Below are 68,845 nucleotides of genomic sequence, written 5' to 3' on the forward strand. Positions count from 1 at the left end.
TAATATCGGAAATGCACAAAGCGAATGTTGTTGTCTTCACTGAAGATGAAAGTTGTTGGTCCATACGATTTCAATGCAGATCATGAAAGAACGGTGATTGTTACATTCCGTTTCATTGGCAAACAGAAGAAGTTTGGACGGAAACGTTACGACAGTGTGGCCAAACTTAGTCAGACCAATTTGTCAAGATGAACATCTCTTTTTCTTTTCACTGGATGAATTTCTAACATACCTATATCGTCTTCTTCTCGATCGTCGACTTGAACGGGACCTTCGTCTCGCAATCGCTACCGCACTTGGTACAGCGAGAGCAGCTGGTTCAGGATTTGGTCCATTTGGATCGCCCACTGGATTCGCTAGAGCTTTCGGTTCAGCGATAGCAAGTGCTTTGGCCGACACTTCTGTTTTATCATATATGTTTACCTATTAACGAAAGAAACGGATCACTTTTAAGGATCTAAATTCACTTTTTTCACTCAGTTATCACTTTCATAACAATTCAACTTTTTTGAACTTAAAATTATGGCAACAAATCATTTTTAAAAAATTCTGTTTAAAATCTCTTCTTCAAAAAAGTCAAGTGAACTCACAATTAACGTCACGGAAAATAAAACTAGAATTCGCAGTAACATTTTCGTCGAAACTCCGTTTTCGAGTATTCATGATGATGTCAAAATGCGAATGAAAATATATTTCCATGATGAAATCGTTCAAAGTTTTTTTCTGGCATTGATTAAGTCCGTCCAGCAAATGGTCGGCACTTCGACCAGTTTGTTCTAATGTTCATTCTGTTTGCATGTTCCGATTTACTTTGATTGTGCATATGGCAAAACAAACTAATAACACGGTCAAGTATGAAATAAAAAAAATATCAGCTGAGATTCGACGGACACGTGTCGTCAAACCAAAACAAAACAAAAATTACTAGTGATAATAAATATAAATATTTTCATTCAGTGGCAATACGATATTGACCAAAAACACCAACAATTGACGTTTACCATGAATCACCATATTTTCATGGTGTTTCTCATTGCTTGAATGGCTACGATTTCTGAAATTCAGTTATAAACAGATATAATTAAATTGCTCCAATGTTTGCTTTCTTCTGTAAATTACTTCGATGTTTACTTTGTTTTGTGAATTTCATTTCAACTTAGCATCCTATGGTGAAATTTGCTTACCTTGCTGCCGCCAGTTTCATTGCTCAGTTGCGAAATGCTTTATGATTTCATTTATTCTAATTACTCACCAGATAATATTTCAAATAAACAATCTTATCATTGAGATTGAATAAGTTTTCCAATTGCTTGTTGTAACGAACCGACGACTTTAATGACTTTTAATTATAAATTTGAATGATTGAAACTTCGTGTCGCTGCTTTCTATAATTTACCAAAAGTTCTTCTACCAAAACGGTTAATTCATCGTCAGTGTGTCTGCAGACGGCCGCTTTTCTCAGTTCGGCTGGTAAATTGTGCAACTCTGTTTAAGATGTTGCAGATTATTTTTCCATCTGAAAACATCAAATAAACTAAAAATAATAAGAATCAAATTGAAATGAAGTCTTTTATGGTGCGGCTGTGCGGCGCTCTTTTGAAAATGGTTTGTCAACTGTAAACACTTGGCAGTATTTAATAACAACTCATCTGAGTCACATTCATTCCATTTTCGGTGGGTGTGTGTGTATATGTGTGAATGGTTTTGGGATGGTGTGTTTCATGTTTTGAAATTGAACATTTTATTTAATGAAAGTTTGCATCGGCCTTTTTCTTTCGTTTTTGTTACAGCAAAATGCGGCGCATCATCATGATTCTTTCATATATAAAACATATTGACGGCATGAGCGAAAAACCATCATGTGAACCCAGCTGAAAATTGCATGCAAAATATTTGAATAGACATTTTGAACACATACACACACACACACACATTTTGATCAGTATGTTCTGTGTTGGCAACGAAGAATCGCTACAACTATCAATTATCTTTGTGGCAAAGCCTAGGCTTGTATCATTTGCTTTCCGCATTCTTCATATCGACACCATTCATCCGATGCAATGTGTTCGCAAACATTTTTCCTTTATCATGCGCGTCAAATTTTGAGCATTAATACAATGGATGCGATGGATTCTTCGCCCAAGTTAAACGATGTTTATGTTTGGGCGGAGAGGGAGAGAAAATAAGAGCGGAATATTAAAATGCTACCGCACGCAATCGATTTTCAACGTCCAACACATTTTCATAAAAGGCTTTTTTTTTCTTCTTGACTCTGGCAGCGTTTATATGTCAGAACGCTCAAAATCGACTGTCGTTTTCGTTCCGCATCTTTGGCATGCCGTCAGAATCCAGCCGTCAATAGATAATTTTTTTACGCTTTTCTTGAATCAGGGAAAATGTGAAGATGATTTTCAATTTTTGTTATTTGATGTATGTAATGTGTGCAAGACCATATGCTCTTCGTTGTAAAAGAGCCCACATACCAATAACACCGTCACCATTCATACTTTGCTCCAGCAAATGATGCAAAATACTGTAAAAGAATCACATTTTAGCATCGAGTCGACGAGAAGAAGACAGTTTAGTGGAAGATTCACTACGATGTAGTCAAGAGGAATATTTTATAATGAAAATAATAATTTACATCATTTTTATATTATAGAAGGAAAAAAACAGAACACAAAATTGCATGTCTGTTCCCACGCAATTATTTCGCGAGTTCGAAATTGGAAGTGTGTCTTTATTTTTGACTTTAATCAAATAAAAGTACACTGAAATTCATACTTGGTTATAATTATAATTTTAATTGGAACCTCTGCCGAATTTGACACATTTCGAAATAACTCTACCCCAATCTTCTGACGTGCACCTTTGATTTCATGATTGATGGCATCTTCTGGTAACAAATATTAGTTGAAAATTTCATATATAATAAAATTGGTCAGAAAAAATTCCATGAATGAATATTTTCTAATAAAACGAAAGCGAATTTTAATTTTGAATTATTTTAACACATGTACTTTGCCAGTAATAAACGTCACGAAGAATAATTAAGTTTTTTTCGAAGCATATATAAACCTCTAGCGTTTCAAGAAAAGAAAAGAAAAGAAATCCTTTGTGAACGTTGTAAACTCCGAACGTGGACCTGTTTACAATGAAATCTACTACATTCTCTTGCTTCGTTGCTGTTCTATTTTCGGTGAGTTTTACAAGTTAACATCAATAAGTTGGGTGGAATTTATTTTCCTTGATTTTTTCCACGTTTTGAAATATAGGTGGTGGTCTTGAGCTATGCCGAAATGAAGATTGTAGACGACCATAATAACATGGCCTTAAACGTGAAAAATCCGAATAATGGCGTGGACAAATTATATGGAGGCAATCCGAGTGGAAGCATTGGTACAAGGAACCTGAATAGAAACAAAATTTCATTTACGCCAGAGCAGCTCAACAAGCTCATTAAGAAATCTTTGTGAAAAGTGTCGGAAACTTTCCAAACGGAAGTGGAATTTCGCAGCAAAAATTGAGGAACAACATTTCGAAAGTCTATAAAAAGGCTATGAAAAAACCATTGAAGAAAAATAATAGGAACAAGAAAAATAGAAAGAATGGAGATAATTATGAGGAGGAACGGATGGATCAGTATTGATATTAATTAATTTCAATAACAATTCAGCTTCGAAGTATCACTTGTAACCATTCTTTTCCGCCTAGATTTTTATGCTTTTAAAATAATATTGCTTTTCTTTACTAGGCAGGCAACAGAAAGATAAATAAATTAATACTGTCTGTTTATGACAATTGTTTACATTAATAAGAATGTCAAATTACTCATCCCTGAGTATTATCAATCGCACGTGCCGACGTTGATGAATTCTTGACGTCATTGCTCTAATTACATTACCAAGTATTAATTGCGACATATATTTACAATAGTGCGAACGTTTGATTGACGAAAACTCTTGTACGTTATAATAAAAAATAGTTGATACCTGCAATAAATAAATTCATAAAGCTTCCCAGGGGAATAATGATACAATTCTTTCAAAAAATTAAGTTATTTTTATTTAAACACTAGTATTGAAGCAACGAGTAATCGAGCATGGCAATTCATGTAAGTCAATTCAGTCTTAATTATAAGAACTGCCATGCAATAAAATCTTTTGTTCTATATTTAACTGTATTGAAGTGCACTTCTGAACATTACGCAGATTATTATCCCACTTTTACAATTCTGCACATGCATTTAAGCTTGGAAAAACGTATGTAACCTGGAATAATGGCAAAATCAGCTTATGAAATAAATAAGAGCACACGCACACGCACTCACGCCATTGCATCCGTGCATGTATTTTAAATGCAACGTATTTTTTGGGAGTGATGGCATATTCCTTAAATTATCGTATCTGTTGACATCGTTGTTGCCTGGGTATTGTTACAAAATTACAAATTCTGTGCAGCATTCTGAGTGGGGTAATTTATTTCGGTGCAGGTAAGGAAATGCTTGAACAATGCGAGGCTTCTTGCAATACTTCAATTGGCAACATTGTGGATGCATTGCACATAGATTCGTTTACCATTATCTGCATACGTTTACTTCATCAAATTGGTTCGTGTCGAAATTTAGAACAATATCGAAGAAATCATGTGCTGCAACATTATTTCCTGTTGTTGATATGCTTGTGTACGTGTATTTTTCGACGATGTATGTGTTTTTGTGTGTAGAAAGGCTGTAGAGTCTAAGTCAAAGCGCCGCAACATTTTGTTTTGTTAAGTTTTATCATCACAAAACATCGCATGTATCCATCATTATTCATTAATTTTATATCAGTTGCATGTTTGTAGTTTACACACATGCCTACTACAAAGGTCAATCACCAGCCATTCCGCACAAAACCATAAAATCCTAACACACATTGAATGAATGCTCTTGCAAAAGTTTTCCATTTGTTGCCCCTCGAAAATTTACTATGCCCACAACGACACCAAAAAACGAGCGACCGAGAGAAAAGAGAAGAAGAAGAAGGAGGAGAAAAAAAAACTTGACCAAACGTAAACTATAGCCAAAGTCAAAAATGAAAATTAAAGATGGAAGAAAAAGTTTTTCCATCATGCATTTCTTTTGATTATAATTCATCGTCGATGTCTTTGATTTGTGCCGTTGCTTATGTCAGCTCTCACTCTCTCTCCCTCTCTCATTCTGTCTTTTGCTCATCGGAGATTTTCTGTTGCCCACATGCTGCACGGTTTTTGGTTTATCATCATTGCCATCAAAATGATAACTATGGGGACTGTGCGAAGAAAAGCGCTTCACATCGTTTAGCTGCCGATATGGTAGCCGGAAAAGAATACAACGAAAAAAAAATAATGAAAAATTCTGGAGAAGACAAAACCAAGGGAGAAAAACGTAAGCAACAGCCGCAGCAGCATCATCGGCCAAACGAAATGAGGGAAAAAAAGAGAAGATATAGCAGAAAAGTTTCATGTCCCAAATATTATTCTTCAATCAGCTCGACGATTTTATATAATGCTGCATTAAAAGAAGCTAAAAAAAAGATGCGGTGAAAAGAAAGCGGCAAATGAAGGAAAATGAAAGAATAAATGGTCGAGAAAAGAACAAGCGCAGCGCATAAGGAATCGAATAGCATAAATCCTCAGATTGACTTGACTTTTGAACATTTCGTGAATACGATTCGACATATTTTTCTCTCTCTACCGTTCGCTCTGTTTATTTGTTTTATCTCCTGAACACGTACACCGCAAACTACGTCGCTGCAATCTATCGAATGTCTCTAGGCAGCGACGAGCACAAATTATGGGAATTTTTTGCTCGAATCAGGGATTGTTCTCGTTATACATTCGACTGTTTTTTTCTTTCTTTCTCTCCCTCGGATGCACCAGTTTAAAAGCTGCAAATGTGATTCTCTTTATCGATCTCGACATTTACGTCAGTACACTTATTTATTTGCTCACTTGTCTTTCCCTCTCTTTCTCTTTCCCTCTATCTTATCTTCTTCTTCTTATTCATCATGCTAGAAAGAGAGACTTAACTCTACATGAAATCCTCGTTCAATCAACAAATATCAAAATTAAAAAGAAAAACACACGACTTCATATATAATTGAGACTAATTTTAATTCTATCATTTGAAAAAAAATAATATAAATAAATTGATATAAAAAGAGATTAAATTAATTCAATAGCATAGGATGGATTTTGATCATTAGTTACGTTATTTACAAAGAAAATGTTGTTTTTTCTCATTTTTGTCGCTCAATTAGCTGGTTGCCAGATTAAATCAGCGCGCGAATTTAACCAAAGTTTTCGAAATGATGAATGAAATACGGTAACTTTCGACCTTTGTTAACCTCATCACAGGCAGACATAACGCTCTTTGTAAGTGGTCGTGGTCCACATGAAAATACACCAATTTTCGATACCTGCAAAGCAAACAAATACCGTTCCACGTTAATTATACCGACTCAGCACAGTGAGATAAAAACAAAAACTTGATTAATAAAAACTTGCAATAATTTTGTAACTCACATATGAATGTTTTCGTTGAACGAATTTCAAGAAGCTTGACATATCCGGCCGACCGAAATGATTGACGGCTTTCAAGCCGGTGAACATTGACGTTTTCGACAAACGTTGAAAATGATTCTCGCAAATGTACAGCATCGTTGTGCGTAAATCAAATTTATGGAAAAATTGCGTAATGAAAATGTGAATTTCCAACACATTGGTCACATCTTTTTTCTCTACATCACGCAACACATCGATAAACCACTCGAAATGCTTGTGCGATGGACATATCCATAAAAAGTAAACCTTTTTACATGCAACACCTGAATATCGATTTGTACTCGTGCCAAACACCAAATCGTTGAGAATCGATGCGTACGGCGTAACACCGATACCGCCACCAACCATGACAGCCACTTCGAATTTATACCAATCTTGATTGCCACCGCCAAATGGACCCTCGATTCGAATCTTTGGCTGATCTTCCGGATTGTAATTACATGGATCAAAGTAATTTCGTAGTTTCCATGTCCATGGACCTTGAGCTTTGATGTGACAGCTGAGGTAATTTTCATGCGGCGCAGATGTTAATGTAAAACTGTGCATCTCTTGTGTTCGGAATGCCGTGCACGACAATCGCACCCATTGACCCGACAAGTATTTCAAGTTCGGCGGTCGGTAAAACTTTATTTTAATAACATCGGATGGCAACAGTTCCGTTTGAATCACATCCAGTGCCATGTACTTTGTTCGCAACGATACCGCTTTGTCGAGCGTGTAGATAATCGCTGGACCAATGAAATACATCCAGAATCGTGGTGGACCCGTTAAACGCGCCAAACCATGTATCATGCACAACATATACAAGAATATGTACAACGAATGAATGTTCCAGAAAAATTTGTACGCTTTCTTGCGAATCGTTGGATGTGCAAATATAAATATTAAGCACATTATGATGAATAGGAGCACACCGGTTACGCCTGCAATGAAGAGAAGTATGGTGATTTTAATGTAATGCCCTAGAAATGATATTAAATTGCATTTTACGCAATTCCAAACATTTTCAACCATCAATGTTCCAAACATCGATGAGTTTTCCTATTTTAATTCTAAAATCGAATCGAATTCAATATTTGGTTTTAAACAAAAAAAAAAGCAAACTCAAAATCTTCAGTAAACACCTAAATCCTTCTCACCTGTTATAGTTTGAAATAGCCAAAATGAAATGTCCGGCTTGTAATCCGATGTAAAGTGTACCTCTCGTGTCAAACACCGTAGATTCTCTATCGATTGCGTTGAAACATGGTAAAAGTTTACGAGATGACCGACCGTGTGTATCAGCGAGAAGAATAGCGCCGTGCATGCGACAATTTTATGAAATTGGATATGCGAATCAAGCGGAATGTACTGTTGAATCGGAAATTCTTTCAGTTTGGTGAGTAAATTTCGTGACATTGTCAACAATAGCAACGAATAGCAAAATGATAACGATGCAGCTGAGCCACGTGTGATTGCAATGCCAACGCCCATAATGTGTCGCAAATCGGTATGTTCGGACATAAATGAGTAGTGAATGAAGCGTTCAACAAACAGTGCAATAGTTACAATGTAGAAAATAATCAAGTAGAAAATATTTTGGCGATTTTCCTCGACGAATGTTGTGTACGCATCCCAGCGAAGAAGTAACCAGTGACGCTGTGCTTCCACATTCGGTTCGATGTGGAACGATGTCATTCGAGCAACGTTTGTTGAGGTGTCAAGGAAATTCTGTTTGGCACCTTTGCAATCGAGACCAATGGCCACAAAATCTCCTTTGTATTCTTTCATCATCAACTTGAAATCTTGATATGTCAAGTGATTTTTGTGCTCAAGGCCGACGTCTTGGAACATGCCATCGATAACTTTCTTCACTTGATCATCTTTTATGCTGGCCGTTCGTGCAATTTCAACCAGCGATCGCATCATTTCACTGAGCTCCTCTTTGTCAATGACCCCGTTTCGGTCATTGTCACACATATCGAAGATTATACGCAATTTGTCCTCGGTTTTGCCGCGCGAGAACAGAACAACCGTTTCTAAAAATTCTTGAAATGAAATGCGACCATCCTGATCCTTGTCCACAATGTTGAACATTCGACGCACAAACATGTCATCCGCTTTCATTCCAAGTGCCGATGCAAATTCCGCTTTCGATAAACTCGTTCGCATCACCGTCATCACCTCATAATCATTCGAACCGTTCGAATATCGACGACGCTCACCGGGACTATGAAATGAAATTGCCAAATTGGAGAGAAGTTAGTTTCAGTTTATAATCAGAAAATTATTCAAAAATTGGACGAGAAAAAATCCAAGCCATAGAAAATTGCGCCCATACCGTAAACCAAAGGTCAGTGCATACGCTTCACGGAAGAAGTACTCCAATCGCTTTTGTCGTCGTTCTTTTGTTTCCGCATTTGGCAACATAATCTCTGAGTTGATTTCAGTCACTTTCATCTCTTTTTTGTGTAAAGACAAAAAATCTTCGAGTTTCTTCATGAATTTCTTCTGCGATGAAACCGATTCAAACTCCAATACTAAATCGTGATCGTTTTGTTGACGCAGCAAAACATATGAATGTTTTCGTGTGTGGTTTTCCTAAATTACACCCATTTAATAATCATTTCATCATTTTGATGTCTTAATTTTGTTCATATTTACCGATGTTTTTTCCACTGTGATTCCGTCGGTACTCTTCAAATTGAACGTTCTTAACTTTTGCCCTTTGCGATCGACGGTATAAATGGCGGCTTCGGGTCCAAATTTAACAGTGACTAATCGCCTGTGGTTTGCGTGCAACCATTCACGTGCTAACATTTTATCGATTGATGCTTTGTTTTGTGCCGTTCTGAAAAAAAAAGTTAAAAGTCATCCCAGTTTTTTTTTTCGCTCGTCAGTACACTATACACATTAAACATGCTCATTTACAATACCTGAGTGCTTCTTGTTTGACTTTCAGTCGTCGGCGTTTGCTATTTTGAAATTTCACGACTGAATAAGCAGCCAAAATGCCAAGAATAGGAACAAAAGCCAAGAATACACACGAATATGTGAAGCCGAGTTCGGATCCAGAGAAATAGTCGTGCGCTCCTAGATTATTGCACGGCTCGAGTGATGAGGTATTCAATTGGAATGGCTGCGGGCATGGGTCATTCTCTCTGAACATGAACACATCCTTTTGGATTTCGCCCGGGTGAATCGATGTACTGTTGACAATGATGTCCCAAAGTGTGACCTTTCGCAGCTCAGCGATTTCTTCTTTTGTGAAAATTCTGGAACAATGAAAGAAAACTGTTTCGATCAGCAAGCAAAAACAATGGCTTTTGAGTGAAAAAAGGAATTTCTTTTTGTTTAAAACAGAAATTAAAATTTGAAAATAATACGAATCTTGAATTGAATCAATTTCTCAAAAAAAATGAACCAAAATTCATTTTAAATCAAATCCCAAAAATCGTTTACACAAAATCTCACTCACCCGTTGTGTTCATTTTCAAACCAAAATCGATCAGCGTCACGCAATCGTACAAACTGATCCATGATAACAGCTTGAAAGAGTTCACCTGGTTTCCCGTCGGATTCCAACATACCGCCAACATACGCATCTATGTTATCCAGCCGATTGTCATAGGCAGCCGACAATGATTGCTCCAAACCAGGATTTTTATCAAATAAATCCGGTGCAATGTCATGCCAACTGGTTTTTTGTGGTAAGCCAAAGGACGTACGAGCCGAATTGTAATCAGGTAATCCATTGTCTCGTCCACGCATTATGTTCAATGAACCCAGATCGCGACGCGAAAACTCCATCGGCCCAAACAATTTATCTCGAACATCGGAACAGAGCAGAGAATCTTCTCGTTCACAAATTTGCGAACTTACACCCATCAAAATGTCTTCGACTTTCACTTCAGAGAGCACATCCTGTGGAAAATTAAACATTTTCAATGAGAAAAGAATTCATTATTGAAATTTGATTGCAAACAAAATCAAAATCATCCGTTTGTATGCGTTTGTTTCTTAAACCTTCGTGATTCGATTGTGAATAATTAAGAAAAAAAAATGTGAATAAAAACGGGAACGAACCGACACTACATCCATATTTATATTGAATTTAACAAATAAACTGTTATTCGACTAAAACGCAACAAACGTTCGTGTTACTCACATTTGAATTCCACCACGTTGAACAGAGCCGTAGTGCCGGATAGCCGGCCGAAGTGACATGATAGTTGCACTGAGCATCTCGCATATAAATACCGGGTGGAATCAGCGTATGGCCAAATCGAAATGCGGCCGCTTGAAACATGTGGCTAATGCCTGGATGCATATCTGGATTGTATCCTTTGTATGGTGACACTTTTGTTTCCAGCAATGCAGGCAAATATTCGTACAGCAGAATGTTTTGTAGCGAGGCAACCACAATGCGTCGTGCACGTTGGAACACATCTTCATCACTCCACGATGGGTGTTGGTTTTTGATTCGATGGGCGATTACGTTGTGCCATCGTAAAAACACTATTGCAAATGATAGCAAAGCCGGATTTTGATTTGTCCTCGGGTCGCCAAGCACTAAAAATAGATACGTATAGCATTATTTATAACTCAACTTATTTTTTCTCTGTCTAACTCTCCTATACTTCAATCAAAGTCGACATGAACTGTGTTATACCTTCAACTAATTCAAAAGTTATTTAAAATTGAAATCTTACAAAATAATTGTTGGGCATCATTCATTCGCATTTGATGTGGGATGGGATTATTGAACAGAGGTACTCGCATTGTATTCCGTACGGGCATGGTACCGCCTTTTTCAGTGAGCAATGTTCCGTTGACAAAAGAGCGCATTGCATTCAACCAGGTCTCTGAGGTGCTGTACACAAAACTGCCATCAATCCACGAAGTCACCTGATTGATTTGTTCACGTGGTTGATTCGGACTTTGGCCAGTCTCTCGATCGTAGGCAGCACGATGAAATGGAATGTACTTGTCACCCTTGCACTCAGCATCATAGGCATCATCACATTGTTCGATGTCAATCTTGAACACTTCGATCGGACAACCCGATTCGGATGCCATAACAATTTCATTGGTCACAACTTGCCCAAAAAATGCAAATAGTGCCGTTCGATTGATTTTTGATGCCAATCCATCGGAGCCGCGCATAAACAATTGACTGAGACGCCGTGGCGACGGTCGATCGTTCCCATTCATCATGTACACACCGTCCGAATATGAGGCGGGTGCCTTGCGCACCAGGTGACTGTCTGTAAATGGTAAAACTCATTAAATTAATTAGGGTTTGATTGTAATTTTACTAATTAAAATGAATTGATGTTTTTTTTTCCACTCCCTGTGACTTCGTGCGATATAAAAGATGCAAAACAAAAGCCCATAAATGATATGAGAGACACAGAAGAAAAAAATAACACGAAGTGGAAAAAGTTCAATTTTTCAACGTCTATACCTGTTGCTGTGAACTTTACCAGTCTAAATTCGTGCGCCATAAAAGCAAAAGCATTTACTAAACACTCAATCAGTTTCAATCCGAAAATGGAGTCGAATAACTTGCAAAACCACCACTCGTTAAATGAGGCAATTAATTAAGATCAAGATTTTTTTTTTATTTTGCACTCTCCACTCACAAACGACACACAGAGAACATTTAATGAGGCAAATGAGTGAGCGATTGAGCATACGTAGTGCGTGAACTAAGCATCAAATTCAAGCATGACATGCATGATAGATCTATTGAATTGATTTGCGACGGAGACAAACAAACATTCAAATGGCAACAATTTGCTTAATGCAAGAATGTGCAACGTAGTACAGAGCAAAAAAAGAACAAACGGGCGGCTTCACGCATTTGCAGATAGTGACAGAGAAAATCGTGACAGTTGAACTCGAGATCGACAAGTAACAAAAATTGAAAATGACGTGTTTTCAATTCGTGGTCATTAAATCAAGTCTCGGATACATTCCACGCTGCTGAGCTATGAGTCTATGTCCTTGTGAACAATTTCCAATTAAACAAATATCTCGCGATTTGAACAGCAACAAAAACCGAATCGTGATAAAAAAAAACGCATTTAATCCACTCAATCGATGTAAATTGTGTGACTACTTACCGACTGCGCCCCATTCAGGATGTGCCAAGTTATTAAACCATCCATCGTAACGCTGCTTCTCCGTTTGACTTAGAATTTCATCTGAACGAGCGAAATAGAAAGAGAAAAACAATGTTTACAATGTTACACAGTGTTTTTAAGTGGATTTTTGCGTAATAATTGTGATAAAATGCGCCGCATGAATCAATGAAAATATGTTTTAGTGACGGGATTTTTGATCAAAGACAAAGCAATTTTCGCACAAAATATTTATAATGATCGAGAGATGCAAAATAACATTGCGCGTAAAAAATATATAAATACTTTCTGACCTCAATCGAGAGCATAAAATGCAGTGCTCATTGACGATCTCATTTACTCATAGTTCTTTTTTTTTGTTACTTCATTCAATCGAACTCAATTCATTTTCCTTCTTAATTTATTAATATGAATTTAATCGAAAAACTAAAAGACTTCAATATAAATCGGTCGAGTTAATTGAAATGCATTTAAATCATTCTAAATTATTATAATAAAAGATTTCGCGCCAAAATGATTCAGTTGTAAACGATCTACGCATACGCACACGCTTTTTCCAAAACAACAATAAATTATTCGCCCCGACAAAGATAATTGAAAATGACCGCAGAAGCAAAAAAACACACACGACTCAGCCGGAATGAATTATTACATCGAAAATCATTCGACATTTTGCGATAATTTGTAACGTTCAGCAGCAGCAACAACAACAAAAAACAACAGAAACGTTCACTGATTTTTCTACGGTTAATTTATTTGTGTTGATTCATTTCTCTTTTTCTGTTTAGCAGGTGATTTTTTTTCCCTTCGACTATTGCTTGTGCACTGCCCGCCGAAAATCTGTGTTTTTGTATTCGTGTGTGTCTAGAAATAAACGCGTTGTTGTTTGAGCATGACCGCAAATATTTCGAGTCGAATGTTTGAACTAGCAATTAAATCCAAAGTACCGTTTTTGTTCGCAAATTTTTTTCGGTTTTCGTGCACAAACTAAAAATGGTGAAGCTAAACGAACCAGCTAAGCGAGAGAAAACGTGCGAACACATTCCATTGTGTATCTATCTATATTAAGTTTATTCGTTAATTTCAATGTCGCACTATATATTTTAGTCTCTCTTCCAGTCACCTGTTTTGGCAGCTCAAGTCTCTTGTTTCTTTAATTATTTTAATGATTTTGTTGGAGCAATTTAATTTATTGCTTTCATTATTATTATTATGGTTTTCTGACTTTTTCGCCGCCGTATTTTTAGACAGATTCTGGTTTTTTTCGCGTTCGCTCGCATTTTTCGAAAGGTCGACGCTCATATTTACAAATATTTAAATAATAATCCGAAAAAAAATGTTCGATTCAAAACCATGCTCATAAAAACATAATTAATTCAAACAAACGATGATAATGATGATGAACGAGAGAGAGAGAGAGAGAGAGAGAGAGAGAAAGAAAAAATAAAATAAAAATAACATCCAATGTTGATTTTTACCACCAAATACAAAATAAATCAGCGGTAGCACGATCAAAAGCACCTTCACAGCACAAGACGATAGATTTATTGAATGTTTGGTTACATCGGCGAATAGTAGCATTTCTTCGCTGGTACACGCATACGACATCAATCAGCATTTACTTCAGCGCGTTTCGAACAAAAATCGACGATGTCGTTGCAATTATGAATGACATCAGGGCTGCAAGAAATAATAGAGAAAAACACACGATTTTTTTTTAGCAAAACAATACAATTCATATCGTTTGCGGCCGTATGAAAGACCATTGGTCTTAGACTGAACAATTTTTAATTTCAACACTTTTTTTTTTAAATGTTAGCACAACATTTTTTCTTTTTCGTTTTCTTCGCAATTATGTAGACACATCGCACAAACATATCTTGTTGAAAATGAAAATGAATTGATTTTTTTTTTCATGTGGATAGAAAAAACAAAATCACGGATGCTTGAAACATTCAAGTAAACAACTTTGGCTTAAGTAGGCGAACAAGAATTCATACAACAACAAAAAACACACACACAACATCCGTTTAGCATCAGTCGTTGTCTTCTTTCATTTCGAGTATATAAAAAAACAACGGCGATTGTATACGAAAATTAATTTTGCATGGAAATAATGTTGTTTTTCACATCAAAACGGCAACTAAAATGTTTTTAATCGACGACATGTTAAATAGTTGTATGTACAGAAGGAAAAAAATGATTACAAAAGAAAAAGACTTTCGATATTTTGTGCCGTGTGTGAATCACAACACAACAGCCGTACCTGTGCGCGATCGTCGAGGCAATCGTTGAGACTGTGGAACCAAACGTGTTAGTGGTCACATAAAAGACAAGCAATTTTTGTGTTTCGTATTTTAACATGAAAAGAAGTAGAGAAAAATAAAACGATCAAAAGATGAAACACACGAGCCCCACACAAATGAACACAGCGAAATGAACGAACAGAAAAAGAAGAGGAAAGAAAAAAACTTAAGCAAATCTATTCAGCTCTCTCGCTACCGTCTCTCGATACGATCTCACCGAACATGAAAACAATTCACATTGCATACACACACATGCACATCAATCCAATAAACAGGAAAAATATCTCAAAGCTCAACCATACACACGCATTTTTCGTTGAGAGCTACTCTTTCTTCTGCCGTTTTATTTATGTTAATGTTCGTGTTAAGCGTGTTCGGTTCGAAGCTCTTCACCTCACCACAAACCGTTGATGTTTGGCTACGCAATTGCGATTGTGTGCTGGTGTGACGACAGCAACAACAACAACAACGACTACGACAACGACCAGCATAATTGCCGCCATGCCCCGTCTAAATGCTGTTCTCAAACGGTGAAACATACAAAGGCAATCATATGAAAACATTGACATACATTTTTACCGTTCGTCACATCGGTGCAATGTGTCTTGAAATTCGATTTCGGAATCCGGCATCGGTCGTCGGCAGCGGCGGCGGTGACGATTAACATTTTGCTCTTTGTCCATAAATTAAGAGCAAACTTACGTCATTTCTGATTGAAGTCATTCGTTCTTTTTTTTCTTATTCTATTCCTTAAGAGACTCGTGAATATATTTTCTTTTTGTATGGCAATTGTTTGCCGCGCGACGGTTAAAAACCTATGCAAGGCAAAATCAAAGTACAAATACTTTCAATCTTCTTCTTCTTCATCTATTACAAATCAAAGACCGGCTGATGCGTTATCAATCTCACTTTTATTGATACAAAACCGGTTCATGTAGAAACAACGCGCACATTCCCTTTAAAAATTGAATTATTCGTTGAGATTTTCTCAAAGTTTGTGACGATTTTGTGGTCAACATCTGATTTCACATACGTACAAAGTAACGTGAAGGTCATTCAACGAGCGACTAAGATATATCGAATGATTCACACAAAACGTGCAATAATTATTCACCGATAAGCGGATCAAATCGAAGAAGACTTAGATGGAGCAGAAACAACGCATTTACTTTGTTCAATTGACGTAAAAGGCGAATTGAATGTTGTGAGAAAGACCGCAACATGAGCACCGAAGAACGGTTATGCCAAAAGAAAGAAAACGATGAAAGTAAGGTTCTTTACCTCAAATGCCAGTGAGTGCGTTCAATGTTTTGCACGTACACATGACAGTTGGAAAGTTGATATTCCAAGATTGCATACACTCATGCCGTTGTCTCGCTCGCACTCATACAGCATGTGTCATCGTTTTACTTTGCGCTCTTCTACCCATATCACCAAACTTTCCTGTCAATAAAACCAGTGTGTGTCTGCGAATATTTGTTTAGCAGCAAAATATCGCTCGTTTCTTTTACATTTCTGTTGTTTGAGAGAGAAAAAACAACAGACTTGCTTTTATTTGTTTATTTGTTTTTTTTTTTGTTTCTTCTGTATTCTCCATCCAATAAAATTAGCACCGTTATTAACTGATACACACATTTAAAATGCGAAACAATGTGCCCAAGTAAGTCAGTTTTGATTCGATGGACCAACACTTCTGGTGTGTAAAGTCGAAAAAATTCATTGCAAATTCCGTCGAAAAGTGTGTGTGTGTGTCATCGCAGTGCATGCACAGTGTTGTTGTAAATACATTTGCATTGTTCGCATAATTCATCATTAAATAATCGATCGGGAAGAGAAAGAGAAAGAATAAAATCTATTCAAGGATTTCCGTCTTCGCTGGTATTTCAAACGAATTCCTCATTTTGTGTGTGCTTTTTTGTGTGTATTAATTCCATGGAACCATCAAACATCATTCATTCATTGTGACTCATTTTTGTTTTTGGATATAAAAATCAAAACCAAAAACACACACACACACGAACACGAACACGAACAAAAGAAATTCCACATTGTTTTCCATTGATTCATTAATATATGTATAAATTAATTGAATGGATCAGAGTGCTGACGATGTCAACTGATGCATGTAGTACGAACACCAGCGATATGACCAACAATTACCATGCCAATATGAATAATGTTCATAATATTGTGAATAAAAAACGGCATACCAAATATTTTCAACGTTGTTTGGATGTTTTACCACCACGTCTGGCATCGCACGATTCAACAAGGTAAACAAATCAATTATTGGCCAATTTAATTTTCTCGTATTTACAATCGAGAGAATGTGAGAGATAATAAAATCGTATCTTAAGCCGCAATGTAATTTAGATAATTCATCTCTTTATATAGAGTCACATTGGCATTCTTTGCCATATGCGGTTTGGATGTGCTGAACTCATTGGATGTGTTATCGGAGAATCGACGGCGTGAGATATGCGACTGGATTTATCGCTTTCAAATTATCTCGAATGATTCACCAAATTGTAGCGGTTTCCAGGGCTCATCAACACTTAATATTAAAGATGCGGATGCGAGCACATGCGGAAGCGAAAAGTACAAATGGGGCCATTTGGCGATGTCTTATACGGGTATTTCGATGCTAGTGACACTCGGCGATGATTTGAGCCGACTGAATCGTAAGGCGATTGTCGATGGTGTTGCAGCTGTTCAAAGAACAGACGGCAGCTTTAGTGCGTCAATTGAGGGCAACGAACATGATATGCGTTTCGTTTATTGCGCAGCCGCCATTTGCTATATGCTTGACGATTGGGGCTCCGTAAATAAACAATTGATGGCAAATTACATTAAAAATAGTATTGTACGTGATTGTTTTTTTTTCTACTTTGCATTATTACTTTTTTCCCATGGTTGTAAAACGGAATTATGTTTTGATTACAGAGATACGATAGCGGCATAAGTCAACATTATGAGATGGAATCTCATGGCGGAACCACTTTTTGCGCGATTGCGGCTCTTCACTTGAGCGGCCAAATGGATGTGTTATCTGAATCGACGAGGGACAAACTCATTCGATGGCTTGTTTTTCGACAGGTAATTTGACACTAGATTGTATTCGGATTATTCGCTTATATGTGCACCTCTAAGTGCATTTTCAACCGTCACGAATGACACACATAACTTTTTAACGACATCGATTCTTCTTTTTCAAGCAGGAAAGTGGTTTTAATGGAAGACCGAACAAACCAAGCGATGCTTGCTATTCGTTTTGGATAGGAGCAACACTGAAAATCTTGGGCGCATTTCAATTCACCAACTTCAGTAGTAATCGAGAGTAAGGATGACCAATGTTAAACATAACCTTTTTACACAATTTCACACTGATTTTTGACCCACTTCGTCTATTTCATTTTAATGATTAACCCATTTTTTGCCAAGTGTTTGAAAATTCCAACATTTTGTATTGAAAATCGAACGCTTGGCATCATTCAAACAATCTACTTCTCTCATTTTAATCGAATTCCCTCTTTTCTTGCAGATACTTGCTCGAAACTCAAGATGTAATTACCGGCGGTTTTTCCAAGTGGCCAGGATCGTCACCGGATCCATTCCATACTTACTTCAGTTTATGTGGCTTAAGTTTCATCAAAGAAGAAGGTTTGGAAGCCGTAATGCCGAGCCTTAACATATCGCAACGCGCATACGACCGACTCTGTGACATTCAACGCACCTGGAAACAACAGCGAACAAATGATGCAACCGATACAAGGTTAGACATCGAATAAACTACAACACAATTGCTGCACAAATTTTAATGAACGTTTTTTTTTTTTTAAAGAATTGTACATTATTTTTTATTGCAACAATTTTTTTTTCTTTGCGCATACAAAATAGCATTTTACTTTGAAAATTATTTTCTACGAGATATAAAAATGAATATATATGAAAAATATTGTGGATATTTATGAAATAAATGAATATTCGAATACGAGAACAAAAATAATACTGTTTGATATATAATAATATGAATATTTGTCACTTATAAAATCTAAGCTTTTCGTCTGTAACACATGCAAATGCATGGTTTTTTTTTGGCAAAGTCAGGAATGTTCTACTTGGAACCAATGTATCCACTGCAGTTTGCAGATTCGCAGTAGCACGCTTGGGCATCCTTTCTGCAAAAATAAAAATGGGACAGTATGAGTTATTGTTCGATTATTATGAAGGAAATGATTGAATTTGAAATCGATTCGATAGATTATTCAAATACTTGTCGATTTAGCTTCTTTTCAATAAACTAATAATGTCAAAATGAAGCCAAACCAAAACGACAACAATGAAGAAGAAGGAGCAAGAAATGAAATAAAAACAACTGATACGCGCTAAATTGACAAAGGAAACTTACCCGAACCGTTCAAACTGGTAGTTTATTGAAATTTCTTCGAATTGCTGGATGGGCCGTTTGCTGAAAATACCAATTCGGCACTCTCCGTTGACCGTCCACTTTTGAGTTTCAGCATTTGGATCGCACGAATGATTAACGAACCGTGTGAGATTGCCTTTCTGTGTCGCATCAATCAGATGATTACCCGATGAAGTCATTACGTAGCAATGACGAAGTTTTTTCTTCTCATATTCTTTGCTCCGTCGTTTGAACTCACTCATGGCAACCACCTCGCCAACAAATTCCATGATGAATTTGTTTTTTGGAATGTGCGTCGATGCAAACAGTCCGTATCCTTTCATTTCGGTGATGAACACAGCGCATCGTGCATTTTCGTACTTTTGAAAGCGTTGATTGCTGCACATTGGCCCAAGTGGACAGTCCTGGTCACATTCAATGGACATTACACGATTCAAACAATCACTGCCACAACCCTTTTCGCCACGTGCCACTTGTTCAGGTTTCAGAATGCAATCGCAACCAATGCCAATGTCATCACTGCTTTTCTTCTTGTGCCGTGCCAAATGCTCGTTGTTCTTGATATATGTGAACTGCATGATTGCTCGTTGATAGTGAACGTTGTCGAATTCTAGCTCGAATTCATTTTCCGATTTTGTTGGCTTTTTCACGGGGCTACTCTTCACCGGCAAATTGTTGTTGAACCAATCAAAATTGATTTCAAGCGTCTTTCGGCGTTCCTCACGCTCTTGAATTCGATTCGAACGTCTGCGGCTCATCTTGTTCACGTGTGAATCATCAATTTTTAATCGTTCCAATCCCGCCAGGACCGATTCGTCATCGGTATTGGTATCTCTTCGGTTCATTTTGGCTGTGATCGATATATGCAAACAATGGAACGTATTGTGAGATGACCGCTTGCAAAAACAAATTATAAACAGTGTGTATTTTGAATTTGACAGCTGTCAATATTACGCGCTATCTCATATACATGCATACCAACACAATTTTACACCGAACCGTTGAGGTTATGTTCTAAAAACAGACAAATCTTTTGACAAATACTTTTTCATACATGTTGTGTAGTTTTCTTTCTTCACATTTCGTGAACCGAATTATTGAAATAAAATAAAGATTTTGTCAGAATGCGGCTCACACAAACTCTGTTGAAAGCACGATGGGACAAACAAATCGGTGCTGTCGGTGAGATGACCGAAAAATATTCAAACTTACCAAAATCATACATTCGACGAGCCATGAGACAGGTATTTGATATATGTTCACCCAATTGGGTGTAGAAACAGTGACTTTAATTCAGATAAAATGTTTGTGATATAGATTGAGTGGCAAACACCAAGAGGCAATCCACGCTACTTACCCAGAACTATCGAAAAGCAAAGATTCATATTCACTACCGCCCGACCGTGGACGCAACAATTTTGGTTTGATAACGCACCAGGCAAACAGGCTAAGAAAGTGTTTGTTGAACCAATCGGTAAGAGAAGACAGTTGTTTTTTTTTTATTAAAGTGTTATTTATATTTCGATTAGTTGAACAAGTCAAATGAATCCATTTCAATGGAAAACGTTCTCTGTTTGAACGATGTTTACTTTATATTAACACATGAAAATTGGAACTTTCTTCAGAAACATGGAGTTGGTTCCGTGGCGATCGTGTAGAGATAATGACTGGTCCGGACAAAGGCAAACAAGGAATTATCAATCAAATCATCGAAGAGCGAAATTGGGTGTTTGTTGAAGGATTAAATTGGAAATATATCACTTATGGCAAAACGAAAACTTTCCCCGGCATTGTTATGAGAGAAGAGAGACCGTTATTGGTAAGCAAAATGAATTGAACTGTTGAAATTAACTTGAGAATTAGGTTTTAATCTATGGTATTGAGTTAAGCACATTTCTCATGTTCAAAAATTGACCAATCACTTATTGCAAATCATTCATCTCTGTTTGCTTAGGTAACAACGGAAATAAAATTGGTGGACCCAGCTGATCTTCAAGCAACAGAATTTGAGTGGCGCTATTCGGAAGATGGTGCAAGAATTCGCGTTTCTTTGCGTTCGGGACGTGAAATTCCAATTCCAGCCTCAAATGAAGAAACTTATGATTACAAAACTAAATCAAAATATTACGAACGTGAAAAGGATACATTAGCCGAAGACGTGGAGAAAATCACTTTTTATCCAAAGTTGAAAACATTTGAAATGGAAATTATGGATGAGATGGGCATCAATGAAGACCGAGTGCCAGCCAAAACTTATTGGTATTAATTGTTGTGCAACAGAATCTTTCTGTATTTCGAAATGATTGATTAGAGTAATAAAATTGAGTTTTAAAGGAAGTAAAATTGGCTGAGAGTTCATTTCAACAGGAGAAATACTGTATCTATCTCTGAACATCATCTATAAAAGTGTTCTCATTTAATCCTTGGTTTGTATCGAAGGAAACTAACCCATATCGTTCAAACTAGTAGTTTATTGATATTCATTTGAATTGTTGGATGGACCGATTGCTGAAAATTCCGATTCAACACTCTGTGTTTCTGCATTCGAATGGCAGCAATGATTACCGAAACGTGCTTGATTGCCTTTTTGTGTCGTATCAATCAGATGGTTGCTAGACGTATAGTAGTCATTATGTAGCAAAGACAAAGTTTTTTCTTTGCTCCGCAATAATCGCTGAAATGATTACCTTTTGCCCTTCTAAATAAAGTAGAACAGCTAGCGGTGTTTCCATCGGTATATATTTATAATATAGTATACATATATATTTCCAATATGAAAATCTTAAATAAAAACATTGTTTCTTTAGACATAGATTGCATATAGCCTTTTGTTTTCGCAATTGTATCTCTACCACTATAAATACGAGTTGTTTGTAAATGCCATTAAATGTAATTAGCTCAAAATCCTGTATGATTGATTACTTCGGATTGGTATTGCCAGTCATGATATTTGATGTGGGGCTATCCAATTTGCTAAAATCTAAGCTAATTCGGCCGGTGCTAGATAAAGGACTTGGTAGAGTTTTTGGACGTAAACTTGGTGAGACCTGGTTTTGTTCCTGTATTTTGGATGCAATCATGCCAATTCGGAAAGAAAATAGCACCAGAGAGAAAGAGTGTGTGTGATTAGTATTGCATTTGTTGATTAAGAAAAGAGAACAAACACAACTACGTTTCTACGTTTAGGTACGGTAATTTCAAAGCATGCTAGTGCCGAGTGCGGTTGGTGATTAGAATCGATCTACGATAACAAGTATGGGTGCGGAACTACAGAAAGTGGAGGGTGGAATATGCAAATGCTACGGGTGCATTTAACACACAACGGAATGGAATACGAATAGAAAACGGATCAAACCAATGAATTATTTGATGAGTGTGTCGACTGTGATGTGTATGATTGAAATGTTGGTGTATCACGTTTCGATGATGCAACTTTCTCCTGAATTGAACTGATGGTTTTTGCGAGCCATGGTTGCCAACTATTGCGATTACTTGCGCTTTGTATTTCGGCGATTAATGTGTTCATCTGATGGTTTAAATCTTGGTTGCAGCATTGAGATTCGACTAGTTCGAGTTTTGTTTGAGCCAAACCCAGTTCAAGCTCTTTAATTTGCTTCTTTGCATTCTCCAATGGATCCAGTGGACCCAAATTGTTAAGCGGTTGCTTTGCACCCAACTGTTCACTCTTTTTACTCAGCTCAGACGACGGATCCACATCGTTCGTTGAACATGTTGTACATTTTGCAGCCTTTTCCTGGAAATTTGAAAATCAAACACGTTAATTCAATGGAAAAATCGAACAATTCCAAATATTTGTTCAGTTTTCGCAAAAATTTGCATAAGACCTACAGTCAAAGCTGTCAACAGATCACTTAGCTTGGTCATTTGCTGTTCCTGTCGTTGAATAATCTGTTTATAGTCATCAATTATTGTTTTCTTACGTTCTTCTTCAAGCTTATTCTTATCTTCTGCTTGCTTCAATTTGATTTGAAGCGTTGTAATTTCCGTTTTATACTTATTACGTTCTTCTTCGAATCGAAGTTCATATTCTTTCATGGCAGCTTCTTTCTTTTCGGCCAATTCTTTTTGTGCCAAAAATTCTTCTTCATATTGCTTTAGTTTCTTAACTTTGCGTTCGCATGCCTTTTTCATAAGTTTACGTGCCAAATTTGTGCTACGACAACGTTTCGGTAATGTAACCCGGAAATACTTGAGTATTCCCTCAAAATCCAGTGTACGCAGTTCACTTTCGAATTCATTGAGCAGTGTCACTGCAATCTGGAAGAGGATTTGCATTCCATCAAGGAAAAAAACGTCTAAAATGTGAAAAACTAAATAAAGTGGGAAGCGCGCGGTGAATAACGTTAAAAACCATTGGCTAGCAAACATGTGCGTTTCAACTCCATTTTGCTCGAAATGCTCGTGCAACTTTGGCAATTGATCCTTCATTAAGCGATTTAATTGGTACAGACGAACGTAAAGCATTTCAAAGCCATCTTTGTATAAATCACGCAAACGATATTCGTACATTAGTTGCACTAAAACGCAGAAAGCTTCTTCTTCTGGCATCTAAAGGCAATGAAAATGGAATGATTTTTTCATTAGAACATGAATTCCAACCCATAATAATAATTCAATATGAATCAAATTCAGTTCCACTTACGTGAAGCAATAAACTGGCCGCAATAAAAGTTAAACCTTGACAGTATCCGACTTCATTGTCGTAGACAGCATACGCTTTGGAAACTTTAAAGAGAGCATCTTGTCCAGAACCGCCGATTTCCTTGAAAAATTTATTCGCTGGAAAGGTTCGATTAATATCACGCTGAATGACATTTTCACAGTTGGTTTCTTTTGTTAACAGCATACGATATGCATCAATTAAATCAGTATTGTTCTCCACACCAGACAAACGTTGCCACATTTTATCGCGGAGTTTCTCTGGAATGCCCATCCGAACTAAATGCGGTAGATTCTTTGGTCGTTTCCCTTCCCAATCTTGTGTCATGATCGGATACCATTCTTCGAGTACATCTTGTGGACAATCCTGTGGAACTTCTCCGGTGCCACTAAGTAGCGGTTCATCACCATCTGAACTATAATCACCCGGGCTTTCGTCTTGTTCAATGGAAATGGTGCTAGTTGATCGTACCAATTTGAAGCCCCAGTTTTTTAGAATCGATGATGGTTGTGCGTATGTCGAAGTGGTTGGCTCGACAATTTCATCCGATGGATCAATTGAGCTAACCTCCCAACCTCCATCACCGCTGTCTTTCAATTGCAAATAAAATCGTTGTGACATCGATTTTTTGCTACTAAATACGTCCATCAAACGCATCTCGTTCTGTGATTGAATCATTACCGCTGTTTCGATAACAAAACGAACCGGCTCTTGAATACCACGAATTACTAAATCAACGGCAACTGTTATACTCAGTTTGGTCGACTCAACATTCAATTGCTCAAAGTTTTTGTCGTTAGCCTTCCATTCGGATCGAATCATATACGATGAATATGGCGTTGGATTGCTTGTCGTTAGATTCTGACTGAATTGATGCTCGGTTTTGTTGTAGCCCATTGAGACCATATCAAGTAATTGCATGTCAGCTTGACGCAGTAATTTGCCTGGATTCAACAAAACCCCAAAACATCGTTCGATGTATAACATTGGCAAATTCGATGGTGGCGTTTGGTTCACCGTAATTGTGAGCTCTTTGTCTGTGTTGGCTCGCAGTTTGAAACCGGATCGATCTCGTGGCACAGCACTGTATGATGTTTTGCCCATTTTCTCACGAATTTGTAGCGAAACAATGAATTCATATCCAGCCGAATTGATTGGATTGCCAGACACATCCGATAAAATGGATGAAGTCATTGCGTTGTTAAAATCACCAACACCAGACACCAGGCTCACTGTCATGCTTGCCGACATTGGCGGCTGAAATGCTTTCGAGAAACAACCTGCAAAATGTTTTTCAATTGGAAAATTGATTTGATTTTTCTTTCTATCACACGATAATTCAAATGAAAGTAGAAATTGTCATTTAAAAGAGAAAATAGAAAGGACACACTTACTGCTAACTTGATTAACAGCCTCTGGAATATTGCATCGGAATATATGGCAATGGAATAACGGGCTCAATTCATTTGCTTCTCCCGTTTGGAACGTAAATGCAAAGCATGCTTGGTCAGGGCTACCAGTAGGACCACGAAAATAGAAAATGATACGACTCACTTCATATCGATAAATAACGGCTTTCGTATCGCTGTCATGCAGCCTAAAAAAAAACAACAACAACATAAAACGCGATAAACACCAAATGTACATTTACAGTTGTTTTTCATCACAAAACGAAGCAAATACTTACACAACATATCCTTCAGAGCAAGACGGAATGCTTACTGACACTTTCATGCCATTTGACTGTGAATGTGAGTTCATTTCATTGATATTTCGTAAAATTTCATTTTCCGATTTCGGAGCGTTTATTTTGGCCGAACCGAGATACGTAACTCCAGCAAACTCTGTACAATCTTGATCAATATCAGACACTGCGACAAAAAAATAAACAAAACATTTGTTTCAATTCGATTCGACGTAGTAATTCGATTGGAAGGTAAAATAAATGCATAATTTAAAATTAAATTGAATTTTTCATCACGATACCCATCGATTGCCGTTCGAAATTGATGAACAGAACACAATAATAATAAAACAGAAACTCCTACTAAAAATGAATGAAAAAAAAGGTGTTGGCTTACTTTCATCATCGGTGTCACTTTGTTCGGGCTTCATGAAATCCTGTTTTTCAGCGGTTGGACTGAGCTCGAGGCAGTCATAGAACACCGATTGTCCGACTTTATTCATGTCGCTCTGTTTATTCGCCGCTGCGTCCGGTGAATTTGCTTGAGGTCGGCCTGTCTCCAGCGACAGCGGGTCACCAACTATTACTTTATTCGTATTGCTTTCATCCAGTTTATTAGCAGCGCGTCGAGTATCTGTGTGTGCATAAATTGATAAAGAACGAACAAAACGAAAAAATAGTTATGAGTAATAATTCTTGGTGTCACCCACTCAAATTTACACAAAACAATTTCTGAATAGAAACATGTGTTTACTTGCACACAACAGCAGAAACATTTTCAATATCTTTCAATGACTTTTGAACGACTTCATTCGATGAACAACGTCATCGGTAATTTAATTAAAAGACTGTACTGATTTTACTGGTGATGCACGACAGTTCTGGTCGTTGTTGTACAAGAACAAAAGAAAATTGTGTTATCGTAGTTCGTGTCGAAGTGCAGTGAATCTTAGGAAGCGAAGCAGTGTAATGTCAATGCTATTAGGTTTTGTTGTTGGTATTTCTACACCTGCTGCACACTCAGTGGTGAGTGGTGTGACTGTCATTTGAAAATCACCGTCCAAAAGATCCCGTTCGACTGAATTGATTTGGGATATTTTTTTTCGGTTCAACAATGGTGTGTGTGTGTGCTCAGTGCGTGTGGTTCGTCGTTCATCCGCAATCATTGATTGCCAATCACTGTATATACAGATGCGCTTGTGTTTTGATTTTATTTTCCCACTGTTTCTTATACTGTTTTTTTTTGGTTCTTACTGTGCGATTAAAAATATACATTTCAGTTTGTTGACCAAGCAGATCGTTTCACTGATTTGTTTGATTTATTTTCATCTGTCGAAAAAAAATAAGGCTCATTTGTTTCTATGTCAACACTTGAAACATATTAACACCGTGACTTATTCGCATTAAATGAACGAATGTATGTTAGTTTGCTCGCACTCAATACATGATGGCATTGAACGAATTTGTTTTTTTTTTTCTTCTGTTTGGTGTGCGATAATCGAAAATGAGACCGAATTTCTTTTTCAAATGGAACGATAAAAATCAATTTACAGTTGCTTTGCAACAATGATCCATAAAAATTAATGAGTTAATTTACGTGGCATTTACCCGTTTCAATGTTCGATTGTCCTGTGAGTGTAGTGTCTATGTCAGCCATGGTTGTTGCTGTTGTATTGTCCAGTTCATGAATGACTTCGTCCAAATTTTTCTCCAAATCGTTAAAATTACCGTTGTTTGCGATATTCAGTGTTGGTGATGTACCCAATTGCGTTGTGTCTAATTCTTCGGGTACAATTTCATATTCACCGCTTGTCGTCACCGAATCAGAAGATTTAATGCTTAGTTTGTCATCCATCGCGCACTTGCAAAGGCATACATGTGCGCTCAATTAACGCCGATCCAATTCAGTCTTTGATGTGTGCGATTCTCGGTATTGTCGGTGTATTGGCAATCAATATTTTTTTTTCTTTCGTCTGTTCTGCTCTTTCTATCACTTTCGCACCAACGTGTTATTGGTGCAATTTGAAAACAGTTGTCGCTTCCTATTCACATGAACGGTATAACCGTGAATATGTTTGTTTTATTGCTTGTGTCGATTTCTATCAATAATTTTGTTTACTTGGCCAAAACATCCATTGAATAATCGTTCGTTCCTTTTATTTACAGCTGTTTGTACGCGTTTGTATTTAATACACACACTTTGTTTATCATTTTTGTTCGTGGCCTTTGTTTTGGCTTCTTTGTCTCTGTTCTCTTTTTTTTGCTACTTTTTAAACTTTTTATTGATGATTGCTGTGTTTTGATCATGGAGAGATTACTTTCAATTCGTCGTTATTTGCGAGTCTGCAACGAAAATGCATTCACATTATGATTAATGGATTTTTTTTTTGCTCAAAAACATATTCATCATCATAATCATGTTTTTAGGTATTCAATCATCGTTCTTTGATAAGAATCGTGAATAATTGCGACGCCCATAAAAAATGTAAACGTTTTGGACTTTTCTTGCCATTATTTTTAATTCGCTTTGAATTATTGATATATATTTTTTCTGCGGTTACAACCACAAATTGCACACAGAATTCTAATCGAATTTCAAACTGGCGACAAAATAAACAATTCATTGCTTTGCAGACAGTGTTTTATATGGTAAATCGTGTTCTTTGTTCATTCTGTCAAAACTCGGCTCAACTTTCCATTAAATCGATCCGCTTACGATCGAAAATCAACAATATCTTTGTAAAAATCGCTAAAATTCCATACGATTGAACTTTAAATATTTGCCAAAAATAGTCGAAAAGCATTTACTACTTGTATTGACCGTATAGTTTCTGATTCACTCAAAAACCAGATAACAAAACTGGAAACTTCAATACTCTGTTTCTCTCTTGTGTGCTCACATTTTAGATGTTGTTGTGTAGGAATTGTCATTGAAATGTCAAATTCCATGCATTTTTTTCCACAATACATTTACGGAAATTATCATACGATATTATTTATCCTTTGTGTTGGCGATGGATGAAAAAGCCTTCGACCGATTGCATATTATGCTCAACGGTGAACTATGGCACAGAGGACATTGCACCAAATACAGAACGAACGAAAAAAAAAATCAATCAAATGAGTGTTGCCAATTAAAATGTCACTCGTTGTATCCATACACAGACTGTGTGAATGGCAATTAGAGTCTTTGTTCACTCAAATTGACCCGAATGTTTGAACCACAGAACTTCTTCTTTTTTCTTCTTCTTCAAAGAACACTGTCGCGTCAATTGAATGGCGATTTTGTTAAAACACATACCAAATAAATATGAATTAAAACAATCTTTGAGATGACGAAGAGAAAAAAAGATTCAAATTTGCATGCACTAGGTCAAGCTGATGAGTAAGTGAAACTCAGTTTACATTTTTACACGAATATAAGCGTCAAATCAAAAACGCACCACACAATAACACACAACTGGAATGAATTGTATGGATGGTGTGCAAATAATTATTCATCACAATCAGTACATTATTCACATTGTATTCAGAGACGCAACGAAATGAAATAAAAGAGAGAAAAATTCTCTTAGATGAGCATATCGATTGTACGTTTGACTAGCACAACACAAACATTGACAATTGCGTCGCGTCCACCAATCACCACAATGCAATCAACGACATCTAATGTCGTTTGCTCGAAACGACAGCTGCATGAATTATGTACCCTTCATTCAAATCGATGACAATTATGAAGTGACATTAACCAACCGCTCAGTGGTATGAGGTGCACGATAATACGCGAATGTCTTGTGTAAATAGAAGTTTCCAATTAAAATTGAACAAAAGAAAGGTGACATTTAAAATTGAAGCAACAATTTTGTTGGAAGAATTCACAGGAAAAAAAAGGTAAGTACATTCGTTTCATTTTTCATTGAAACTAACCGATATTCCGATCGGATTGTATGCTAATGTGTTGAAAATTTTAAAGTCAAATAACAAATGGATTTTCAAGTGAGAGCAGTCAATATGTCAACAATGCCTAAAGCAGTTAGCGCCAACCTTAAAATACTAATAAATTTCATATTGTTTCGTTAATTCGACTGTATTCGCCATGCACATACACACGGCATTCGTGTGTACGCTCGAGTGAGATAGTGTGATTTGTTGTTGTTGTTGTTGTTGTTGTGTGTACTGTGTTGTAGTGTACCTTAGCTACGTTCGATGCGATTTTTGTTATGTTAATGTTGCTCCGGACGCGAGAGAGCGAAAACCATAATTTATTTTCCTCAGTTCGATGGTGTGAGAGAGACTTGCATTCATAGCATTTCTAACCATACAACGAAAGAGATTCGTTGTTACAACTTGTGTTTCTTAAGTGCACACACAGTGATGTAATTAAATTTCAATTAAACCAAGAATTTGCGGTGTAATTTTTTATTTAATTTATTAATTGAAATATTTAGTTGAAAAGTTTGGTGTAGAAATTTCGAAAAAAAGACGACAAATTAAAAAAAAAAAACGAAGGCGGCTGTGAAGACGACGACGACCGCGGTGGCAACAACATAAAATCCGATGTTTTTTCTTATTTTCGGGTGATTTCAGACAAACCTCTTGTCAATAATACAATTAACGTGTGTAGTTGTAAGACACAGACACACACACACATATTAGCGTCCATCGATCGCAGGTGAGAGAGTGACTGAGACGCCACTATTTTAAGTTAATCGCTTTTGAAAAACTATTCTCTCTGTGTCCGTCTGACAGTCGAGAGTGTGTACGCGGATTACTCAAGTGTATATGCACGGTGGAATAGTGAATTATACAAACAACGATTTTGTTGGGCGTTGACCGCTCGATTTTCATCGATTTCAGCGTAAATTCATTTTTCATGCGTTCGCAACGAACGTAATCGATCAGTTTGCTAAATTCTTTTTTTTTTCTTGGTGCAATTTGGGAACAAAAAAACTCGGTAAAAATTCATTGGAGTTTGTTTTGTGTATTTGTGTGTGCGTGTGGAATTAAGAATGCTAATGGTATCGTGTTTGTGATTCACCTGTGGAATGTATCATCAGAGTAGACTATATTTGGGCGTGGGTTGTGATAAAAACACAAGACACAATTAGAACCGATCACCGACGAATCCATCTGCGCATTCTTTAATTTGAATTTGATGAAAATAAATTTTGCGCTTTGTTTCGCAGAACGGAGAATGCGATTATTCGATGCGCTCGCAGCGAGCAAATCGATGAAATATGGTTATTTTGCTCACCCCAAAATCCGATCATATTTCAAATGTTAAACACTAATTACCATTTGTGTGTTCCCTACATATATATATATACATATACATTTTACGGTGCGTGCTACGTTGTGAGTCTGTGTGTTGAGGAGAGAGTGTGTGCGCTCACCGTTCTTACCGAAAATAACACACGAACGAACAGTTAGATGAATGAATGGTTGGATATTGTGTCGAGTGGCAGCAGACGTGCGCATTTTAGTCGCATTTGTAGTTGTTTATTGTGACATATGCGACTTCGTTCCTGTATCTATATCTCTACCACTCCAGAGCATTAGGCCTGGATGAGCATGTGTTTTATGAGTAACAGTTTTTATTTTGTCTGTTCTGTTTCATTTCCCTCTCTCAATCTCTTCGCCGTGCATTGTTATTATTGTTTGGGCTCTGTGTGCAGCTTTGTGTTTTTCGTACTTTTTTTTTCTCCGTCTATTCCGTTTTGTAGTATTGCACACTCCCAAAAACGGCTGCGATTACGATTATGACCGTGCTGCACATTGCACATGGACACTGCCATTTTTAATAGCCTGACGAGTGTTCTGCATTCTTTGCCTCTTTTTACATCCGTTCGTCCGTCAGCAGTGATGACGGCAAAGCGAAAGATTTTTATGTTTGTAATTTAAATTAACGATAAACCAATAAAATAGAGCCAAGAAAAACAATGCGATCGGTTGTTGTCATAGCGAAACGATATAAATAAATGTCCGACTCAGCGCGTTATTCAATACGCACATTTTTTTTTCTGTTTCAAGTATTTGTATACACATTCTTTTTTCGGCTTCGCTTCGAGCACATAGTATTCGATTTCAATTTCAATTGCATTAGGCCGTGGAGTAGAAAAGAACAGACACACAGAGTAGCTTGTGCATTCGGTTTATTTTAATTAGATCCAGTTGATTGAGCAGAGTGCAGTTAAGTGTGAAAGTGGAGAGTGTATGTCTGTCTGCCTGACTGCCTCTGTTTTCCCTCTTTGTTTAAAATTCAATTCTAAAAATAATAATTATCGATTGATCCGGAAATTGATATTTGTTCTTTCATTTTTCGCTGTTTGTGTAATTCAGTGCGTTTTCATTTTTTTTTTTTTTGTGAGAGTGTTACTTATACCGTTATTTTTCTATATTATTCTCTCATTTCATTCCGCAGGGATCGAATTTAGCTGGAACAATAAACAATTTAACACCACACCACAATGAGGCTACCGTTATGGTCCTCGAATCGTTTCGTCAGTATTACACTGTGTGTAATCGTATTGACTAGATGGAGCACAGCTCAAAATGACTTCAGCAATGATATAAACAATCAACAGAATCCATTTGATGTTTCCACGCCGTCGCCACAAGGCGATCAAGCCTATCGAAATCAATTCAATCAGAATCGCGACTATTTCGGTAACAACGATGACTTTTTCGGCAATGGACGAACATCGACACCGAGAAACTATGATCCATTCAGCAATGATGCGAATAATCCAAATAATCCAAACTATAATCGCGATTCGTTTAAATCGAATCAAGATCCGTTCAATTCGAATCGAGATCCATTCAACCCTAATCCAAACTATGGCACGGGCGATGTAAACCGGGACCCTTTCGGAAACCGCAATAACTTTGGCAGTGGCGTGAACAGCAATGATGACAGTCGTTACTATAGCAACAACCGGAATTCATTCGATACATTTGGCAGGCCTGTCACACCGGCCACTCCCCCAACAGATTTTAATCGTGGTCGTACGCCGTACCGAACCAACAGCTTCTTGGAAATGGTTGCAAATAATCTATTCAACGAACCAACATATTTTATCGTCGCATCACGAATGGTTCGCCCCGGCCAAGTATATCGAGTATCGGTGCAAGTGCTCATATCGCAAATTCCAATCACGGTGCGAGCGTCAATTTCACGCAGTGGCGTCGAAATCAGCGGCGATACGAAAGAGATTAAAATTGGCATACCAGAAACAATGCTGATGAGAGTGCCACCGACGAGTGTGCCGGGCGATTATAAGCTTCGCATTGAAGGTGTCTATGCACAAGCCTTGGGCGGAATTGCATTCATCAATGAGACTCGATTGACTTTCTCGCAACGATCCATGACGATTTTCGTACAAACCGACAAGCCCGTTTATATGCAAGGTGAAACTGTGCGTTTCCGTGCCATTCCAATCACAACTTCACTGCGTGGTTTCGATAATGCAATCGATGTTTACATGATTGATCCGCATAAGCACATTTTGCGTCGTTGGCTGTCTCGTCAATCAAATTTGGGCACGGTTAGTTTGAAATATCAACTGTCCGATCAGCCAATTTACGGCGATTGGACGATTCGTGTGGTTGCTCAAGGTCAAGTTGAAGAGCATAAATTCAGCGTTGAAGAATACTATCAAACGAGATACGAGGTGAACGTTACAATGCCCGCATTCTTCTTCAACACCGATCCATTTATTTACGGAAAAATCATGGCTAATTTCACGAGCGGGGCACCGGTCAACGGAAATTTAACGCTCAGATTAACAGTTCGACCACTTGGTTGGCACAATCCGAAGGTTATCAATCAAAAGTATCGTGTCGGTAACACTGGTCCGAGAAATTTACCCGATTACAATATCGACGAACAATATTTATACAATCCGAATATTAATTTCAACTATGGCCAAAATTTTGATCCACAACAAGCTATCAATCAACAGAATCCACCGCCACTTGACCAATCGTATTCAGCACAGCCACCACCATCCGGTTACTCATTCCAGGATCAATACACCGTCGAACGTTACTTCAACTTTGACGAAGAGTGGCCATTCTGGATTAAAAAACCCGACAATCAACAAATGTATGATCCTTGGACCAAAGAATATCACAGCTCTTTGCCATACTTGCGTTATTTCAACGGAACTTACGAATTCCGATATCCAATGTCCGAACTGCAAACTCTGATGCCATCGACGCAAGGATTTGAGGTACTTATCACAGCCACCGTCGGCGAACGATTCTATGATGAAGTGATTCAAGGTTATGCAATGGCTCGTGTTTACAATTCATCGATTCGTGTACACTTTTTGGGCGGTTCGCCACAAGTGTTTAAGCCAACAATGCCGTACATGCTTTACTTGGTTGCTCAATACCACGACGGATCACCATTGTACTTTGATCCATATTTCCCGGAGACGATGGAAATTACCGGTTTTGTGGAGAGTCGATCGGGCGGTCGTCGTGATTATCCGCTTCGCAATTTGAGAATGTCCGACAAGGCAGGCATTTGGGAAATGAAATTGGATCTACGCAATGATTTGAACATTGCTGATGATCGTCAGAGTCATGAGTTTTTAACTGATGTTCAACAAGTGCATTTAACGGCCAATTTCATTGATCGACGAGGCGAACGAGCTTCGGCTGATTTACTTTTGGCTACACACTTTTCACCGCAGAATCATCAAATTAAAATCCACACCAGTACACATAATGCTAAAGTCGGCGAGTACATCATACTTCATGTGCAAACGAACTTCTTTGCAGAATCATTTAATTATGTGTTGATGTCAAAGGGAATTATTTTGTTGTCTGGTCAAGAGGAGATGACAGAAGGCATTCGAACAATGGCAATTACTCTGTCGGCTGAAATGGCACCCGTTTCAACGTTCGTCGTCTGGCACATTGGTCAGCATGGAACAATTGTTAGTGACAGTTTGACATTCCCCGTTAATGGCATTTCCAGAAATAATTTCACTGTTTATATCAATAATCGCAAAGCACGTACCGGAGAACGAGTTGAAGTGGCCGTATTTGGTGAACCGGGTGCATATGTTGGTCTCTCGGGCATTGACAATGCATTTTACACGATGCAAGCGGGCAATGAGCTTACTTATGCCAATGTCATTACAAAAATGAGCACATTCGACGAACAAACCAATGGAACACACAAACAAACATGGTATTCACACGAGGGTAACCCAGACGAACTTGTTTATTATCCATCGGCTTCGTTTGGTATCGATGCTAATCGCACATTCGAATATGCTGGTCTGGTGATTTTCACGGATGGCATTGTTCCACGTCGTCATGAATTCTGTAATGCAACCCTTGGCTATGCAGAGTGTTTGAGCGGCCGTTGCTATAGCATTCAAAAAGTAAGTTAATTGAAATATTAAAAATCTGAGCTTTATTCATTCAAATTCATTTTAATTTCGATTATTCATTAATTTTATCTTTTTCATCATGATCGAATATATAAGGTTTTTTTCTAAATTGTCTCCCTCACACTGTTTCTTATGTCTTGCATATTTATTTTATATTATTTTCTTTACTTTTCTTCCCATTTTTGTTAGCGTTGTGATGGATTTATAGACTGTGACGATGCAACCGATGAGTCAAATTGTAATTACAACAATTTCACAACAGTCGCAGAGTTCAGAAAGTATCGATTCAACCGTATAAAGCGGCATTATGAAAACGTTTGGCTATGGAAGGATATCAATATTGGTCCACACGGACGCTACATTTTCTCGGTGGATGTGCCTGAAATTCCAGCTCTGTGGATGGTATCAACGTTTAGTGTCAGTCCAACGATGGGCTTCGGAATGATTAACAAAGCCATTGAGTATGTAGGCGTGCAGCCATTCTTCATCAACGTGGAAATGCCAACAGATTGTCGACAAGGCGAACAAGTTGGTATTCGTGTGACCGTGTTCAATTATCAAACCACAGCCATTGAAGCAACAGTTGTTTTGCATGGTTCACCCGATTATAAATTCGTTCACGTCGAAGAAAACGGTATCGTTCGTTCATACAATCCGGTCACCTCATTCGGCGAACAACAGTTCTTCATTTATCTGGATGCTCAAGGCAGTACAATTGTTTACTTGCCAATTGTTCCACAACGATTCGGTGACATAGAAGTAACCGTTCACGGTGCAACACTCTTGGGAACGGACACAATCAAGCGAATGATTCACGTTGAACCGGATGGTGTTCCGCAGCATCGTCATCAATCGTATTTATTGGATTTGAGTAACCGTGCGTATGTGTTGCATTACCTACATGTCAATGTCACTGAAACCCCACTCATCACGTACGATGTGGATCGTTACTATGTTTTCGGTTCGAATCGTGCCCGCATTTCGGTGGTGGGTGATGTGGTCGGACCGATTTTCCCAACAATGCCAGTCAATGCAACAAGTTTAATCTACTTGCCAATGGATTCGGCCGAACAAAATATGTTCAGTTTTGCTGCCAATTTATATACGGTAATGTACATGCGTTTGATTAACCAACGTAATCGTACGACCGAAAAGAATGCATTCCATCACATGAACATTGGATATCAGCGGCAATTGAGTTTCATGATGCCAGACGGTTCATTCTCATTGTTCCGTTCGGATTGGAATTCATCATCCTCATCCGTTTGGTTGACCGCCTATTGTGCGCGAATGTTCCAAGAAGCATCGTTCTATGAATGGGAAAATTACTTGTATATCGATCCATTGGTCATTCAAAAGTCCATTCGCTATGTGCTACGGCATCAAACCGTTGAAGGTGCTTTCTACGAAGTTACCTGGTCACCCGATCGAAAAATGAACAGCACACTAAATTTGAGAGACGATCACATTAAATATCGAAACATTTCACTCACCGCACACGTTCTCATCACACTTGTTACGGTGAAAGATTTATCGGGCGTAAGTGTCATTAGCAGCTAATTATTTTACATGTTTACGTCAATATTCGTAACCTTGAACAAGAATTATATTTATGTGTTCTCAATTTTCTTCTTCTTCTGCGTTTGTTTCATTTTCACAGAGTTTGACTGGAAGAGTGGCGATAGCACAGCAAAAAGCGATACAATGGTTGGATCGAAATTTGAAATTGCTCGATGAATCGGGTGATCCGTATGATGTTGCTTTGGTTGCATATGCGCTGATGTTGGCCAAGACACCGACGGCCGAACAAGCCTTTAGCATTTTGGCAAAACATGCTCGTACAATCGGTGAATACATGTACTGGGGCCGCGAAGAATTGCCACCGCCACCAACCAAATGGGAAAATCAGAAACCATTCTCTTTGCCTCGATTGCCCTACGAATATGATTCGCTGAATATCGAAACCACTGCTTATGCTCTGCTAACTTATGTGTCGCGCCGTGAATTATTCGTTGAACCGATCGTACGCTGGCTCATCACTCAACGTTTAACGGACGGCGGTTGGGCATCAACACAGGACACCGGCGCCGCAATGAAAGCACTCATCGAATACACCGTTCGTACGCGCATTCGAGACGTATCTTCATTAGCTATTTCAGTCGAACCGTCATCCACCAGCAAAACGCACACATTCAACATTAACGACAATAATTTGGCTCAACTCCAATCGCTCGATGTAAGTGATGCGATCGAAATTGCTCTATTCCGATGCCAATGAAAATGATTTTGATTTATTTTTAATGAAAATTTCCGCGGATTATATCATTGATGTTTCTGTTTTATGTCTGTATAGATTCCGAATGCATGGGGAACGATTAAAGTTCAAGCTAAAGGTGCCGGTTATGCCATTTTACAAATGCACGTTCAATACAACGTCGATATCGAGAAATACCAAACGAAACCACCAGTGCAGTCATTTGATTTGAAACCACGCTTGCTTTTCCACGGCAGAAATCAGTCTCACATTTCATACGTTTCGTGCCAAAGGTAATTAGGCGTTAGGTTCGGTGGTTAGGTGTCATTTTTTGGGCCCAAATGGTTTTCTTTCTTCATTAGAGTAGAAATATTGACCTTCAATAGATTCAGTAGTTTGAATTGGCTTTTCTTTGAATGAAATTTGATAAATCTCGCTAAGCAAGGTGTTAAAAATAGCATTTCTACGATTTGCTAAACAAATAACAGCTTCTCCTCCTGACATTGTACAACATATTTAGTGTGAAAGATATTAATTCGTTTTTGCCTCATTTCAGATGGACCCATTTGAATGAATCAATTCGATCGGGAATGGCTGTTTTGGATGTGACCATCCCAACCGGTTACTGGATTCAACAGCAGAAATTAGATGCTTACATTTTGAGCAAACGCGTGAGAAACCTTCAACGGGCTCGTTACTTTAACAACAAAGTTCTTTTCTATTTCGACTATGTAAGTTAGAACAAACACTTCAATCTTTTTTTTTGTTTAAATCATGTGAAACCAGTCCTAGGGAAAAGACAATTTTCTCTCTGTGAAAATCAATCACTTTTACTTTGAACATTTTCATACCTTTTTTTCATTCACAATTGTTGACCATTTTGTTCAATCATTTTCAGCTCGACCAAGAAGAGACTTGCGTAAACTTTACAATCGAGAGATGGTATCCAGTCGCCAATATGTCGCGTTATTTGCCATTGAGAGTGTACGATTACTATGCGCCAGGTAATTTGACCAATCCGACTATTTTGCAAAGAAAACATTCAAATATTTCACCGTAAAAACCGAACTGATTGAAAAATTGTTCGAATCCCATTGAAATGAGTGTCTAATCCATAACCGTTTCTCATTTCACAGAGCGTTTCAACGAGACGATATTCGATTACATCCCAACGTATTTGCTGAATATTTGCGAAGTGTGCGGTAGTTCGCAGTGTCCATACTGTTCGATTTACAATGCAGCTGTCAAGTCACCAGTGCCACTAATCTTAATAATCTCAATGAGTTTTGTGCTAATAGTACGACATTTTCGTATGGTTCGACCCAACAGCAGTTGGCTGTTGTTAACAATAAGTTGATTTGATTAGAGTCGAGTCGAGTCGAGTCTCTGAACCAATCCTCCCAAGTCAGGAAATCCAAAAGAAACCAATCGATTTTCTTTCATTGCATGAAGTATACATTTAAAAACCGTCCATTTTCTGCAAACAAATTCTTTTTATTATTTGAATGATCTGATTTTCTTTCTTAGTAATTTCAATTCGTCCATTTTTTGCATCACTTAGAAGATTCCATGAGTATTTCTTTGGTTTGAATGTGCTTACTTTTGTTAGCAGTATGTACCATATTCCGATTTTTTTTAGAGTTTGATTTATCTGTACATCTAGCAAAAATAACCTCAAACATAATCAGAACACAAGCTTGGACAAAAAGTGCATTTTGCGAATGCAAAGAAATGCTTTAAATTAAATACATATCCAAATCTCTAGAAACATTCGAAAGCAATTGAATTTTTCACTAGGTTTAAGAGACAACCGAATGCTAGGCCATAAATGACCCTTCCGATAAATGAATAACATTTTTATAATCGAAAAACACACACACCATCGACAATAAGTTTTAAAACTAAATTTAGCTTTATGCATGAACGAATGATCAAAAAAGAAAACACAGATGTAAAAACTTTGTGTTTGAATGAATCTCGTCAATTGCTCACATAGGAAATGTATCTGCTTTGATTCGTATGATTTTTTTTTACCATTGAGCCAATCAAGACGTATGCTACTCGAACTTGAATGTAATTCTTCTTTATACTGAAATCACAAACACACAAACACACAAACACATAATTCCATGTCCACAAACAGAAATCTTGCATGCATTTTTAGTACAATCGAACATGTAGTTAAGTTTAATAAAGAATCTTGTAGAATTCCATGCTTTTTTAAAGTTAGAAAAGAAATATGAATATTTTTGCCGATAGAAAATATTCCACAAATTTTAAAAAATGAAGGAGAGAGTCATCATCGACTTTTCCATTCATTTTACATTTTACTTAGAAACGTATCTCTTGCAACTCATGACAGTGTTTAGAGAACGAACGAATAACATTGCCGTCCACATCTTCTGGTCAACTCAAAAAAATATATGAAAATATAATGAAAAAAGAATTATTTTCACACTAATAGAAAAAACTTGTCTTCTTATTTAATCGTAGACAGAGAAAAATGAATTCAATCTTTGAATCGTAAAAAAATTTGTTATATGAAAATTTATTTTAACTGGATAAAATTCGATGTCGTGAATAGAGAGAAAAAAAGAGCAATGTAGATTTCTATTTCGTGTTTTTGTAAAGCGAGCAATCCACTTGAAATCCAAAAATGCTCTAATATTAACTTTTATGTGTAAAGAATGAAAGAAAAAAACAAACTTTATTTTAAATAGAAAAAGTGTAACGAATAAAGTGAACAAATTGTTAAATGTAAACCATTGGCTTTTATTTTATTTTATTCGCGTTTTTTCAGCATTCATAGAGGAAAAGAGATTCATAAGTTCTTCTTCCTATTCAACAGGAATGTCTTTTTGAGCAGATTTTGGAGAAAATAAGTCTTATCAAGGTAAATGTGAATGAAGAATGAGAGTAGATCGATTTTAATGTTTTGTCAAGGGTTGAATATGACATTTTATTTCAACTACAAAAAAAAGAAAGAAAAAAAGAAAAGTGCCAACGACACATGGTGTTCCCAGACGGTCACCCATTCAAGTACTAACCATGCTCAATGCAGCTTAACTTCAGTGATCGGACGAGAACTGGTGCTTTTTACATGATATGGTCGTTGACGAATGTAAACCGCTGTTATGCGTACACATGTTTCTAATTCTTAATGACGAAGATTTTTGTCATTTGCAATATTTTTTTCAAAGTAAATTCATCACTTCAAATGAATGTGAAAAAATCAAAAGTTCTCTAACATCATAATATAAATTCCTATGTTTGAATATTCGACGTCTTCTTTTATTAATACAAAGGGTAAAAACGGTATCAATTCTTTCGCCCATTTTTTTTCATTGTCATTTTTGTCTTGATTGTTTTTGGTAGAATTACCGCTAAACCCTTTCGATCAAACGAAAACTGTTTAACAGTTCGATGATGTGGCGTGACAATATATAGAGGCTGTCTTGATTTTAACCGTTTCAATTCGGTCATTTGCGGTTGCACTTCGAACTAACTGTCAAAATCAACGGTTAACGAAGGCATAGTGGAACATTTCGTTTGCAACCAATGATCGTACAATATTTTAATCATTCAAACTGTTCGGAGGATTTTTGAGAAAATTCTGTTTTTCGTTAATTATTCAAAGTTAAAAACATCAATCATAGGAGATAAATACGAAAACTACACCCGATAGATTTAGCAGTCAGCTCGTTTATTGGCATATTTCGTTCAGTTGCGAAATATTGCGTGTTATTTAACACGAATCAATCTGCTCTGTATGTTGTGCAACAAGACAGCTAACATCAAACATTCGACACAATCTTGAGCCGCTGAGTCAGCATTTCATTGTCGGAGCAAAACTTGGTATGGATTATTTTCATTTAAATTGATTGATTTTGAAATGGAAACTATGAAAAAAATTCCAATTTTATTAATTTCGAGTATTCTAATTGGAATTTCACTTTTGATGTCATTTCAACTAGGACTACACTAGTGTGTGCGACATCATTCGTTTTCCCTGCATCGTAAAACTACACCAAACCAAAATGGATCCACGAAATGTCGAAGGAAAACTGGCAGAACAAATGAACGAACCACAGCAAACCATGGACACTGAACAACCACCGCAAATCTTCAAACTGAACGTCGATTGCTTTGAAAAGGTGTTTGAATATCTATCTATCAAAGATCTTCACACTTTTGGACAAACATGCAAACGAATGCAACGGGTTACCGGCCACTTTTATCGGCAACAATTTCCCAAAAATCATATCAGCCATAACAAATATGTTGGTTTTCATGAATATGCCGGGACCCTATCATTGATAGCCAGCGGCCCTACTGATGAACTAAATTTGACCAACATTGATTGGGATATATTCAAATCAGCCAAGAGAATCGATTTCCTTGGAGTTAATTTGGACCAAATCAAAATGATGCCCATGGAATTCTTAAACCAAATCGAAGATATTGTCTTGTTTTTTTGTAAAGTAAATGAATCGTTTTATGAAAGTGTTCTTAAGCAATTCACGAACGTAAAAGTCCTACAAATTGTATGCAGTGAATTTGATTATGAATGGGTCACTCGAAAATACCCGAAACTGCAGCATTTCACATGGTTTGCTAGCAAGCGCGCAACTGCTGTCAAATTGCGATCGTTTTTGCAGCAAAACTCTACTATTCGTTCGTTATCAACGAAATTAAGTTGGCTTTTGCCGAATGAAACTGAAATGATGGAACTCAAATTGGACGACTTGTGCATTTCCACGACTTTGCTACAACAGAATGACTCCGATTTCCTGAATAAGCTGCATGCCAACGGCGTATACAAACGATTACATATTAACACCAGAGATAATCAAACGTTTGTCGACGGATTGAGCTCATTGAAGTCCCTCGTTAGATTTACTGTAATGAAAATTGGAGGAATGGTCGATTTGTCATCACTGGTAAACTTAAAAGTGCTAAAATTCTCAACAATGAGAATCGGAAATTGCATAAACATTGCAAACAAACCGGCACTTGCGCAGAGCCTTGAAAATCTCAATGAGGTGCATTTTAATGCGGCCGGTATCGATGACATTTTACCGTTTGTACACCTGTCGCCAAAATTGAAGAAGATCGGCGTCATCCTTAAATTGGGCGAAAATCCAAACCAAGCCATCGATCCAGTTGCGATGAACCGTGAACGTGAAAAGTTGTTGACCAAAACGTTGTATGTTAGCAAAGTGACGATTTACATCCCTCAATCAAATTACCTGGCAACAAAGTGGAAAACAACGGAAATCGACTTAAAGCTGATCGAAATTAAACGAGTTGAATCGATCGATACATTCGAACTAATGGTCTTCTGATGTCATGATCATTTTTGAACAACGTGTGATTATATAAGATTACAACTAAAATACCTATTTTTTCTAATATAAAAAAACACTCAATGAAAGTGAATAAAGCAAACCGAATTTATGTTCCAGTTGTGAAGTTCGGTATTTTCAATTAGCACATTTTTGATTTGGATTTTTATTTAGGTATTATCATGACAAGTATCATTGCCAATCAATGTGGCTTATTTATTATCTAACCATTTAGTATAACAATCCAAAGAACTTGAGTTCTTCAGTTATTTCGTCTAACTTCATCCAAAGTAAACGCAGCATAATGATAACACTTCATAAAAAAATAAGCTGTGCACCAATCGTTGTAAAAAAGTGGATTCTTCTGACAACAACAATTGAAAACAATCGAAAATAACCACTGAGATCTTGTTCAAAATAATACAAAGCATTTTTTATATTCTTAATCACAATGACTCAAATTGTCTTTCCGTCCGCATCAAATGGATACTGCTTTCATATCAATGTGATCAAAACAGCTCGATCTCTGAACAAATTTGAGTTGACTCGATGTGCCTTAACGGCTATTGTCGACGCAAAGAGGTGAAATATGAATTTATTCGATAAATACGATCCAAATGAATAATTTCATCATATGAAACATTCTCTGGAGAAACTTTTGTCCAAACAACAATCTTTTTGCAGTATACGTGTGTCCATTCTTTTCTCGTATTATGAATAAACTTTCTGTTTGCGAAATCATAATCTTGGTTAGTTGGAATCAGAGACATGTGTACGCATAACAGCGGCTTACATTCGTCAACGACCATATCATGTAAAAAGCACCAGTTCTCGTCCGATCACTGAAGTTAAGCTGCATTGAGCATGGTTAGTACTTGAATGGGTGACCGTCTGGGAACACCATGTGTCGTTGGTACTTTTCTTTTTTTTTCTCGCAAATTTGAATTAATTTTCGAATCGTTTAACGAATTCTTTTTAAAAAACAATAGTAATTTTTATTTTTGTATTTTTTCTATTTAAATTATACTGACGTTGTTGGGAAAATTCGAAAAATTATCAAATTTAGATAGTAGAATGATTTACTTTAAGGTTAAGATTTAAAATAAAATTTTATTTCAATTTTGAATGCTGCGCATAGTACGAGAGATTATGACTTTTTTTTAGCCCAGTGTTTTGTGTTGTGAACATCAGAATAATAATAATGATAATAACAATGTACACTGTACAGTCCAATTGAATTTAACGTGCCAATTTCAATTAGTAAACAACACATACTATGAAGTGTTACGTTTCGTTCAAAGAATTTGACCAGTCGGATCAAACAGATTTGTCAAGCCCATTGTGTGTATGACGAATGGTGTGTCAGTGAGTCATACATTTTGAATCACACTGTAAATGATTAGCATATTAATTCGGTGTGACGTAGGATGTTGAATACTTACACATAACGACATAGCAGTATATATAATACTTCAAACGACAGATTCGTTCGGAATGTTTTATAGCGATTTAAGAAGCAATCTGAATATAATAAAAAATATACACATAAAAAAGCGACGCACGGCATTTTAGTGGATTTTTTTAAGTTTTTATTTTTGTTGGTTTTTATTTTCAATAAAATACAACTGTTCAAACTTAATTTTATTAATATAATTTAATAATCATAATCATCATCATTATAATAATGGTAAACATTACTACCGAAAACAAATATTCATTTCTTTTAGATTTTGTGGCTCAAATTTTAATGTTTCGAATTGTTGTTGGTTTTAACGTTTAGTTTGACTTGGATAAGTTGCATTTTTTTGTTGTTTATTTCTTTCAATTGGTTTCATGTCTTCTATCATATAGTTGTTGCTATATAAATCTGTTTATAATTAATCTCCCTTTTTTGTGTATTTTTGCATCATGTTTTTTTTTCTTTAATTACGTTTCACTATAAATACTTAGATTTGTTGAAATTTGGTGCGATTTTCGAATAAAATTGTTAAATCTAGTGTTAATTTGTTGTTTTTTTTTATATTCTCATCTTTATTTAGTTACTGTTGAATATGGCGGCGATGTTGAGTGTTGTTGTTTTGTATCTTTAAATTCTGTTGTTTTTTTTCTTTATTTTTGGTGTGTGTGTTTTATAATGTTAGTTAATAAGTGGTTCATGCCGAAAAAAAAACTTTTGTTTGTTTTTTTTTTCACTTAAAATAAATGTCGCAAATTAATTCTAGCATGTTTTATTTGTTGTTGTTGTTGTTGATCAGAAAGAAAGAGAACACTTTTCAGCAAATTGGTTTTATTTCTTCTTCGTGTGTCGAGTTAGCGAGGATTCAAAAGTGAACAACTTTGATGGGCTGTAATTTCTTTTTTTTTCTCTAAATTCTCTCCTACATTTATTTGAAAACAAAAATTCGGTTTAGACCATCGTTTTATGCGTGTATTACTTAATTTTCTTTCTTCTTTTTTTTTCATTCTGGTGGCTCATCCAATTATGGTTGTTGGTATCGTTCACTAATTGTTCTTCATCTTCTCTTCTGGTTTTCCACTGTAACTGTTAAGTTTCCTGCCTCAAAAAATCATTCGTTAAATCATAACATGAATAAGATCAAAAGTGTTTTTACGATTCACTTAAGTTATTTGCCGGTTTTGAGTTTTTCTCTGTGAAGAAGGAGAAAAAAAAATGGATAAAAAGAAATAAAATTAGTTCAAAACACTTAAAAATGTTTTTGAAAAGCATGTGAAAAGGCAGACAAGTGCACATCTGTATGGAAGAATAAAAATGTTCAATCGACACTTACTGTTCAGGACTTTGATCTGTATCACTTTCGTCTAAGCCTTCCTTGTTACGCCGTTTTTCGTAGACTAAGATAATGGCACATAAGATGAATACTTCGGCGCAGATGCCCAAGAATGGCCATAAGGCAGCTAATTTTCCTATTAAAAGCGAGACGAAAGAGGCATTAAACATTAATTTGTTCATTTGAACTCTGAATGCGTCAGAGTGTTTATTTTAATTGTTAATTTTATTCGCAAATCAATCACAAGACAACTCGTATAACCAGAGATTGCACATTTGCTGCTGATTAGGTCTGAGCTGAGCTGAATTTGCTAACTCAGGCGCCTGTAGCGTTATTTTAACGCATTCACAGTACAAAATTCATATTCCCAGCCAGATTTGCCAAGTCAAATTTGAGGCTTCAGGCACCTGAGTCAGCAAATTTAGCTCAGCTCAGGCCTACTCAGCAGCAAATATGCAATCTCTGCGTATAACTTCTACGAAATGAATGTTTTACCTTTGACTCTCACATAAGTTCCTTCCTTGTCTTCTGTATATTGGTGACCTGGTTTGTATTGGAAACCGGTGGCTTGATTTCTGGCAGTGCAATTGTACCAGTTTCGGTCTTCGAGAACAGCGTGTTTAATGATGAGTATCGCATCTTTAACATTATCTTCATCGTCCTTAAGAGTAACATGCGACCGGTTGAAGTTTGCATCATTGCCTGTTTTCAATTCGGAAGAAAAATAAGCCCATATTTAGACATGTGTACGCATAGAGAAAATATTGAACAAAAGTTTCAACAGTAACTCGACTTAAAACCAAATTGGAATCCGATTCAACTCACCGATTAACCATGTGATCTCTGGATTAGTTCCGAATGCTTTGCAGTGGATTTCAAGCTTTTCACCTTCGACTACAGACCAATTGTCTGGTATGTTTTTCAAGTAAACGTTGGCTACGTTATGAACAAAAATAATCACACTTTTAGTTTCTTTTATTGGATTTAATTTATCAGGCCATTTTCAACGGCAATACGCTTGCATCCATTCAATATTTTATTTGAGAATCACTTTTTACTCACCGATAACTTCGATATCGGCTGATTCACCGTTGTTAGTATTTCGGCAAGTGTATTTGCCATCGTCATCAACGGTAGTATCAGGAATTATCAGGTTGTTCTCCTTGATATTGTAGCGACCTTTCAAACTGGGTATTTCGCTGATATCTGTGCCATTTTTCTCCCTATTTGCAAAACAAATATATCACAAAAGTTGTGAGTTAACTCTGAATCCAAAATCAATTCATCATATAAGCCAACCAATGCTACCTTTTACCCGAAATTAGTGCATCTAATGCAGAAAATAAGTTTTGAAAAAAATGACTCACCATTTGATATTGATTTTTTCGGCCGTCGATGATGGTTTGCAGCTTAAAAACAACGCAGTGTTATCTCTTGCTTCGAAAAATACTACTTTTTTTTCTTTGTCGGAATAATTTGGTGTTAATTCTGAAAAAAAAAAGTAAGCAGAAAAACGTGCCAAGGTTAGAATTTAAATCAGAGTAAGCAAATTAGACGAATTACTTGTTTATTTTATCATTTAAGGGCATTATCTCGAAAATGAGTTCAAAGTTCAACGAGATATAAACAAGCGTTGTAATTTGTGTTGGGCGTTTCCACAATTACTGTGTGACGTTTTAGCAGTTTGTTTTTTGTTCAGTAATTTCCATCCAAATGGAATTAATTGTGAAAAATAGTTGCTGACAGCACAGCATGACTTAGTTTGGAAGTCGAGCGCCCGGATCTAAATCGATATATTTTTAGAACGTTTTCAATTCGTTTAGCATGTTTATGTGAATTGACTTGGTTGGTTTATTTTGTTAATCCGAAAGTCATGACATGTGATGTTTGATTGAAGTTTAAAATAACAGTTTCATGCGTCGGAGTGCGTGAAATGGCCAAATTTTCCGACATCGCACATGCCAACTCACATACTGTAACCGGAAATCTTGGTTTCATAACTGTTGCAATGCGAAATACAGTGATGAGATTTGCTCATTATAAAATCAGATCAAGACAATAGGTTGAAGCGTCTGAATGACGCGATAACAGCATTGCGACAAGCACAAATATGACCCGTTGGAGACAACAAAGCCATTTGCGATAACAATTCAAATCTCCTTTATATGAAGGTAAATATTTATTGCATTATAAGCGTAATGCTGATCATTTTGCTGTTAGTTTGTGTATTCAGTGAAGTGCTGATTACGTAGAAAAAAAAGAAATAAATTACTAAGAGCTAAATAAATCCACTGATTGATGCGTCGTATACATGATAAACGAGACAAATTTCCATTCCATATTTTATATTGGTTGCAGTTAGTGCTGTGTAATGGGAATATAATTTGTCAAAAGAATGCTTATCAAAATGTGTTATCAATCTGTGTTGTCAAGATGTGGTGTAGTGTACGGTTGCTACATTTTGAATTCGATTTCAACGGAATAAGGTTGATAAATTGAGTTAAAACACACAAAGTTTTCGTCTAACTTTACTAATGAGCAAAAGCAACGATTTTAACAACATTTCTGCGCTAAGTTTAATAACTTTGTATCGAGATGCGATGCATTTCCGCGCAACAGCATTCCTTGGCACACTAGATATGACGATTTCGTTACGATAGCACGAACATAGCGCATCAGCAGAGAGGAAAAGAGAATGAAAAAATGAAACAAATGTTTGCCATAAAACCGGAGACTCATTCAATTAAAGTTGTTTATTGTTATCAACATGTGCATGACAGCGGGAGGAATGAATGTCTCAACAGCAAAACCGATACACATACGTATCTACATCGATATAGAGATGGAGAGAGAGAGAGAGCGAACGAACGAGCATAAGAAGAGCCGAGAGAGTTGAAAGTTCGCTTTTAATTGAAAATAACACAGAAACCACTTTCACACTGTCGACGACACTTCATCTTTTGCATTTTGCTTTCAAACTTATTTGTAGTTTGTTTTATGGCATTTGGACTGAAATTCCAAGTCAATATCTTTGTCTATTCATCGCAATGGTAATTGTGTAAATGTCTTGTCATTTGAATCGATGTATAATTTTTTTTTAGGTCATTTGTTCAAGTTAAAATTCAAAACGCAGCAATTGAATTCACATGATATTGCTTTTTCGGGATTGGGAGTTGCCAATTGAATTTAAACGTTGTCGACATTCTTGTTGATTATCATTTTGAGTGTTGTATCTCGTTGGCACAATCAATGGCGTTGAGTGTCTCATGTGACCATATGTCCACACTGTGAGCGAAATGTGGATCGCCCGTTTTCCCAAATGGCAAAAGCGAGCGAGCAGGCGGACGATATGTTGCAAGTGAAAACAACGAACTTGAACTATTCGGTGATGACGTAATTAATGCTCCCATTTTTATCCCTCAGGTTTCAACCGAATTCGCATCTGAATGTCAATAATGGTTGGATAGTGTGTAGCCAATGCTCACAACACTTTTCCTTCACTCTCCTGCTATCTGTGCTGCTTGCCAATTTGAGCCACATTACAAACCATCGATATTTAGTGGTTTTATTACCAGTTATGCCTAGGATAGTTTATGATGAATTTTATCGTTGCCTACGATGTATGATACACATACACACGAACGCAACAAATCAATACTCTCATGTTTTACAAGGAATGACATCATTTAACTGCTCTATTATCGTATACGTCATTTATGCACATTAGAATGGGATTATATTTACGACAATATAGAAAAAAACGGTGCCGTTTTTTGTTTCACTTCAATCTAATTGTTAAACTGCCACTTTGCATGCAACAAACGAACGTTCGTTTTTAATTTCAATTCAACGAAGCGAGCGCAAGAATCGAGCATTTTGTACGATAACAGCATGGAAAAAAGGATGGATTTATCAAACAAAGTAACTGTTATGACGCTTACACACCATAATAAATTACTTTAATTCGCCACAGAACTGCCATCCAAATGAAATGGCACCGATTTCCTGAGTGCGTTCCATTGATATGGATGGATATGAACAGAGAAAGGGAATAAGATCGCGAGAAGTATGAATACACACACAGAGAGAGAAAGAGAGCACGAATCAAATAAAAAAATGACCATCGAAAATTCACCAGTGACTAAATGAAAGTTTAATGGCCATTGTTTTCGGCTTTAAAATGATAATTTCTACCCAATTACTTACCTGATTTAACTGTTGTGCTGGCTATAAATAAAATCACTGTAATGTACTGTAACATTGAATTTAGCTTAAAATGTTTGTAGAACTCCATTTTAACTTGAGTTTTTTCTTCCTCTTTTTCTCCTTCTGTTTGTTTTAGATCTCGTTTTTTTTTTTTTTTAATTTTACTTAATTATTGGAACGTGACAATTTTCGACGAATTCAATTTAGAATTCACTGCACTGCCGATGATTGCGTTAATTCGTATCCTTCTTCCTATTTGAATCGAGCAAAAATTGAAATGATTTTTATTGAAACAGAAACGAAAAAAAAAAAAAAAAACTATGATGTGATTGTATGAATTACGTCAAACGTTTCTGTTTATAACGAAGAAAATGACAAAAAAAAACATCATCACGACCACAATAACAACCGACAATTTCACTTGAGAATGTTGTAATGACAAAGAAAAAGTAGTGTACATTGAGAATGAGCAATTAACACGAGTGTATGAACATAAGAAAAAAATGTCAAATGAAACAAAAACAAAACTGAACCGATTTATAATAGTAGAAGCAACGGCGAGTTTCTTTTTATTGACGACGTGAATTGATCTCAAATTGTAGTACAGTTCAGTTTTTCCGACGACTTGTTGTCCCGATGCACAATTTATGGCACACGGCGTGTGCTAGGCTTGTGTAAATCGATGTGAATAAATGGCGCGCTCATTGCAATACGCTGCCTACGGCGTCTATGTGTACGTATCGATTGCTTGAAAATGAATTTTCTCGCTTTAATTTCCGTCCAATCGAAAGCTCTTGGCCAATGAAATATAGATACACATATGCTTATTGTCACATCGATTTCACTATTACGATCGAATCAAAATAGGCTAAACTAAATTTGCTAAATTTTCGATTTAACTTTATAAAAACTTATTCAAATGATTGACTTTCATTTTTCGATTTGAACTGACTTTTAGTCCGATCGATTTAATCTATCTCATTAAAATATATTCCATGCCAATCGTCGACTGATCCGGGCGGTTCAATCGAACTTCATGAAAGGCACACTATTAATTATTCTCGGATTCAACACGATATCATGCGACAAACACAAAACTGTGACAAAACTCAAGCCTTTAATGAACAGTCGCAAGAGAAATTCATCAATGGAACGATTCTTATTATACTGGCACTGGTTTTCGCTATTTCAATGGCAATATTGCGACGGAAAGAAACAAAAATTATTCAATTATAAATATGAATTGCTAATTTTTTGTTTCAGTTGCGACGTAGGACAGAGAGATCAACGACGATGACGACGATGACAACCAAAACGAGATAAAGAGAGAGAGAGAGAGAGAATTTTCTTCGCTTGCAAATATTTCTGAAACGATTGATGCAAATGAATCGCACATGACAAACAAATATCAACTGCGGCAAAATGAAGTGTGAACTAAAAATAAATTCTGGCTTCTTTCTTTTGTTGTCGTCGTCGCTGTCGTCATTTTTTATTTGCCGTTGCTTCAAATAACCGAAAACAATAAAATATCTGTTGGCGATTTAATGCGCATTCGGTTTGATGTCTCTCGATTGAAATGATTGGTTTTTTTTTCCTTTCTGCTGTCTCGCTGGCGCTATTCCATCTTGCTCGCATCAATTTCATCAACACGTTTGAATTGATATTATTTTCATTTTTCATGTTTGTACGTGGTCCTTTTGTTTCTGTATATATTTTGACCGTGGTCGAGAACAATGTGTCGTTCACGTACTGTCTCACGACATGAAATCGACACATACACACAAATCAGGGTGATACACACAGATGGAAAGAGAGTGTGAGAGACCGCGCTCAATTTCCGAGAAGCTCGCCTGTGGCCGTCAACTAATATGAAATGTAATATAACATATAAATGGATAGCACATAACACACAACACACTTTGTATGATTAGATAGAAATTTGTGCCGAACAAGACTCATCGACCGACCGTCCGACACCGATGACTGCGACTGTGACTGTGAAGCGGCAAACGGGACGACTCTGAACTTTCTACTGAGATCGAAATCGTATATCTTGGTTGGCGATAATTTTTTTGTTTCTGTTTCTGTATGTCGCATGAAAATAACAAAATCGTTTAATGTGTAAGCGAGAGCGCGTCGCAATGTGTGTATCGAATCATGTCAATTTTGTGAACGAACGAACGAACTAGAGTGTTGTGTGAGTGAAAACAGGCGCGTGTAATCGGTTGGTCGCTAGCGCGTGCCCGCTCGTTTACTTGCTTGCGCTGGCAAAAAGGTCCACATCGCTGATCACACATCGTGTTATTGTTGCTAGGAATTTTCCTTTTAGCAAATTGTAGCACTTATTTCACGTACACACACATGAGGCCATCGTTTGTGGCATGCAAATGTGCCGAGTTCTCATCTCAGTTTCCTTCAAATACCGTACAATGAATTGCTTCCTCTACGGGCCCTTCTCACAAAACCAATAGAATCAATAGACACAGCAAAGAAATAAACTGATAAAAACGTAGCGCTGATACAGGGATTTTGTGGTGTCGACTTTCATTTTTCGTGTTTCGAATCGATTTTGACACTTTTGTATCAACGATCAAAGTGCACAGTTGTTATTGATTTTCTGGCTTATCATTTGCTTTGCAATTATTACAACGGCATTGTATGACATTTTTCTACACTCTCTCTCCCGATACAAAAAGCCATCATTCCGTTGGGCATGACAACATAAGTCATCGCCACTTTTTATTCATTATTTATTATTATGCATTTTAGCACAAACAGCATTTTCGAATCCAAAATGAGTAGCAATTCCAACTAAAAACGAAACACTCATAACAAGTAATTTACAATAAAAGGCACAAACACATAACACTTTTCGAGCAGATTACAGAAAATATGTGTGTACTTTACACTGAATGAAACTCAATTGAGATTTGGTGGATATGTGTAAAAAAAAAAAAGAAGAAGAAGACTGGTTAGTTGATTGAGAGGATTTGTATCATTCGAACGCTAAAAATTGCATTTCACTCTGGTTGGCCGTGTGTCACCGATGCCTTTTTTGCTTAAATCAACGAAAAAGTGCTACAACCATTTTTCTCTTGCATATATTCAGTTCCGTCGGATCAAACTATTTCAACTGTTTTTCCCTTTGTAGGTGCCTTTTTCCACACTCACACTCTCTCACACACACAACGAACCACAGAATGCTTTGGGACACGTTTACTAACACTGGCTATGCATAGATAGGGAGGCAGTGTATCGTACACACACACACACGGTTTGCGTTTTCCTTGATTTTTCTTTGCGGATTTTATTTTCACACTTGCCGCAGCGACGTATCCCCCGTACAAATACACAAATGGCGACCGATTACGTCAACATTTACCAATATTTGGATACATGCATGAGGAAAAAAAAATAGCAGCACACATACAGAGCGCGCTTTGCTTCTCTATATGAATCCAACAAATTTTTCTTCTTTCGTTTGTCGCTTCGACGATAATTTTGTTTGTGTGCGGTTGTGTGAATGCTGATCACGAGACCAAGAAAATTTTCTCAATGCGAAAACTCGACCGAACACCAATACAGTACACTAGAAATAACTTTTTTTTTCTTTTGCTTTTCTGTCGATTCAATTTTTCCGGAGCGCTGAATTCTCATGCACTCACGACAAATTCGACGATGTTTTTTCTCTTTATTTTATTTGTGATTTTGATGTGATTTCGAAATCAGTTCGTATGATTTTTTGTCATTTTTTCATTCGATTTTTTTGGTATGTTTCAAGAGATTATGAAAAAAAAAATTTATTTTACCACACACACCAACACCACACTTATCTCACACTGTCAAATTCGAACTGACGAGTGAAAGAAAAAAATCCATTGTCTTTTGCATTGGATTGTCGCTAAGCCAATACTTACCACACATTTCTCCTCGACACGTACTTTATAGATGTCATTGGATTGAACGAGCTTTGCAAATAGGCCAATAGGTGGCGACTTATGGTCACGTTTTGATTGTTTCTTTGTTTTGAAGGAAAATGCGATTCATTTATTTTTTTTCTATTAACAATTACAATTTATTTAAATAACAGGAATTGAATTAAAGCCTTTTGCAACTAAAAATTGGTGTCAAAATTCTAAGACTCGTCTGTTGAGTTCAGAAATTCTTTGATTTCAGCGCAGGCATCGTACAATTGGGCAGCTAATTTTAAATCGGAACTTTGTTGTTGCTTTGCCAAACATTCATACGTCTTTTTGGCGAGCCGCTGCAATCGATCGATGTATATTAAATCATCCACATCTTCACATTGTGCAGACAGTTTCATTGGAGATTCATCCTGGAATTTCGATCGAATAATTAGATTGAGAAACTTCATTTCATCTACTCCGTCAGATTCAAATTGTAATTGCCAAAAGAAGTTTTTTGGGGAAAAAAATATCGAAAAATTTTCACTTACCAATTGTTCCAAATACGAGCTAGTTCTACTTCCCATGGCCAGAACCCGTGAATAAAGATCTGGTTTGTCTTTGACGAAATTATTCAATCGAGTGCCTGTAATCGATATGAGCATCTTGCCCATAGATGCAGGTTGCGACACTTCGCTCAATTTCTCTTCTGCCGTTTCATCCCAGCCTCGACAGTATAACTGAACTACCTGATATTTTACCAATTCATCTTGATTAAGTGTCCATTTTCTCGCCAAAAGAATGACCTTTTCAATCCACTGATTGAAATCGACGATATAAATATCTTGAAAATCTTTGCGTATCAAATCGACAGCCACATTTATTGTCCGGTGCAGGAAATGCTTTCTAGATTTATTGACAACTTCATCGGGTCGTGGAATTGATTCACTCAACTCTTTGCTCATATCACATGCCAACAGCTCTCTCGATACTTCATTGAACAAGGAATTCATTCCATTTTTTACATTCACATTCAATGAGGATATGATAAACATCACTTCCAACAGCTGTGAATGCAGCTCGACTATTTCAGTATTGGCTCTGGGTTGCTTATTGGCACGAGTTGCCAGTGCCGGTTCGGCACCGTCTTGGAGCATCACTTCAAATTTTAATTCAACATGTTGACTAATTATTGTCTCAGTTAAAATATTCAAAAACTTTGTGCAATGCTTCACAAAATCGGGAATCTGGTGAGAAAAAAAAACAAATAAGAAATGATTGAAATCGATGCAATTGAAAAAAAAATAACAACCCCACTCACCATTGTATCATTAAATGCCGAATGTGACTTTAATCCATCTACACTTCGGCCAATGTTATTAAGGAGTTTCATCGATGTTTGAATGTACTTCCTCAGAATATTATTCCAAATGATACAGCAAATGCCATGTTTTAGCGCATACTCGGATTTATCGAATAAATCCAAATATTCAAGAGAAGTTGTAAGATATTCAAACTTCTCCGTGTTGTTGCTCCATGCATGAGCGTATTCCCAGGCTAAATGGCACAGTAGGGTTGCAGGCCGAAGGCTGAATGGGAAATGTTTACGCAGTAAATTTAAATATGAAACCGCTGAATTAGAATGTGTGTATTCTTCGGTGATTTCCTCCTCCTCATTGGTAACAGTGAAAAATGCACTTGGTTTCACTCCGGTTGATGTGATCCACTTGGCAACTAATTCCGATACAATGCCATTGCCGCCGCTGAAAATCGTCATCAAACTGATGTCGGGAGTGGTATATTCAAGAACGGCTACGTCAGTTGACGATGAATGCCGGTTTGGAGTGAATGACAAAATCGAACTCAATGCAGCAATATCGTCCAATTTTCCAATCAACAATGACCATTGGGCTATTTCCTGCGATACTTGCTCCCATACATCATCTTCATTTGTGCTGTCTTGTCCCTAATTGAAAAGGAATTGTGTATATTTTTGAAAAATGTTCAGATTTTCAAAATTTTGAATTTGATTTTGATTAAAAAAAAAATTCCCTTACATCTTTTTGACGATACAAAACTGACAAATCTCGGCATAATACTGCAGCTAAAAGTGATTTGAACACATTTGAGCTGTGTAACAGCATCTCTCGAATGTTTTGCCACCACGGTGATAGAGCGTTGTATTGATGCTCGGCACAGGCCCGATCCAAATCGCATATTGTCTGAACGATATGCGTAAAGCTGATTAGGTGATGGTTTACTTCATTGCTGCAAAAGACAATTGTTGAAGTTTCGAATTTTAATTTTGTTTTTTGCAACGTCGTTGATTTTCATTATTCATCAAAAATACTCACTTTTTGTCATATTCAATGTCTTTTTCCATCCAATATTTCAAGAATAGCCTAAGTAGAATTTTATTCGATAGCGTGCTGATGTTGGCCAATTTATAAAAACCATCGAAAGTTGCATTTTTTCTGATAAAACTATCAAACAAATCAAATCCAACGGTTGTGAACCGTGCACTTTTCGACTCATGTAATCGAATGTTGTCACTCGACGAACAATCAAAAATGGATAAATATTCTATGAAACTATTGCTTGTTGTTGGACTTTGAATGAAAACTTTCTTTGATTTCTTGAGGTTCAAACACAGTTTGTACTGTTCAATGACCTTGAAAATCTCTTCAAAATCGCCATCTCCAATTTCGTCAGAGTCAATCAAATCATCATGCGACGTCTTTTGTTTCATTCCATTGTAAAATAGTAACAACCTTTCGTATTTGTGCAGAAATTTCGACAATCGTGTATTACTGTAGGCATCAGTTTCCACATTGGCCGGTGTTAATGTGTCTTCTTCTTGATCGGAACCTTCTGCCGTTCCTTCAATTTTCTTCAAAAATGTGTTTAAAATCAGTGAAAATATGTCCGGTGTCAAGTGTCGACTTTTGATAACTGAACCAATGCACTTGAATCGCATTTCATTCGTTTGAATACTATCACAGAGATCGGCCAATTCCGACATATTGTCGACGTCAATGGTTTTGAGGTCTGCTTTTATTTGATTTATGATATGAGAATCTTTGGACTTTTTCGTATTCGATGTGTCCAGTGCATAATGAAATGGTATGGCCAACTCTTTAATCGTAAGATCGGTCGGATTGAGAAAGAATGCTCCAGTTGACGAATGATAGGTTGGTTTAAAAATAACCGAACTATTGCTTGAACTAGGTGCACTCGCAACGGTCGAACATGAATTTTGTTGAATCAACTGACCATTTGGTCCGGCTGGAAATACCGCAAGCTTTTTGCCTCGTTCTACATTCCAAATGTCGACTGTTGATCGCTTCGGTGAATAAATTGCTATGAACATGGCATGTCGCCGTTTCTGTTGCGCTGACATTTTCGCCATTTTTTCATCCACTTTCATAAATGAGCACTGTGCATCGCGATATCCCTTCCAAACACGTACAATTACATTATGTTGGCAATCGACCAAAATCACTCGACCCAAATTATCTGCAACGGCTGCCAAACGGTTGTACGGCGACAGCCAAATTCGATTTCCAGTTCGATGATCATCGTAAAAACCATAACGCAATATCATTGATTCCGTTGAAATTTGCGGAGCTGGTTCAGTTGCGGGTAGAGGCTTTTGCGCTCCAGGAAACCATGACCTATGAGAAAATTTGATTTAGAAAGCAAGTTGAACACATGAAATCAAATTTGATTGAAAACATTGGTATGAAAAGTTTTGCAAACTGACTAAAGAAAATGATTGACTCACGGTAATGCATTCTTTACTTGACTTGCAACCGCTTGAACTATGGCCACCGATACCAATGGTTGAACCAAGATTTCTTTTGCATAATAAAATGCAGCAAATGGCTTGATACCACCCGATAAAACGGCCAGCTGCTGCGGAGCTGAACTTTTATATGATGCATAAAAGCCACCCTCCATGCTGTAATGAGAAGACATCAATAGTTTAATTATTGATTTTTATTTTTCTTCTACGAAAATTCAAATGAAAATGATTCAAAGTGAACAACCAGTGAACAAGACTTTTGAACAAGAAACAGTCACTTGTAGATTTGAACGCATGTTAAGTAATCGCATAAATATTTAACAAATTGTAAGTACCTTGCAGCTAGAAAATGGTCAAAAAGGCCAATTTTCTTTGAACCAACAACTGAACTGTGAACAATTTCATTGGATCGGCCGTATGAATCGCCATATTTCCACACGCGACACGAAATGCTGCCCAACAAACTATTTGTTCGATCTGAAAAATTCGACATTTAAAAATATTTTTGCTATCATTTTTCTCTGGTTCAATGTCTCACTCAATTTGTCAAAATTCCTCAGCGATTGCATCAATTGTTTGCTTTGTAGAATACACAGACACGTTTTGTACATCACATAAATTTCTTCAATGGATTTCTTCTCGTTGGGCAATTGAATGCTTTGTACTGGTTCTGGATACCATTGTTGCGATATGATGACTTGGCCTCGAGTTGTGATCAGCTGACACTTCCCCGAATCGAATCCAATGAGAATACCAGCCACAACCTGCGAATAATTCCATTTAATAATATTGCTTTAACTCGCACAATTCCATTGAATTTGTTTACCTCTTCAGCTTCATTGGTGATGGGCAGGCAGAGGATGGCAGTAATATCATCGTACGGAGGTAGCTCATCGGACCAGGTAATTGAATATTTTGATTGGTGTAAACGTGAATTCCATTTCAATGATAAAACAATAATTTTTGTCTGATGCGCAAACACCAGCGTACCCGTCTTCACAGACAACGTATAACGAACACTATTTAGCCAATTGCTGTCTGAAATTCAATGCCAAATTTCACAATCAAAATCAATTCCATTCAATAAAGATAATAATACGTCACACCATTTTTGCCCACTGGAGTGAACACACGTAAAAAAAATTTACCTTTTTCTAAACCGAAAATCTCTGGTATTTTCCTCAAACTTTCCACACAACAAATCGATTTCACCTCTAACACCATTTTTAACTATGACTAAATTATGCAAATAAATTGTGAAAACAAATGGTTTAAACACGGAATCGATGTTCGACGAATGCAAAAAATATTCTCCAGTTTTGATAAATAAAGAGTTTTTGTTTTGATTCTCACATACGTCGAGTCAATGGGCTAAGTACATTTGAAGGAATCAGCTGTCAGTTGGATGTTCTCTGGTGGTGACATCTATCGTAAGTCGACCTAAACCAGAGCCAAGTTCAATAGAATTATGGGAACATTTTCATTAGGAATTCCAGCTTCTTTTCATGAATATTTAACTAAGCTCGAATGAAACATTTTTTCTTTCAATATTTCAACCAACTTTATCGAAGTACAGAACAATAACAAAGAAAACAGACTCATTTCAAATGCACATCGTTTCCTTGTATTACAACGAGTGCTTTCCGCTCAATAAGACAAAGAGGAAAAATCGATAGTCTGGATACATAAGAGAGTGCTCGTTATATTTCACAATTTTATTGCTTTATGTTTTGCACGCAACGACAAGCGATCGTGTGTTGTTGCGGATAATTGGCAGGAAACGCCCATGTACCTCGAATTTGCCGCACATGAAAATGGATGCAACCAAATTTATTGATTGGACTTCGTGCTTTTTTCGATTTTTACGACTTGCAAAATGAATTGAAGCCATTTGCTCGAGTATGCTGTTATCATAAATTTGGCAGACATCGGTAAATGGAAGCGATTTATAATCTAACATGGGTATCATAGTTTCAAAATGGATTATCACTCTGCATATATTGTTTGAACACTTTTCTTACATTTTTACGACAATTTTGCAATAACTCTGAAATTTCGGCTTATTCTTTCGTTTTTTCATGTACCTACATATGTTTCAAAAGTAGCCGCCTGAAAAGTATGAGCCAAATTATTTTAGTTCCAAAATTATATGGAAGAATGAAAGAGATATGAGTTTTCAATATCTCATGATAATTCATCTATTGATGAAAGGCCGATTTTTTTCTCAAAAATGAAATTAAAACTTTTTCTGAAAATAAAATGAAATGAGTGTATCACGTTCCGCATTAATACTCGAAAATGTATTCATTTTTGCTTATTCTTTGGTTTTTTGTTGTTTTCACATGAATCATAGCTTCAGTTTGTTTTTCATTTCATCAAAGTATTATAATAATTTTTACTTATTGTTGAACAGTGAGAATGGAAGAAAAAAGTCTTAGATAAGCTGTGTTCATGTACTTATTCATGAATAAATAAACAAATGAGCAGAACAAGTTGGTATTCCAACAAAATAAAGCTTTATGTCTAAAGACGTTGGAAAACTATTGAAATGCATTTATATTTTAATTGGCAGCAATAACTTACAATTAAATATGTCATCTGATAACATGAAAAGTGCAGCATATTATTTAGGTTAGCTTGAATATTGCGTAAATATAATTTTTTCATTGAATTCAATTCAATGCAATTCAATTTAACTTAGAATGAGCAAAATTGAGAGAAAAACTCTTTTTGGAAAAATATTGATGCTTTGTAATAATCGAATAAGCGGATCAATGGACCAATAAAAAAAACTTTAAGATGAAAACTGCAATACACATAGATTCATGCCTGTCGATAATAAAAGTTAAAATCATTCCGCCATTCACATTTGCATCTCTTCAAGAACACTCATCACATTTATTCAACTCCTGGAGAGTTGAAGATTGTCAACATTAGCGAAAACTAAGCGAACGTGTACAAAAAAGAAGTATTTTCCACTGCATTTCAAATGAAGAAGTTGTGAGAGTTGTCACCCGATTCGAATCTCAAGTCGTCATTGCTTTAATTAAGACAACAAATAGTGCTTGCATCGCTGGTGTCAATCTTGTACATTGGACGATTTACTGGTGCAAAATTGTGAGTCGGCATGCACATTTTAATGGTTGAGGTGTCGCTTGCTTTTATCTCTCAAGTGGTGCTTTTAGTTGAAGTGCTAATTATGTCGACTATTAACTGAAAATGAGTAACACTTAAGTGCAACATGCCTTGAAATCGGAATGTGAAAAGTGAATTTAACTAACGCAAAGGGAGCCATTCTGAACAGCTTGGGAGCTGTTCTAGGTACGTTCGCTGTACGAACAGCATGTGCCGGATCTGGTTTACCATGCATTTCGGCTGGTTGAATTCGCATTGAACGTGTTTAATCGATTCATCTTGCGCACGTTTATATTTGTTTTCGTTTTTATTTGTCATTTTCCACAGTTGATATTTGCCAATGTGTTTCCCCACTCTGTGGTCGTTCGCTTATTCGATCTTGATATCGTGCGCCGAGTGTTTGATTCAGTGTGATTTATCTACCCTAAATTAACATGCACTCGAACGAACATTACATGCACACAAAAATGCACAAGGCAAGAAGGAAAAAAATCCACAATCTAAATCAAATAAAACGAGAAAAAGGCAGTTGAAAATAAATATTAATAGACTTACAAATGCCAACGAGTCCAAAGAAAACAGCAGCTCTTTAGAGCCTGTTTTATTACGACAAAAAACACAAAGCATATTCATAATGTTGACTGTATTGTGGTTGACTATATGAATATGTGATTCATGGTTGTGTCATGTTTTTGTTGAGTTTATTTATCAAAAGCCGCGTCAAAAATGCATGTTCTATTCATCTTAAAACAAAACACGTCACAACAGATGCTACGCAAATTAGAACCGTTTACCGCTTTTTTTTGTGTGTGTGTAACACAACGGATCAGGTCTTTTGAACTGGAATTCAAATACTTTCTCACAATTATGTCATGTTTGTCATCGATAACAACATTAGAATCAGACCAGTGAATTTCATTAGACTCGAGGGTTGGAATCGAGTCAAAATGCCACAGATGGTTTTTAATCACGATATTTGGCGCAATGCGGACGATATTGTGATAGAGTAAATCATCACTATGCATATCAGATTCCCGGGGACCACAGTATCAGCCACACCAGTAGAATAAACAGACACAATCGTGGTAAGCAGAGTAGAGTGAGAGTGAAACATGCATATGAATAGCACGGGAATTATGAATGTGAATTTGTTTTGAGTACATTTGTCATTAGATGCCGTGCAGTGATATGGATTCGAATTGGCGCCGAGCGAGAGAGCAAAGTGCATACACGGAGATGTGATAGATTCGATTAAAGCATCGGGAGGGTGAAATGTTTGCTTTGCGTGATCCAAAAACAGCACCAACAGTACACCGATTAGTGTTGTTGATTCGTATTTTATCTGTATTTATGACTGTGAAAATCACATTTACCCCACACAGAAACCAACAGTTCGAAAGGGACGAGCACTTTCAATGCACGAGTTTAATTTGAAATTGAAAAGAGGCTGGTATGAGTGAGTGGTACAGCCGTATAATTGTAATGCGTGTGAGACGAAGGAGATTGTTGCTTTTTGCGCTGGCGAATAAACCGACTTCCGTTACAAACAACACCATGCTCATTCATTACCCTAACATCACTCATGAGATACAGCACACTCAAAGGGTCGTACGCTCACTTCTCGAATCGAGCACACATCTCAGCACATTTTACGAGGGATGTGCGTCTTGTCACTACTATTATTCATCGGATATTTTAAGTGCGTGTCGGAAAATAATCAAATAATATTCTGTTTCCGAAATTGAATTAAGTGTTGCTCTCTTTTGTGCGTATAATTTTTGTAATGCATTCCACGCCCGGCCGAAACGAATTTCCAACGCTCCAGAGTGCATTAAAGGTTCAGACGATTGGACATTTTATTAAGAAATATGATTTTTGTTTCTGTTTTTCTCATTTGATAAGTGTTTTACAATCGTTTTTCATGCTCCCATGAGAAGCGAATTTTTCGATTTTTCCTGAGGGGAATGGGAGAGTATTTCGCTTTCTCTGGAAAAGAGTAAAACGATGAAGAGAGGTAAACCAGAGTTCATTCCTTCTGTTTTTGCTTTTTTTACATTCCCAAAGTTTGAATTTTTGCCTATGATAAATTTGAGCATAGGGAAATATCGCTTTTTTCCTCAACCGAAAACAAGATCTAATCAACCCATTGAAACCAAAATACGAAATCAGATTTCAAGACCGAAATACCAAAACATCAAGCGACGATGGAATGGAGTGATGAAAAATTTGTTCGGTCGAAAAAGTGAACCGATTGGTTTTTACCGCGCTTCAACCATCCCAGTCTGGTATCGTTCAGTTTAAATTGGAGACAATTAATTTCCCTTAATTGATCGATTTTTTCGGTCGATTTGAACGAGAAAAAAAGCACTGAGTAAATAAATGATCACCACATCGTCTTAGTTGGATAAAGAACAATTTTTCTCGAATTTCAAACGTTGATATTGTCTGAATATTCAATTAATTATAAGTTTTATCAGTCGGTTTAATCGGCTTTAGCCTAGTTTGACATTCACGCAGCACGTATCGCTCGAAAGGTCTTCTGGTGCTGTCTACGTTGCAACAGTCAATCTCATCAATATTATCTCATCGACTATAAAAAGAAATTCATTTGATGCGACAAGCGCAATAATTAAGACACAAATTCACTTAACGAAGGCACGACGACGATATGAATTATGGTCTCGGCATTCAATGAGCCACGGCAATCCACACAGCGAGCACACATGATTGCCTTCGGAAAACAGCCAACAAGAATGGAATGTAAAAATTCTTTACGTTCAAATATACATCATAATAATGTGCAGAATTTTATGCGCTTGAATTCAATCGGTAATCTTGCTTGAAATGTGAACAAATGATGTGGCTGCAGTGCGCGCGAATGTCACAGCGCCGCTCACGAACTATTAATTTTAATTAATTTTCGGTACGTACGATTCCGATTCCCTCAAGAATTTTCCCGCTGCTTTAACCGTCGTTTTGGCTAATTTTATCCAACAAGAAATGTTTTCATTTCCCTTTTTTTTTCTACCTCTTTACCAATTAACTGAACAATCTCTTTTATCTTTGACGACAAATCTATCTCTTTTTGCTTTGAGTATGATTTTTTTCACATTTTTTTTTCTGAAATAAACGACATTTTTTATTTTCTTTTTTTGTTGTTGAAAGTGATGCACAGCAAGTCCTGTCGAGCCGTTCAATAAGATGCCGTAAATTTCATGAACGAAACAACACAAGATGAAACAAATATGTTTCTGTTGAGTTAAACGAAACCACGTGTTACGATTATTTTACAGCAAGACGAGCGCACTCTTCAATTTCAATGGCATCAATGTTGTTGTGGTTTTTTTGTTTCGGTGCTGTTCTTGTTCCCAGATGATCATATCTTTGTACTTGCAGAGAGTGTGAGATGCATCAGAGGATGTAATTTTAAATGGTTTCATAAATACGGTGACATTTTATATGGTCGGGCACGATGCAATGCATGTGACACTTTCGGAATAATAATTGCACGACGCCATCAGTTGTTATCGTTTGTTTTAACGGCGATTTGTTACAGAACGCATTAAAATTGCATCGAATTAAAATAAAAACTGACGATTTAAAACACGACTGCGGTGGAACCGGATAAGCATATGTGTGCGATTATGTATTGCAACTGAGTGTGTCGTCCTTTTATGGCGTTTCAATTTTCGTGTTCGATGCTCAAATTCGCCATTTTAATCATAAATTCTGGAACTATGATCGAAAAAAAATGCCACAACATTTGTTATCACGTTATTGTTCGTTTTAAAACATTTTTTCTTCAGTACGTAAATATTGTTTATCATCTTTACGAAAAGAGACGACCTCAGAACGGGCAAGACACAGTGGCAGCACATTATAAATTTCATTGGGTATTCCGTTTCCATTGACTTTTTTCTTAATAGCGTCTAATGGATAGGCAGCTGCGTCTACTGTCATTTCATCGTTTCTTCCCGAATTCTCGTTTTCCTCTTGCCGCCCGAATTCCCGAAAGGTATTCCCTTTGAAAGTTTCAAAACTGCGTCCAACGAATATCGCTGTCTGTGATTAAATACTTCCGATGTGAATTAACAATAAAATAGCACATATTCGTCACTTATCATTCCCGGTGACAACAGCACGATTGAAACTCCAGCAAAGAAATGTGGCAATGTTTTGTGTTTCCAACTGAAAATAAGATGTCATTTCAATATAGTGATACAAATGAACATAAATAAACCACTTAAAAACTTATAAATAACATTTTAATGTTTTCGAAAACACAAAGAATCGCCGGCGTTGTAACAAGTCAAAGCAGAGAAGCAGAAAAAAAGCGTTACACATGGAATTCAAAAGCAAAAGTAAAGACACAAACATGGAAATGGATTGAAAAATAAGCAAGCAAGCGAACGTTTCAACTACACTTTTCACAGTTTTTCTTTCTACTCGCACAGTCTTCTTGCGATCTTGTTAACACATAGATATTGACGCACTGCATACACAATGACGAATAGTTTTCAATATGCATAAATCTGTAGCGTTGCTATTCCCAATGGTATATAATCGAATGCATGGCATATTTATGTATCGGATGTGCAATGAATTTCTTCCAGCCATTCGAGAGATAGACACGATATTGCGCTATTAGTCGTATGCCCCGACTCCGATATGTCTTATGGCACTATGCAGCTATTTGGCTTTGAAATTGAAATTCGAGATAAAAGTCGGCGAATGCATGAAAAATGATGAAATTTTCAGGCAAGTTTTCGCTTTTATGGAAAAAGATATTTTTAATCATACGAGAAAACAAAAATTGTGGAAAAGTTGTCAATTTATTCGAAATGAAAAAATTACTTATTGAAGAATTTATCAAGTTTTTAAATAAGATAAACAACAGAAGAAAAGTAATGAAAACGAGTGAAAAAAATGACTGTTGTCATGATGACTGATAAGATGACGACATTTTTTAGGTTTCAATATCTTGAAAATGAATAAAAGTATCTTTTTTACCATGGTGAATGAATATAAAATAAGAACTGACGGTTTTTGATTAAGAAATAAGTTTCATTTCTTATTTATGAGAAATTCCTTGCTTTTTCATCTCTAAACTGATAAAAAAAATGTCCACAAATTGACATAGAATATCGACAAATTGGTTAGAAAACTTCAATAAATTGCTAAAAAGTATCGATTGATTGCCGATAGAATCATATATCCAGATGGAATGACTAGATTTCGTCGGCAAAATTCAGTGATTGAAACTGAATTCGCATTGATTGAGAGCAAAATGACGGAGGATTTCGTTGGAAATCAATATGAAATGGCACGATTTATATCCGTTGGCATATCACCATTTAAGCGGTGCTACAGTTCAGATCAATTTTTGCGATAGCTTATTGTAACAGCCATAGCGAATGTGGTTCTACCATTGGTGCTTTAATTATGATATTGGATGCAGAGCAAATTGTCGTGAAATATAGACGTTTATGGATCTTGATGGAGTAATTCCTTTGGAGAACAAGAAAAAAAATAAACGAACAGTCGTTATGTGTTTAAAATCGGCATCATGGTCTTAATATCGAATGCGACACAGTCTCGGCAATGAGTAAGTCAATGAGACATTGTCGTTATGTACTCCTTTTTTTTCGTCTGTGTACAATTGTACATAAACACATAGTAAAGTAAACGCAATGGCCATCGAAATGTGCGATAAACATATGTATTTTGCGTTGAAAATGGCTTAAAAGTTTTCTCGGCAATTTCTCCCGGGAATGTACTGTACTTAATCAAAGGAAGAGAAAATATTTTGTTTCCAGTTGAGTGAATTCTAAGCGAGCCATCATTTGAAAAATGTAATCACCCTCACTTTGAAGAAGAAGAAGAAAAAAACACAAGCGAAATATTTCATTCAAATGTTGCGAACACACACAGCACATAAAAACGATGTATGTATATAACACACAACAAGAACACACGCACAAGAATCCTATCTCGCCATAGAATCAACGAATAAAACGGAAATCGTTGAATATGACACGGCCCATCGTAAGCAAAAAGAGGTGGAGCCAAGCACAGCAAACGATACATGTATTACACTGCAGCCGTAGTGTTTATGCACGAGCATTATGAACGACGGGCTGTTTGTTGAGCGTCTACCAACGCAGTTAGTGTGCTACAGTGCACAGTGGATGCGTGCATAAAAACAGACCAAAAAAAAGCGGATAACCATGCATGGGCACCGATCTGGAACCAATATTCCCTGTGCAGCAGCAATAAACATGTCTTGTTCCGTGGATACATAAGCCCAAGATCCACCGCGGAAAAGGCAATTGTATACAACAACAGCAGCAGCAGCAATAACAACAACTTATACGACAAATACATAGGCACGATCAAAACTGCAGCAGTAACGAATGAGTGGCAAGCGAGAGTATTGGATAGTAAAAAAGCGGTGTGTTGCTGAAAGCGCCATACATATTCAACGTAAATATTCGATTCTAAAGTCAGTGGCCTTTAGAACTTCACAACGTACGGTTCGCTTCATGGAATACACCGTCGCTACAGTGAATGTGCTCTCGCCCCGCAACCGACAAAATTTTTGTTGTTGTTGTTGAATAATTTCGTCGAAGAAAATCTACCGCATTTACTCTAACGAACATTTCGCTTCATTCAGTGTACAAAAATAAATATAATATAAAAAAAAACGCGAAAAAAAACATCGGTCTATGCAAATTGACCGTTGTTCACATTTTTTGTGTGTGCTATACGAGCGTAAAAAAAGAGAAGATTTGTGGTTTGTGTGTGCTCATTAAACGCGCGCGGTTATTGTGAAATTTATTCGGCGTGGAGGTGTATTCATCATCCTCGTCTACTAATTAAGTTCCATCTTTGAGAAGAAACGAAGAGAAAAAAAAAACGAATTGAAGCGAATCAAAAATCGGACAACAAATATATCAACACATTGTTTACAAAATAGAACACGGAATATTGTTCGGGTTTCGTTTAATCGTGACAATTTATTGAACGCGTCTTTTAATTGCTTTTAAATAGCTTTCGACCTGCGTTAAAATTAATGGAAGTGTCGCGCGAAAAGTGTGTTGAAAGCATTCAATTGCCAAAATAATTTGCAAATGACTTGGTGCGAATCAAAAAAAAAAATAAAAACAAATAAATCGTACATAAACTGTCTTGTCGCTTTGTTCTTTTTTCTATCATAAAAAGAGAGAAGAATCCATTTTTTGATTTAATTTGATTTCACGGTGAACGCGAAAAAAATGCTCGTACCGTCCGACATGATTTCGGCACAATCGAAAATGGTTTATCAAATGAACAAATATTTCGGGGAGCGCGTGCAACTGCGCAAAGCCGGCATACTGAAGACGATTCAAGAGGTATGCCGCATCGTTCAGGATGTTTTAAAAGAGGTGGAAGTGCAAGAGCCACGATTTATATCATCGCTGAACGATTATAATGGCCGGTACGATGGGCTTGAGGTGATTTCACCCAACGAATTCGAAATTATTATCTATCTCAATCAAATGGGTGTACTGAATTTTGTCGATGATGGAACATTGCCCGGTTGCGCGGTGCTCAAACTGAGCGACGGCCGAAAACGATCCATGTCATTGTGGGTGGAATTCATTACGGCTTCTGGATACTTGTCGGCACGGAAAATCCGATCAAGATTCCAAACATTGGTCGCTCAAGCCGTAGATAAGTGCGCCTATCGAGATATTGTTAAAATGATCGCCGACACAACAGAAGTCAAACTAAGAATACGCGAAAGAATTATCGTTCAAATCACACCAGCTTTTAAGTGTGCCGGACTGTGGCCCAGATCTGCATCACACTGGCCAATACCGTCGATTCCATGGCCGCATCCAAATTTGGTCACCGAAGTGAAAACAGAAGGTTTTGACATGCTATCAAAGGAGTGTGTCGCGTTACAAGGCAAAAATTCAGCAATGGAAGGTACAGTTGTTCGTTATCCGATTTAGTGATAATATTTTATCATAATAATTATTATTATGATCGAATCATAATAATGATTATCATCATCGAACCATAATAATCAATAAAATAAAATAACGTTTTTTAAGGCGATGCATGGGTGCTGAGTTTCAATGAAGCCGAAAATCGACTATTACATGGTTTGTTCTATAAAATTTTCTATAAGTGAAATGCAAAGAATC

General features: G+C 36.8%; 10 protein-coding genes and 2 non-coding genes across 40 annotated transcripts in view; 6 read left to right on the plus strand and 6 right to left on the minus strand.

The window, feature by feature from the left end:
* Positions 1-6,110: 6,110 nt before the first annotated feature.
* LOC129566115 (dual oxidase) lies at positions 6,111-15,235 on the minus strand. Of its 3 annotated transcripts, none has more exons than XM_055441713.1 (12): positions 14,977-15,235; positions 14,189-14,390; positions 12,693-12,773; positions 11,277-11,831; positions 10,733-11,136; positions 10,043-10,488; positions 9,501-9,839; positions 9,229-9,415; positions 8,906-9,165; positions 7,725-8,794; positions 6,547-7,508; positions 6,111-6,440 (listed from the first exon to the last, which is right to left on the minus strand). In XM_055441713.1, the coding sequence occupies exons 2-12, from the start codon at positions 14,316-14,318 to the stop codon at positions 6,312-6,314; spliced, it is 4,563 nt and encodes a 1,520-aa protein (XP_055297688.1). In that variant the 5' UTR covers positions 14,319-14,390; positions 14,977-15,235; the 3' UTR covers positions 6,111-6,311. The 3 variants fall into 3 exon arrangements, with proteins under 3 accessions (XP_055297688.1, XP_055297689.1, XP_055297690.1); XM_055441714.1 differs by having other exon boundaries at positions 14,918-15,004; XM_055441715.1 differs by having other exon boundaries at positions 14,728-15,004.
* Positions 15,236-16,392: 1,157 nt separating this feature from the next.
* Positions 16,393-19,019, plus strand: LOC129566120 (geranylgeranyl transferase type-1 subunit beta). 5 transcript variants are annotated; one of them, XM_055441736.1, is made up of 6 exons: positions 16,467-16,676; positions 17,116-17,289; positions 17,411-17,879; positions 17,960-18,112; positions 18,235-18,353; positions 18,558-19,019. In XM_055441736.1, the coding sequence occupies exons 1-6, from the start codon at positions 16,657-16,659 to the stop codon at positions 18,802-18,804; spliced, it is 1,182 nt and encodes a 393-aa protein (XP_055297711.1). In that variant the 5' UTR covers positions 16,467-16,656; the 3' UTR covers positions 18,805-19,019. The 5 variants fall into 5 exon arrangements, with proteins under 5 accessions (XP_055297715.1, XP_055297711.1, XP_055297712.1 ...); XM_055441735.1 differs by having other exon boundaries at positions 16,469-16,676; positions 18,232-18,353; XM_055441738.1 differs by having other exon boundaries at positions 16,470-16,894; positions 18,232-18,353.
* A 35-nt stretch (positions 19,020-19,054) lies between these two features.
* On the minus strand, positions 19,055-20,287 carry LOC129566121 (uncharacterized). Its single transcript, XM_055441741.1, has 2 exons — positions 19,425-20,287; positions 19,055-19,194 (listed from the first exon to the last, which is right to left on the minus strand). The coding sequence occupies exons 1-2, from the start codon at positions 20,285-20,287 to the stop codon at positions 19,131-19,133; spliced, it is 927 nt and encodes a 308-aa protein (XP_055297716.1). The 3' UTR covers positions 19,055-19,130.
* A 263-nt stretch (positions 20,288-20,550) lies between these two features.
* LOC129566122 (probable 39S ribosomal protein L24, mitochondrial) lies at positions 20,551-21,785 on the plus strand. The gene is made up of 4 exons (XM_055441742.1): positions 20,551-20,686; positions 20,760-20,916; positions 21,068-21,261; positions 21,397-21,785. Exons 1-4 carry the CDS (start codon positions 20,567-20,569, stop codon positions 21,706-21,708), a joined length of 783 nt encoding a protein of 260 aa, XP_055297717.1. The 5' UTR covers positions 20,551-20,566; the 3' UTR covers positions 21,709-21,785.
* Positions 21,786-22,163: 378 nt separating this feature from the next.
* On the minus strand, positions 22,164-29,456 carry LOC129566118 (rab GTPase-activating protein 1-like). Of its 14 annotated transcripts, none has more exons than XM_055441732.1 (10): positions 29,321-29,423; positions 27,927-28,150; positions 27,416-27,849; positions 26,205-26,441; positions 25,811-25,994; positions 25,518-25,720; positions 24,106-25,403; positions 23,292-24,011; positions 22,798-23,196; positions 22,164-22,501 (listed from the first exon to the last, which is right to left on the minus strand). In XM_055441732.1, exons 3-10 carry the CDS (start codon positions 27,660-27,662, stop codon positions 22,361-22,363), a joined length of 3,429 nt encoding a protein of 1,142 aa, XP_055297707.1. In that variant the 5' UTR covers positions 27,663-27,849; positions 27,927-28,150; positions 29,321-29,423; the 3' UTR covers positions 22,164-22,360. The 14 variants fall into 14 exon arrangements, with proteins under 14 accessions (XP_055297707.1, XP_055297705.1, XP_055297706.1 ...); XM_055441730.1 differs by having other exon boundaries at positions 29,213-29,417; XM_055441731.1 differs by having other exon boundaries at positions 29,251-29,342.
* LOC129566116 (CD109 antigen) lies at positions 29,341-39,676 on the plus strand. 4 transcript variants are annotated; one of them, XM_055441719.1, is made up of 8 exons: positions 29,341-29,698; positions 32,229-35,205; positions 35,404-36,753; positions 36,875-37,450; positions 37,568-37,761; positions 38,025-38,199; positions 38,367-38,472; positions 38,605-39,676. In XM_055441719.1, exons 2-8 carry the CDS (start codon positions 32,275-32,277, stop codon positions 38,823-38,825), a joined length of 5,553 nt encoding a protein of 1,850 aa, XP_055297694.1. In that variant the 5' UTR covers positions 29,341-29,698; positions 32,229-32,274; the 3' UTR covers positions 38,826-39,676. The 4 variants fall into 4 exon arrangements, with proteins under 4 accessions (XP_055297694.1, XP_055297693.1, XP_055297692.1 ...); XM_055441718.1 differs by lacking the exon at positions 29,341-29,698 and adding an exon at positions 29,886-30,479; XM_055441717.1 differs by lacking the exon at positions 29,341-29,698 and adding an exon at positions 29,934-30,761.
* Positions 39,677-40,466: 790 nt separating this feature from the next.
* Positions 40,467-40,585, minus strand: LOC129566604 (5S ribosomal RNA). The gene has a single exon (XR_008687747.1). It is a non-coding gene; the product is annotated as a 5S ribosomal RNA (ribosomal RNA).
* A 5-nt stretch (positions 40,586-40,590) lies between these two features.
* On the plus strand, positions 40,591-42,937 carry LOC129566123 (uncharacterized). The gene is made up of 2 exons (XM_055441743.1): positions 40,591-41,323; positions 41,443-42,937. Exon 2 carries the CDS (start codon positions 41,506-41,508, stop codon positions 42,811-42,813), a length of 1,308 nt encoding a protein of 435 aa, XP_055297718.1. The 5' UTR covers positions 40,591-41,323; positions 41,443-41,505; the 3' UTR covers positions 42,814-42,937.
* Positions 42,938-43,610: 673 nt separating this feature from the next.
* Positions 43,611-43,729, plus strand: LOC129566606 (5S ribosomal RNA). Its single transcript, XR_008687749.1, has one exon. It is a non-coding gene; the product is annotated as a 5S ribosomal RNA (ribosomal RNA).
* Positions 43,730-44,379: 650 nt separating this feature from the next.
* Positions 44,380-53,716, minus strand: LOC129566124 (basigin). Of its 7 annotated transcripts, none has more exons than XM_055441749.1 (8): positions 53,618-53,716; positions 49,809-50,060; positions 46,970-47,090; positions 46,665-46,825; positions 46,428-46,538; positions 46,098-46,304; positions 45,603-45,738; positions 44,380-45,462 (listed from the first exon to the last, which is right to left on the minus strand). In XM_055441749.1, the coding sequence occupies exons 2-8, from the start codon at positions 49,894-49,896 to the stop codon at positions 45,438-45,440; spliced, it is 849 nt and encodes a 282-aa protein (XP_055297724.1). In that variant the 5' UTR covers positions 49,897-50,060; positions 53,618-53,716; the 3' UTR covers positions 44,380-45,437. The 7 variants fall into 7 exon arrangements, with proteins under 7 accessions (XP_055297724.1, XP_055297722.1, XP_055297719.1 ...); XM_055441747.1 differs by lacking the exon at positions 53,618-53,716 and adding an exon at positions 52,980-53,148; XM_055441744.1 differs by lacking the exon at positions 53,618-53,716 and adding an exon at positions 51,727-52,006.
* A 138-nt stretch (positions 53,717-53,854) lies between these two features.
* LOC129566126 (rab3 GTPase-activating protein non-catalytic subunit) lies at positions 53,855-58,912 on the minus strand. The gene is made up of 10 exons (XM_055441751.1): positions 58,667-58,912; positions 58,345-58,556; positions 58,057-58,282; positions 57,854-57,995; positions 57,498-57,674; positions 56,068-57,387; positions 55,771-55,981; positions 55,035-55,679; positions 54,265-54,960; positions 53,855-54,144 (listed from the first exon to the last, which is right to left on the minus strand). Exons 1-10 carry the CDS (start codon positions 58,740-58,742, stop codon positions 53,944-53,946), a joined length of 3,906 nt encoding a protein of 1,301 aa, XP_055297726.1. The 5' UTR covers positions 58,743-58,912; the 3' UTR covers positions 53,855-53,943.
* A 7,929-nt stretch (positions 58,913-66,841) lies between these two features.
* Positions 66,842-68,845, plus strand: part of LOC129566128 (protein mab-21) — an 11,839-nt gene continuing 9,835 nt past the window's right edge. The window contains exons 1-2 of the mRNA XM_055441753.1: positions 66,842-68,624; positions 68,753-68,803. Coding sequence (XP_055297728.1) covers positions 67,928-68,624; positions 68,753-68,803 — 748 coding nt within the window. The 5' untranslated portion in view covers positions 66,842-67,927. The remainder of the gene's footprint in view (positions 68,625-68,752; positions 68,804-68,845) is intronic.

This window comes from Sitodiplosis mosellana, unplaced genomic scaffold (genome assembly GCF_009176505.1).
Source record: "Sitodiplosis mosellana isolate CC-2019 unplaced genomic scaffold, AAFC_SMos_1.0 Smas_scaffold_3, whole genome shotgun sequence".
NCBI classification, from domain to species: domain Eukaryota; kingdom Metazoa; phylum Arthropoda; class Insecta; order Diptera; family Cecidomyiidae; genus Sitodiplosis; species Sitodiplosis mosellana.

Bases quoted from the DNA above. Each gene is read 5' to 3' on its own strand.
- LOC129566123 (XM_055441743.1), top strand. From the start codon at position 41,506: ATGGATCCACGAAATGTCGAAGGAAAACTGGCAGAACAAATGAACGAA.
- LOC129566115 (XM_055441713.1), bottom strand. From the start codon at position 14,318: ATGTCGTATGCGTGTACCAGCGAAGAAATGCTACTATTCGCCGATGTA. The intron at 12,774-14,188 runs GTAAAAATCAAC...TCGCTCGTTCAG, and splicing joins GATTTATTTTGTATTTGGTG to ATGAAATTCTAAGTCAAACG. The intron at 9,166-9,228 runs GTAAATATGAAC...GGTGTAATTTAG, and splicing joins TCACAGTGGAAAAAACATCG to GAAAACCACACACGAAAACA.
- LOC129566118 (XM_055441725.1), bottom strand. From the start codon at position 27,662: ATGGATGACAAACTAAGCATTAAATCTTCTGATTCGGTGACGACAAGC. The intron at 24,012-24,105 runs GTAAGTGGAACT...CATTGCCTTTAG, and splicing joins CGGCCAGTTTATTGCTTCAC to ATGCCAGAAGAAGAAGCTTT. The intron at 22,502-22,797 runs GTTTGATCCGTT...TCCAAAATACAG, and splicing joins ACTCATCAAATAATTCATTG to GAACAAAACCAGGTCTCACC.
- LOC129566124 (XM_055441749.1), bottom strand. From the start codon at position 49,896: ATGGAGTTCTACAAACATTTTAAGCTAAATTCAATGTTACAGTACATT. The intron at 46,539-46,664 runs GTGAGTAAAAAG...TTCATAACGTAG, and splicing joins AGCCGATATCGAAGTTATCG to CCAACGTTTACTTGAAAAAC. The intron at 45,463-45,602 runs GTAAGTGTCGAT...CCTTCTTCACAG, and splicing joins ACAGATCAAAGTCCTGAACA to AGAAAAACTCAAAACCGGCA.
- LOC129566126 (XM_055441751.1), bottom strand. From the start codon at position 58,742: ATGGTGTTAGAGGTGAAATCGATTTGTTGTGTGGAAAGTTTGAGGAAA. The intron at 58,557-58,666 runs GTAAATTTTTTT...ATTGAATTTCAG, and splicing joins GATTTTCGGTTTAGAAAAAG to ACAGCAATTGGCTAAATAGT. The intron at 57,388-57,497 runs GTGAGTCAATCA...ATTTTCTCATAG, and splicing joins CAAGTAAAGAATGCATTACC to GTCATGGTTTCCTGGAGCGC.
- LOC129566122 (XM_055441742.1), top strand. From the start codon at position 20,567: ATGCGGCTCACACAAACTCTGTTGAAAGCACGATGGGACAAACAAATC. The intron at 20,687-20,759 runs GTATTTGATATA...TTTGTGATATAG, and splicing joins TTCGACGAGCCATGAGACAG to ATTGAGTGGCAAACACCAAG. The intron at 20,917-21,067 runs GTAAGAGAAGAC...AACTTTCTTCAG, and splicing joins AGTGTTTGTTGAACCAATCG to AAACATGGAGTTGGTTCCGT.
- LOC129566116 (XM_055441719.1), top strand. From the start codon at position 32,275: ATGAGGCTACCGTTATGGTCCTCGAATCGTTTCGTCAGTATTACACTG. The intron at 36,754-36,874 runs GTAAGTGTCATT...TCATTTTCACAG, and splicing joins CGGTGAAAGATTTATCGGGC to AGTTTGACTGGAAGAGTGGC. The intron at 37,762-38,024 runs GTAATTAGGCGT...GCCTCATTTCAG, and splicing joins TCATACGTTTCGTGCCAAAG to ATGGACCCATTTGAATGAAT.
- LOC129566120 (XM_055441737.1), top strand. From the start codon at position 17,090: ATGTATAAATTAATTGAATGGATCAGAGTGCTGACGATGTCAACTGAT. The intron at 17,290-17,410 runs GTAAACAAATCA...CTCTTTATATAG, and splicing joins GCATCGCACGATTCAACAAG to AGTCACATTGGCATTCTTTG. The intron at 18,354-18,557 runs GTAAGGATGACC...CTTTTCTTGCAG, and splicing joins AACTTCAGTAGTAATCGAGA to ATACTTGCTCGAAACTCAAG.
- LOC129566121 (XM_055441741.1), bottom strand. From the start codon at position 20,287: ATGAACCGAAGAGATACCAATACCGATGACGAATCGGTCCTGGCGGGA. The intron at 19,195-19,424 runs GTAAGTTTCCTT...TTATTTTTGCAG, and splicing joins TACCAGTTTGAACGGTTCGG to AAAGGATGCCCAAGCGTGCT.